Source organism: Sturnira hondurensis, unplaced genomic scaffold (assembly GCF_014824575.4).
Source record: "Sturnira hondurensis isolate 20B ecotype Veracruz unplaced genomic scaffold, ASM1482457v3 Scaffold0008729, whole genome shotgun sequence".
NCBI lineage: Eukaryota > Metazoa > Chordata > Mammalia > Chiroptera > Phyllostomidae > Sturnira > Sturnira hondurensis.
The window spans coordinates 620,821-692,909 of NW_028081360.1; the positions used below are offsets into that span (position 1 = coordinate 620,821).

At 39.6% G+C, this 72,089-nt stretch overlaps 1 protein-coding gene across 1 annotated transcript; it reads right to left on the reverse strand.

The window, feature by feature from the left end:
• Positions 1-13,747: 13,747 nt before the first annotated feature.
• On the reverse strand, positions 13,748-53,723 carry LOC118993403 (acyl-coenzyme A synthetase ACSM2B, mitochondrial-like). Its single transcript, XM_037055783.1, is given in 17 exon segments — positions 13,748-13,852; positions 17,851-17,961; positions 19,029-19,137; positions 19,257-19,384; positions 20,062-20,160; positions 30,115-30,161; positions 31,365-31,522; positions 31,729-31,808; positions 36,536-36,692; positions 44,206-44,349; positions 45,511-45,718; positions 47,053-47,097; positions 47,100-47,151; positions 47,153-47,207; positions 47,209-47,264; positions 51,612-51,796; positions 53,690-53,723. Coding segments are annotated over 17 exon segments (1,773 nt in total).
• Positions 53,724-72,089: the final 18,366 nt, after the last annotated feature.

Below are 72,089 nucleotides of genomic sequence, written 5' to 3' on the forward strand. Positions count from 1 at the left end.
GAAAGAGAGAACTACCAATGTGAATATTAATCTGTGAATGTAATGTAGATTCTGTATCATTAGTGTTGAGTTTGATGACATTGGGAAAGTAGCTTAGATTTTCTAAGAATCTAAAGATGAAGTGTACAGATAACAAGCCTAAAAATAATACCTTTCCATAAGTTTTTATGGGCAGGGCAAGAAGTAGGCTCTTTTCTGTGCCTCTTAATGACTCAGCATGACATCCCAATGGCTTATTGAATAGTTCCCAAGGAGGTAAGCATGGTGGTGAAATTTTATTGTAAATATTTCAGAAACAATCAAGAATATATGGTTCTATTTATCCCACTACATATATTCTCTATCCTTAAAAGTAGAAAAATTGCAATCACTTTGATTCTTACCTACTCAATTTTCTCTATACCATTTACCACAACCTATCATTTTCTATATTTTACCTTGAATATTGTCTGCTTCTCTCTTACCTCTCCAACAACCAAACAAGAATGTGAGCTCTGTGAGGGAGGAAACTTTCTTTGTTAAGGTTATATTCTCCCTGAGTGAGACAATATTAATCTTAGGAATCACTTAACAGCTGGATATTTGATAAATGAATGTAAGACTTCAGTGCCATCTGGTAGAAAGACTGGCCATTACTTACATGCAATTAAGCTTTTCTGTTTTCTCTTTGCATCACTTTTGGTTCCATGTGCCTGGGAAGCTTGTGGGAGGACTTGGGATTATATCCAGGTTACACAATCACCCTGGAAACTGAGCCTTATTAAATCATTTAACAGGTCTTGCTGGGCCCAAGAAGCTCAATCTTTGACTGCTGCCATCTCAAGAAAGAAATGGAAAATTTGAAAATCAGATATAGTCAAACATCAATTCTTGTTTGTCTTCCACCTCAAATAATTAAGTTCTCAACCAAATTGTTCACAGAAAAAAATGGCTTGGTTGTCGGACAAAACTTTGGTTCTCAACCAAACAATTGTTTCATGATGATACCTGTATGATCAGTGACTCATCTTTCAGATGACAAACAGAGGAGAGAATATGCAAGTATGAGTCAGTTTACCATTAAGCCTTGCACTGTTAACATCTCACTACATTATGCTTTGAATGTTTTCATGTTTTTGCTTATTATTATCATTATTAAATATGTATAGTAAGTCACCATAGGTCCCAAGAAGGTTAGTGGTATAAACAAAGGGAAAAAGGAAAGTTGTAAGAACAATGGTAGAGCTTCAAAAAGAAATAATTACAAAGTATGATAGAGATGTTTGCATGTCTAATCTGGCTACTTAGTGTGGCATGGTGAAATCAATGATTAGCACAATTTTAACACGTAAAGAGGCCATCAAGTGTGCTGATGTTGTTAAGGGTATGAAAGTGCTCACAAAACAACAATCACAGGCAATTGAAGATGTAGAAAAATTGTTGTTGATTTAGATAAACAAAAAGGAGTGATAGCACTCTGAAGGCAATAATATGTGAAAAATGAAGATGCTGTATGCTGATTCCCAGAAATAGATCCCTGAAATGAGTTCTGAAAGTGAGTTCTGAAAGTTTGTTTAAGGCTAGTAGAGAGTGGCTTAATACATTTAAGAAAAGAAGTGTCATTCACAGTGTAGTGAGACACGGGGACGCTGCCAGTTCTAACAATGTAGCTGCTGATAATTTTGTGACAGAATTTCAAGAATACATGGAGGCTGAGGGATTTGTTCCCCAACAAGTATTTAATTGTGATGAGAAAGGCCTCTTCTGGAAGAAGATGCCAAAGAGGACCTACATCACACTGGAAGAGAAGTCACTGCCAGGACACAAACCAGCGAAGGACAGGCTGACATTAGTGTTGTTTGAGAATGCAAGTAGGGACTTTAAACTGAAGCCTCTACTCTTCTACCATTATAAAAACTCATGAGTTTTCAAGAAAAATAATGTCATGGAAAACAAGTTGAATGTGATATGGAGGGTTGGTATCAAAGCTTGGGTACCAAAGCCAGGCAATTTTTTATTGAGTGGATTCATGAAGTGTTTGTTCCAAGTATGAAGAAATACCTCTGGAAAAACAGTTGCCACTCAGGGCACTTCTTGTAATGCATAACCCCCTTGTTTACCCTCCAGACCCATAGGCCAAGTTAGTGGAGGTGGACAACTTCATCACTATTAAGTTTATGCCACTTAATGCAACTCCTCTCATCTAGCCCATGGTCTAGCAGGTCATTTCTAATTCTAAAAAGTGTACACAAAGGCACTGTTCCGGAGGTGCTTTGAGGGGACCTCTGGAATTAATTTAATCCTCAAGGAGTTCTGGAAGAAACACTTTAATATCCTTGCTTGATGTTCACAGACAAAGCATGGGTGGAAGTGTCTTCCAGGACCATGCAGTCAGCCTAGAGGAATTTGTTGCATGAGTCTGTTGTTGAAAGACACTTTGAGGGTTTTGAGGATGAGCCTGTTTCTGTTGGGGAGGATATTGTGTCTTTGGGCAAATCCATGGATTTGGAGGTGGATGATGATAATGTGGAGGAGTTTGTGGAGGACCAAAACACTGATCTGACCATGAGGAATTTTCAGAACTCCAGAGGGAGCAGCAACAAATGGCAGCTGAGGCGCTTTCTTCAAAGGAGTTAAGGGAAGGTATGATATTGTTACTTTCCTAATCAAGAAAATGAAGAGAAATACAAAGTTTTACTGAGAAATATCACCCTGACAAAGAAGTAGTAAACTATGCGATAAACTTGTTCAATGACAATGCAGTGTTTCAATTTAGGCTAGTGTTAAAATACAGGCAAAACCACACATCATTGGATAGGTTTTTAGTGGAACAGGGGCTCAGAAAATCTGAAACAAGTTCTAGTGCAGAAAAGAGAGAAAGAATCCCAGAAAAATGGCTACTTGAGTTTTTATGGAAGGGGAAACCCTTTCCAAACAATAACATTCCTCCATTCCTCTATACCACTTCTCCATATTCAGTCATCAACAGCTCTCAATATTAAAGGTAAATTCTAGTGAGTAAGTAAATTTTTATATTTTACTAAACATTTTATTTTTGTTAAATCTTCATTTACATTTTGTATCTTTTTTGTTTTTAAAGGGTTCATTTATAGATCAAACAGTACATTAGACATTACTATATATAAGAAACATTAAAACGAAGAGTCATTTGAGGATCTGGAACAGATTAATTCTTATTTATTTTTTATTTTAAAATTAATTTATTTAATTGCTGTTCAAGTACAGTTTTCTGTCTTTTACTCCCATCCCAGTCCCCCCACCCAGTGCTTCTCATCTCCTTCCAACTTACACCCTTCTTAGTTTTTGTCCATGTGCCCTTTATACTTGTTCCTGTAAACCCTTCCCCTTTTCCTCTGAAATTCCCTCCCCTCTTTCCTCTGGTCCCTGCCAGCCTATTCTCTATTTCAGTGTCTTTGGTTATATTTTGCTTGCTTGTTTGTTTTGTTGTTTAGGTTCCTGTTAAAGGTGAGATCATATGGTATTTGTCTTTCACCGCCTGGCTTATTTCACTCAGCATAATGCTTTCCATGGAACAGATTAATTCAATTTACAATATGTCTAATGGGAAAAAATGATTCCGTTTTGAAACAAATTGCTTCATTTTTAAGGCTTAATCCAAATTTATTTTATTATTTTTCTTTTTAATTATATTTTATTGATCATGCTATTTATCACAGTTGTCCTAATTACCCTCTTTTGACACATTCCAGCCAGCACTGACATTTCTTCATAATTCCCAGCCATTGTTCATGACTATGTGTCATGAATAGGTTCTTTGGCTACTCCATTTCCTATATCATACTTTACATCCCCATGGCTATTCTCTAACTACATATCTGTACTCCTTAATTCACTCACCTCTTCACCCATTCCCCCACACTCCCCTCCATACTGGCAACCATGAAAACATTCTTTGTATTCATGATTCTGTCTCTTTTCTTCTTGTTTGCTATGTTTGTTTCTGAGATTTGATCATTGATAGATATGTATTTATTGCCATTTTATTGTTCATGCTTTTGATCTTATTTTTCTTAACTAAGTCCCTTTAATATTTTATGTAATGGTTTGGTGATGAACTTCTTTAGTTTTTTCTCATCTGGGAAGCTATATGCACTTCAATTCTAAATGATAGATAGCTTTGCTGGGTAGAGCAATCTTGGCTGTAGGTCCTTGCTTTTCATGACTTTGAATATTCCAATCCAAGCTCTTCTAATCTGCAAAGTTTCTTTTGTGAATCATCTAACAATCTTATAATAATTCCCCAGTAGGTAACCAAATTCTCATCTCTTGCTACTTTTAAGATTCTCTCTTTATCTTAAATCTTTAGCATTTTAATTATGATGTGTCTTCGAGTAGGCCTCATTGAATCCATCTTTTTGGGGACTCTGTGCTTTCTAGACTTGCATGTCTATTTCATGCAACAAGTTAAGAAAGTTTTCTTTCACTGCTTTTTCAAATAGACTTCCAATTATTTGCTCTTTCTCTTCCCTTTCTGGTACTCCTGTGATGAAAATGTTGGATCACTTGAAGTTGTTCCAGGGGCTGCTTACACCACCTTCATTTTTAAATTCTGTTTTTCCTCTTGTTGTTTGTTTTTTGCTTCCTTACATTCCCAATCATTTATTTGATTTTCAGCTTCATCCACTCTACTGTTGTTTCCTTGTAAATTATTGTGTTTTTTTTAGTAACACATCCTTCATTTTTGACTGGATCTTTTTTATGTGTTGATGTCCTCACTAAGTTCCTTGAGTATCCTTATAACCAGTGTTTTCAGGTCTGCATCTGATAGATTGATTATCTCCATTTTGTTTAGTTCTTTTTCTAGAGTTTTGATCTGTTCTTTCATTTGGGTTTTGTTTCTTTGTCTCCTCATGTTGGCAGCCTCCATGTGTTACTTTCTATGTATTAGGTAGAGCTCCTATGACTCCCTGTCTTGGTAGCATGGCCCAATGTAGTACGTATGCTGTAGGGTCCAGTTGCACAGCCTCCCCTATTACCCAAGCTGGGTACTCAAGGTGCATCATTTGTGTGGGCTGAGTATACCCTTTCTTGTACTTGAGATGTGATTGCTGTTGGTAGGTCAATGGGGGGATTTTATCCAGGCCAATCAGCTGTAAGGACTGGCTGTGACCACTGACTGCCAATCACTGTCCTCTGTGGAAGATCAGCAGTGTGAAGGCAGGGTGGCAGTGCTCTGATGTGATTTGTAGCTGTCCACTGGATATGTAGGCTCTGGGGTTTCTTGGGTGGTGCAGGCCAAGATCAGCCCCCTTCTGCCTGGGGCCATCCTTCCTGAGATATAAGGCAGTCTGAGATGGCTTATTTTTACTGGGTTTTGAGGTTTCCAGGTGAATACAAGCTGTGATTCTAGGTTGCCTGCTGCTAGCACCATGACTGGGGCCACTTAGCAAGTGGTGGAGGGCTCCCCTGAGGCTGGATGTTGCTTGTTTGAGAAGATTTAGGAAGTTGTGACACATGAGCTAATAATAATCATTTATATGGAAAAGCAGCTTGGGTGGGTCCATAAGATGGGTGGGACAGAGGTTCTAGGGATCTCCAGGGTGTGGCAAACAGTGCCATCAAGATTTATGGAGTCTCCTATGTGGCACCAGCCTGCTGGCTTTGTGGTGGGAGGGCTCAGAAAAGTGACAATGGGCTCTGTCTCCCTTTCTTTCTGGGAGAAGGCTATCTCCCAGCTCTTGTCTTGATGCCAGACATTTCACTTTCTTCCTGTATGCCACTGGTACCTTTTAAGCTGCTTCCCAGGTACTGGAGCTCAGAGGGAGTGAGTCTGTATAAATCTGTGTGTGAGTTCTTTAAGAGAAGTGGCTTGGGGCTCCAGAAGTTTTTTCCATTGTCCCAACCCCTGATGGTTTTTGCAGCTGGAAGTTACAGGGACTTATATTCCTGACCCTGAAACCCTCAGCTGGGACACCCACCTTGGTGCTGGGACTTCTTGCTTCCAAGACATCCCTCCCAAGTTTTTATTTAACACACATGAATGTGGGACCATCCTGGTCCACATATCTAACTCTTCTATAAGTCTGAATGGATGTGGTTTCTTTAATTCTGTAGTTGTAAGACTTCTATTCAACTTGATTTCTGATGGTTCTGAGTGATAGTTGTTCTACATTTTAGTTGTAATTTAATATGGTTGTGTGAGAAGGCAGACCAGGTTTACCAATGCCACCATCTTGACTGGAAGTCCACTGCAAATTGCTTCTTGAATGGCCTTCCTGAATGAATTAAATTTGAGAACTGAGGGGCAATTGAAGACTCCTCACCTATCCCTTGTCCTTGGGCTATGCCTCTGGCCCACCATCTCTACACCAACAGCTGCTTCGGGGAGGCAGCCTTGGGAGATAAGGTGCTTTTGAGACTTCTTGCACAGAAGACTGAAACTGTTCCCAGCTTCCATATATAAACTATAAGAGTTTGTTGGACCAGTGTGAAGGTCTACTGTTTTTGCAGCTCCCAAAGACAAGCTTATGTAGGCACTTCCATGATGATTGCTCATGGGTGATCAACAAAGTCTCTTAAATCCTTGGTGAATCAGGAGAATTAAAGAACTGTTCACTGTTTAAAGAAAAAGAGCCAAACTACTGTTGGAATTTTCTTTATTTTTTATTTTTTTAGCAGCTTTTTAAAAAGATTTTATTTATTTATCTTTAGAGGGGAAGGGAAGGAGAGAGGGAGAGAAACATCAATGTATGGTTGCCTCTGGTGTGTCCCCTGCCGGGAACTGGCCTGCAACCTAGGCACGTGCCCTGACTGGGAATCAAACCACGATCGTGTGGTTCGCAGGCCCACACTCAATCCACTGAGCTACACCAGCCAGGGAAGGAATTTTCTTCATAGACTCTACAATGATAGGAACTTTTTATATGTGATGAAGATACAGACATAGATACAGAATGTTAAGAGTTTAGGAGGTTGTGGCCAAAATGGAGGCATAGGTAGAAATGCTTTCCTTCCTCAAAGGAAAAGAAAGATAAAAACCCATTTAAAAACAAACAAACAAACAAAAAAACACAACCAGAACTGCCCCAAAATCAAATTGTACAGAAGCCAGACAACCTGGGAGTTAAAGAAATATGAATCCAGACTATAGGAGGGGTGGAGATAGGCAGGAGGGCAGAGACGATGTGTGTCAAGGATATGTGGCAAGGAGGACCAGGTGAGAGAGGTTGTGGCTGGTGGACCAGGCTTCCCACATTCATGAGTGGATAAGCTGGAAGGAACAAATGGGGAGTGAGACAGACCATGAAACCCAGGGTTTCAGTGCAGGAAAAAAAAGACTCAATACCTCTGGCTGTAAACATCTGTGGGGGTTGCAGTGGTGGGAGATGATGCATGCACTGGATCACAGTGCTCACAGCATCCTGGATGAAATATGAGACAAATTCACATGGACTACTGAGTGCTGTGGAGGAAAAGGGACAGCATGGTTACTCCCTCAAGTGGGGAGTACCTCGGAGTGGCCTGGCAACTCTCTCAAGGGGAGAGCGTGCTGACCATTGCCTAGACAGGCTTTTATTGATTTTTTTTTTTTGCACAGGAGTTCAGGTACAACTTATTAATCATTGTCAGAAAGTAAACAGTAGGTAGTATAAAAGAATCATTAGGGCTTCTTCTAAGTCAGAGTCTATCAGCTAAAGGGCTACAAGACTTCATGAAAATAAACTCATTTTCTGCTCTGGCCTTTACCATTTAACTAAAAGCATTCCTAGCAAAGAAGACTTCACATGACTCCTAGGAATTCTTTCTTATGCCAGATCACCTAGGATCGGACTCTAGCCAGAAAAGGGCCTTACTTCCTTCCCTGTCACAGGTTTTCAGGCTTAAGTGGATTAAAGCCAGGAAAGTGCTTCTCCCAGAGGACATGAGGACTGAGCTATGTCAGAATAGCTGGGGGGTGAGGGTCCATCACTACTTTTTTGTTGCAGCCCCCTGAGTCCTTCCATGATGGCCTCCCAGGTGATCATGTCTGGCTTAGGTTGCCCCCCTCTGAGGGGTCTTACCCATCAGGGACCATGCTTTGGGGGCAGGGGGAGGAAGCAGAGGTAGTGTTTGCTACCAGAGACAGGCTTTGTCTCCTTGTACCTTGCTTTCCAGATGTTGCTCACTCATCCTTAGCCATGGGAGGCAGTTACAATTCCTGAAACCAGACAGAGCAGTTCCCAACAGGGAGAAACTCACAGCCTCACAGAAGTTTGTTGGAGAGGCTCACAGGGTCCTAGAAGGTACACAAACCCACCAACCTGCACATCAGCACCTGAAATGGCACAATCCACTTGTAGTAAGTAAGGGAAGTGACAGAGAGTGGAGCAAGAGTCCAGTAAGCTGCATTTTTTCTCTTTGATGCCTCCCCCCCAAGACAGTATAACAGTGCAGCAAACAGGGTTGCCCCACCCGGGTGAATACCTAGGGCTTTGCCTCTTATGATGTAACAGGTGCACCTAGACAAAGAAATATGGCCCAAATGAAAGAATAAATCAGAACTCCAGAAAAAGAACTAAGTGATGAAAAGATAGACAACCTATCTGATGCAGAGTTCAAAACACTGGTAATCAGGATGCTCACAGAAATTGAGCTAAGTAGCAAAATGAAGGAAGAAATGGAGGTTATACAAAATGAAATAAAGGAAAACATACAGGGAACTAATAGTGAAAGGAAAGAAACCAACATCCAAATCAGTGATTTGGAGCAAAAGGAAGAAATAAACATCTAACCAAAAAGAATGAACTAATAAGAATTTTTAAAAAATGAGGAGAGGGTAGTCCAGTTCCCTGCAGGCCAACTCCCAGCAGGGGATGCACAAAAGGCAACCATACATTGATGTTTCTCTCCCTCTCTCCTTCCCCTCTAAAGATAAATAAATAAATAAAATCTTTAAAAAAAAATGAGGAGAGGCTTAGGAACCCCCAGGGCAACTTTAAATGCTCCAACATTGAAGCATAGGGATGCCAGAAGGAGAACAAAAACAGGAAGTTGAAAACTTATTTGAATAAGTAATGAAGGAAAACTCCCCCACTTTGGAGAAGGAAATAGACTTTCAGGAAGTCCAGGATGCTCAAAGATTCCCAAAGAAATTGGGTCTAAGAAGGAACACACAAGGACATATCATAATTAAGTTACCCAAGATGAAAGACACAGAGAGAATCTTAGAAGCAGCAAGAGAAAGGGAGACAGTTACCTACAAAGGAGTGCCTAGAAGGCTATCAGCTGATTTCTCAAAAAACACCTTGCAGGCAAGAAGGGGCTGGAAAGAAGTATTCCAAGTCATGAAAGACAAGGACCTACACCCAAGATTACTCTATCCAGCAAAGCTATCAATTAGAATGGAAGGACAGACAAAGTGCTTCCCAGATAAGGTCAAGTTAAAGGAGTTCATCATCACCAAGCCATTATTATATAAAATGTTAGAAGGACTTACCTAAGAAATAGAAGAAGATAAAAATATGAACAGTAAAATGATAATAAACTCACAACTATCAACAAGTGAACCTAAAAAACAGTAAAAAAAACTAAGCAAACCACCAGAACAGGAACAAAGTCAGAGAAATGGACACCACATGGAGGGTTATCAGTGGAAAGGGGGAGGGAGAGAATGGAAGAAAAGGTACAGGGAAGAAGAAGCATAATAGGTAAACACAAATAGATGGGAGAAGTTAAGAACAATATAAGAAATGGAGAAGCCAAAGAATGTATATGTACAACCCATGGGCATAAACTAAGGGGAGTGGAAAATACTAGAGATTGGGGGTGTGTAGGGACAAGAGTGATAACGGGGAGGAAAAAGTGGTACAAATTTAATAATATTATCAATAAAATATACTTAGAAATAAAATAAATAAATTTGAGAACTGAGGTTCCACTGTAATCTTATGCAAATGAGAGGCCTTATACTAATAGGAAACTCACTACTTCCTAAGCAGCCCAGAACATTGGGGGAAAGATGTCATTTTCAGAAATGACATCTGAGGATGTTCACGGTGTGATCTGCTTTCATGCCATGTATACTCACGGTTCCTATATCATTCCTGGAGCCACGCAGAAACAATCTGCTATCTAGGTACTTAAGTGTCGCAACCTGAGTTCCTTGGAAAGTAAATGTCCCTCATCCTGAGTTCCTTGGGAAGTAAATGCACCTGGACTTTTGCCCTCCCAAGTGACCATGACCAGGAAAGAGGACCAGCTGCTGAACACCAGGATAATATCTGGCTTTTGGGGTAATGTTGACTGAAATAGTGACCCACAAGCGAGTCAGGACCACAGTGAGGTAGCTTCCTGAGGCTTCTCTTGTTCCACCCACACTGCTGGGGAGATAGGAAAAGGACCCAAGGGACAGTGAATTCTATTATAGGGGTTGGCCAGATTGAGCTCCAATAGAGTGCAAATTTTCACACAACCTGAGTGAGGAGAGAGAGAACCAACTAAGTTTTCTATCATCTGTCTGTCTTCAAATACCCCCAGACATCTTTGAAAAGATTCACACACACAAAAATTGGCATTATTTTCTTCTAGGGACAAGAACTGTGATGGCAGTGTGGGTGATCTGTAGTGGATACCTTTTATTTCAGAACATCCTTGGCATTACTCAATGGCAAAAATAAATGACATTTTTTAAAATTTTTAATTTTTTAAAGCTTTGTAAAATTCTCCTGTGAAACCATCTGGTCCAGGGCTTTTGTGTGCTGGGAGTTTTTTTTTTTTATTACTGCTTTGATTTCATCAGCTGTTATTGGTCTGTTTAGGCTTTCCACTTCTTCATTCAGTTTTGGAAGATTATATTTTTCTAAAAATTTGTTCATTTCATCTAGGTTTCCAAATTTCTTGGCATATGGTTCTTCATAGTAATTTATTACAATCCATTGTATTTCTGTGTTACCAGTTATAATCTCTCCTCTTTTATTTCTGACTGTTTATTTGGGTCCCCTCTCTTTTTCTTGATGAGTCTACTTAAAGGTTTGTCAATTTTGTTTATCCTTTCAAAGAACCAGCTCCTGAACTTATTGATCCTTAGAATTGTTCCTTTGGTCTCTATGTCATATAATTCTGCTGTGATTATTTCTGTCTACTTGTTCTAGGCTGTTTTTGTTGTTGTTCCTCCAGTTCTTGTAATTGAGGGATTAGGTGTTTATTTGAAATGTTTCTCTCTTTTTTAGGTAGCCCTGTATCACTATGAACTTTCCTCTCAGGACTACCTTCACTATGTCCCATAAATTTTGGACTGCTGTGAGTTCATTTTCATTTGTTTCCAGAAATTTTTTGATGTCTTGCTTGATTGCATTCTTGGCCTATTCATTGTTTAATAGCATGCTATTCAATCTCCATGAGTTTGAATGTTTTCGAGTTTTTTCTTTTAGGTTGGTTTCTAGTTTCAATCCTTTGTGGTGAGAGAAAACGCTTGATATGATTTCAGTTTTATTGCATTTCTTGAAACTTTTTGTGTCCTATAGTGTGGTTTATCTTTGAAAATGTTTCATGTGCATTTCAAAAGAATGTGTATTTTGCTTCTTTGGCATGAAAGGTTCTCTCTCTCCCCCCCCTCCCCCTCTGTCTTTTGTCCACAGTTAGGTCCATTGGATCTAGGACATTGTTCAATGCTGCAGTATCTTTGTTGATATTTTGTTTGGAAGATTTATCCATTTTTGGCAGTGGGATGTTGAAATACCCTACTCTAATTGTGTTGCTGTCAATATATTTCTTGAAGTCCTCCAATTTTTTTCTTACTTATTTGGGTGCTCCTATGTTGGGTGCATATATATTTGTAATATTTATGTCTTCTTGATGGATTCTTCCCCTGAAGAATTTTGAAGTGTCCTTCTGGGTGTCTTTTTATGACCCCCTCTTTTTAAAAATTTATTTATTTTTAGATAGAGGGGCAGGGAGAGAAGCTTCAATGTGTGGTTGCCTCTGGTGTGCCCTCTACTGGAGATCTGGCCCACAACCCAGGCATGTGTCTGACTGGGAATTGAACCAGCGACCCTTTGGTTTGCAGGCAGGCACTCAATCCACTGAGCCACACTAGCCAGGACTATGGCTCCTTATTTGAAGTCTATTTTGTTTGATGTGAGTACTGCTACCCCAGCTTCTTTTCCTGTCTTTTTAAAAATATTTTTAAAGGTTTTATTTATTTATTTTTGGTGAGAGGGGAAGGGAAAGAGAGAGAGGGAAAGAAATACCAATGTGTGATTGCCTCTTGCACGCTCCATACTGGGGACCTGGCCTGCAACCCAGGCATGTGCCTTGACTGAGAATTGAACTGGTGGGCCTTTGGTTTACATACCAGCACTCAATCCACTGTGCTACACCTGTCATTGTGATAAATAACATTTAAATGATACAAGGAACTAACAGAGGTTCTTTCAGGAAGGGACCCTCTTGCAGGGCTCTTTTGTGCATTACATGTTTCAGATATCACATTCTTTCACATCATCTGTGAAGCTTGCTGGGGAATCTGAACCTCCCAAAAATAATTTCAGGGAGGGCTTTTTATTCAGCTCCCAGCCCCAAGGGTCCCTCTTTCTCTTATCCCAGGACCTTCTTCTTCCCAGAATATATAGATACTAGAGTGTTGTGGGCAATGGAATGGTACCCATCAGTGTATAGAATAGAATGACCAAAAAAAACCCCCCTCATGACTCTATAACCACAGAACCAACTCAGACTGGCCCTATCCTGATTCATACAAGATACTGAGTTGTTTTTCAGAGACAACAAATCAAAACTGCGAGTCATGCAGCATAGGAAAAATGTTGCAAGTTACACCTGGAACCAAAATCCACTTCCCCCCACCACAGGCCCAAAGGACAGGGACATTTGGGAGATTATAGCAGGTACCTGTGCTATAATCCAAAAAATAAAAATAATTGCTACAATAGAAGAAACAAAAAATGAATACAATGAAAGCACAAATTGTTAGTTTTTAAAAAAGATTTTATGTATTTATTTTTAGAGAGGGGGAAGAGAAGTAGAGGAGAGGAAGAGAAACGTCAATGTGAGAGAGGAACATTGATTGGTTGCCTCTTGTATGTGCCCTGACTGGGGACTGAACCGGCAACCCACACATATGCCCTGACCAGTAATTGAACTGGTAACCTTTCGCTTTGTGGAACAATGCCTAACCAAGTGAGCCTATGTGGAGGTCCTGTTCAAGGAGATGGGGAGACATAGCCTTTTAATTCTTTCCTAAAATCCAATTTTCTGCTTGATTTGATTACTGTTGGTTCATCTATTCACCTGTGAGAGTAATGATAAGTTTTTCCCCTCCTCCTTCTCATCCTTCTTGTCTTCCATTATTTTTATCAGTTTCTATTTTACCAATTTCTTTATTTCACCCTTCCTTCCTTCCTTCCTTCCTTCCTTCCTTCCTTCCTTCCTTCCTTCCTTCCTTCCTCTCTCCCTCCTTCTTTCTCCTTTTTCTTTCCCTACAATTCATTTTCTTTCCTCCCTGCCTTCATCCCAGCTTCCTTCCTTTTTTCTTAACTGCTATTTTAATCCTTCTCTCTCTCATTTCATTTCTTTTTTCCCCATTTCCCTCTCCTTTCCTCACTCCCAGTCCTGTCCTCCCTTTCTCCCTTCAACCTCTAACATGGCAAGATTTTGAGCTAATAACCAGGAAGAGACATAAATCAGATGTCTTGTTATAAAGAATCTCATATCTCCATAGGAAGGCAGATCACCCAAAGGGAAATGGAAGGGGAATAAGAGTAGGGCCCCAAAGAAAAACCCCTTGATGTTTTCACTGGGCCCTGACTGGCCCAGACTTCTTCTACTCCTTATCTTGAAGCTTCTTCTGCTGGATTTTCCCTGAGACAGTTTTGGGCAGGTCCAAGACAAACTCTATCTGTTGGGACAAATCAATCCAGGGTTGGCCATCCATGACCTCAGTAGGGCTGAGAAATTTCTCTAGGATAAGGAGAACCTCTTGAGGTTGGAGGCCCCAAATGACTGACCACTGAGATTGGAAAACTCCCGGGGAGTCCCCTGTGCAAACAAGAAGGTTCAGAAAGTGCTCTTGGGCAAGAAAAGAAGAAACTGATCAGAATAGGACATAAAAGTCAGTCAACTGGTCTCTGACATATTCTAGGACAGAGAGAAGCAGTGCAGTGTACTGACATGACAGTAGTCAGACACCTGAGCTTTGACATCAGACTCTGAGCTCTATTCTCTTCTGTACCATTTGCCCGATTTTTAACAGTTACTAGGCTTTTTTGAGATTCAATTTTCCCACTGAGTAAACTGAAAAATAATAGCAACTTTGTTGAGTTGTTGTGAGAATAGAATGAGGTTATGCAGGCTGAGTTCTTGGCACGGGTAAATGCTCCAAAATATTAGCTGTGGTTATGAATCTAGACTAGAGACAGTAGACAGCTAAGAGTTGGAAAGCCTGGTTTTGAATTTCATCTCCATTATTTCATGTTGGTATGTCCTTAGCAGAGCTAAAAAACCTCTCTAATTTTACATTTCTCACCTGTGGGAAGGAATGTTTGATGTTGAGGACCCTTCCACATCTAATATTCTTGAATCCTAAGATATGGGTAACAAAGAGAATTCACTGAGGCTCCTGGTTATATGGCCTAGCTTGCCAGAGCACTGCTGTAGAAGTCAGATGATTTTGGTTCAAAATGAAGAAAAATGATAACATTGGGGTACATAGGTTCTTTTGAACCCCAATGTTCATAGCAGCACAACTTATAATAGGCAAGTGCTGGAAGCAACCTAAGTGCCCATCAGTAAATGAATGGATCAAAAAACTATGGTACATTTACACAATGGAATTCTATGCAGCAGAAAGAAAGAAGGAGCTCCTACCCTTTGCAGCATCATGGATGGAACTGGAAAGCATTATGCTGAGTGAAATAAGCCCAGTGGTGAAAGACAAATGACATATGATTTCACCTTTAAGTGAACCTAATCAACAAAACAAGCAAGCAAGCAAAATATAACCAGAGACATTGAAATAAAGAACAAGCTGACAGTAACCAAAGGGAGGTGGGAAGGGATAATGGGGGTAAAAGAGGGAAGGGTTTTCAGGAACAACTATAAAGAACACATGGGCAAAACCAAGGGGTGTGGGATCAGGGGAGGGAAGCTGGAGTAGTGGGGAGTGGATGGAGGGAAAGGCAGAAAACTGTACTTGAATAACAATAAAATTAAAACAAAATAAAAAACTTTTTTTAAAAATTAAAAAAAGAAACGCAATAACAATAGGGGTGCTGACATGGAAAAAGAATCTTCTTAGCAGCTGCCTTGCCATGAGGCAAAATGAAAGAGTTTATTAAAATTATAATGGGATAGAGTAGGGGAGTTGGCAAACTAGCTTGCGGGGAAAATCCAGTCCTTCTCCTGTTTTTGTAAATAAAATGTTATTGAAAAAACAACTATACCTATTCATTTACAATTGTTGCTGGCTACTTTCTCATTGCAAGGCAGATTTGAGTAGTTTCCATGAAGACAGTGTAACCTAAAGTATATACTCTTTGGTCCCTGGGTATAGATAGAGAGTAGAAGTAAACCACAGATTTAATGCTTAGAGGAAAACAACTATGCATATTATGAAGAAGGGAGCAAAAATATGTGGTTTCTGGGTGGAGGGAGGGGTGGGAATAATCTGCTACCCAGGTCATTCTAGAGAAGAAACTTGTAAAGAGATTTCTACTGAGTAATAATACACTATTATACTATACAATAGGCCCTCTCCACTGAATCTTAAAAAATATTCAGTTATAATTCAAAATTCATAATATGCTTGGTGTGATTGGTTTTCTAGTCTCTTTAAAATACTTATTAAATTCTTAATGTACCTTATGCCTCATAGATGTTAACTGTTTTTTTAAACAACCTGTGAAGGAGTAACACCATAATCTCCATCATACAGATAAGAAAACGGAGGCCCGATCTCTGAACTAATTGATTTTGATGTCTTTCAGTGTTTTTGCCTTTTTTTTTTTTGCTTCACCTCTTCCCAGAGTGATTGCTAAGTGATGGAGGTGAATTAATCTGTTTCAAAAGACTGCTAGACTGACTATCAGTTTGAGGTTGAAGTCTGTGTGATGGACTCTTTGATGTCCTACCAAAACTGCCCCCCCCCCCGGCTCCCGCGCAGGAGTGAAAGACTCACTCTCCCAATGCCAGACCTCTTTAGGGAGTGCAGCCACTATGGTGAGCTGTCTCTCACACAGCCACATCCCATTCCTGGGCAGGCGGATCCACGCCTGACCTACATAGGATGTAAAGACTCTCCTCCTTGTTGCTGCTTAAGAAACTCTGAAGGGTTGTCCTATTTTCAAAACTCCCTGTGACGTTGACTAAAGCCCCCACTGAACTACATCACAGTGAAACTTCACCTTCTGCCCAATGCTGCTCCTTTCCTCCCCTTCTCCCTCCTTCCATCCCCTTTAATTCCAAAGAATTCCTCAATAAACCTCTAGCATGTGAATCTACTTCCTAGAGTCTGCTTCTCAGAAACCCACCAATGTCAAATAGCCTGTGCCGACAAACTGTCAGTGAGTATCTGGGTTACATGAGAATCTGAGGTGTTTTAGGCTTAATGTGGTTGTTCTCACCTTCTACTGTAAGAAAGAAAGGAAAGAAAGAAAGAAGAGTGAGAGAGAGAGAAGAGAAGAGAAGAGAAGAGAAGAGAAGAGAAGAGAAGAGGAAGAGGAAGAGAAGGAAGGAAGGAAAAGAAAAGAAAGAACTCTTTCTTTGGGGTAAATTCCTATCCTGTACCCAACTCCAAAAACTGGGCCCCTCTTCCATATCCACCTCTATGCCTTACTTCCCCACCCCACAGTGAAAATAGCTGAAAACATATGTAACAGATTTTATGATTTTTGTCTTTTCTGATAACAGCACTTGCATTTTCCTACAGGGAGCCACCCTTCCCTCACTCAGTCCATGTCCTGGATGTAGGGCAGCTTTTTCTCCCATCTTCCTGCATTCTCTCCAGGGGTGATCATATAACCCAGAACTGGACAATCAGAGTGTTTCATCCCTTGGTTACAGGGATTGGTTTAACAATGGACACATGGCCTAAAGTCATCCAGTGAGAATCAACTTGAAGATTTTCTGGTACCTTTGAAGGAAAGGCTATTCTTTTTCTACTGGAATTTGCCTAGCTGTTAAAAAATATATGTTTGGAGCTATTGGGAGCCACCACAAGGAGAGAGCACTTCAAGAAAAAATGAAGCCCTGGCTGGTGTAGCTCAGTGGATTGAACGTAGGCCTGTGAAGCAAAGGGTCACCGGTTCAATTTCCAGTCAGGGCACATACCTGGGATGCAGGCTGGGTCCCCACTGGGGGGTATGTGAGAGGCAATCGCACATTGATGTTTCCCTCCCACTTTCTCCTTCTCTTCCCCTAACTCTAAAAATAAATAAATAAAATATTTAAAAAAATGAAGTCAATACAGAAAGGAGAGGTAAAGTGTGAAAGACCCATCCTTGACCACATAATTTGAATACCTGTTACCATCCACAAATAAGGCTTCATCCACCATGGACTTTACAATTGTGTGAGCAAGGGACTATAAGTTGGATTACTGTCCCGTGCAACTAAGAGAATCCTAAGTAATATTGGAAGACCTTGGCACAGAGAGTGGGAATATAAGCCTGATACTGGCTAGAAGTTGTTCTTATGGGAGATCTGATTTTCAAGGAGAGTGAGCTGAATGTTGAGGCAAAATTTCAAGCATCTATAATAGTTGCTGGATTGTATTTTGGGTCTTTCTTGGTAATAGGCAGGCAGAACTTTGAAATTAGAGTCCTTATCTAAAACCAGAAGAAGGAAATATGAGAAGAGGTCATCTCTGCTTCTTCAAGTTTGGGGAGCCCAGAGTCTCACCTTCCTTGGGTACTTGTATGGGGCTGTAACTGACTTCACATGCTGCTGCAGCTTCTTGGTGAGCTGGTCTGTGTCATAGGACATAAACTGTGGTGCTGGAACCACAAATGCCTTTACCTCCTGTGACAAGGATCAGGGTCAAGAGAGAATGGATCAGAATGATCATTGTCTCCTGGGATATGCTAAGTGTTAAGACTTCTGCTACAACCACCACCTTTATATCCTCCCAATTGTACCTCCAGATATTTGGGGCCAGGGAAAAGGAGAAACTGGGGATAGTAATAGTCAACAGTTCAATTCTCTCTCAAATAGTTTATTGGATGAGCATGCATGACTGTAGATTGAGACCTGGCCCACCTTGTATGCCAGGGACAAGAGGGAGTTATAGGGAGACACTAGATATAAGTGAAGAGAAGAAAAGGAAGACTGAATACCATAAATCCAAATGATCTGTTTAACCCCTTCAAACCACAGTTTGCACATTTGTATTCTGTAAAATGGAGATCCAATTGTCATACTCAATTCATGGGATGTGCAATGAAATGATATACAACCAGGCTTAGCTCTATGCTTGGCACAAAGAGTTTTCCTAGTAGAGGGTCCTCTTTGAGTCCAATTGCCTAGTGGATCCTATGATTTCTATGGTAATATGTCCCATCCTTGACAGAGACGTGCTATTGTCAACTTGCACCCTGAAGAAATGTACTTGGACATGGACTCACACCTCTGCACCTTAACTGTTCTCCACACATACACCAAGCTCCAATAGATTTTATCTGGATCTTTTTCTATAGCCCGGGCATTATAAATGGTCCCTTATCTTCCTCATATTCTAAGTGTAAACCCCATGGCTTATCTATTTGCTTAAATCCTTCCTTTGTTCTTCTTGTCAGGGATCAGACTCTGATTGATGTTCCAGTAATACTAGACTTTGTGAGGTGCTTGCTATGTGCCAGATCTTATTCTAAACAATTTACAAATATTCATTGACTTAATCATCACAATAACTGCTCATCTTACAGATGGGAAACTGAGGCTCAGAGGCTAAGTAACTTGCCCAAGTTCACACAGCTAGTAAGGAGTAGGGCAAATATTTTGACTCAGGCTGTCTAGTCCTCTGAGTAACCATCATACTAAATGCCCTCGTTTCCCAAATATGCCCTCTCCCAGGCTGCTGCTCCCATCATCTCTCCTTGGATGGGGTCTGGACTCCTGATAACAGCTGTCTCCACCACAGCAGGGTGCCCTATCAGTGCATTCTCCATCTCTGTGGGTCCTATCTGGTATCTGTAGAAAAATCTGCCCTTCAGAGAAGACTGGACAAAACTTCTAGGCAAGACCCAAGGTCTGGAATCAGTCAGGATAAAGATCCAGATTACCCTTCCCAGCCAAGAAACCAAGCTCACCCACTGGAGTTAATAATCTCATCTGCCCGCCCCATGAACTGGAAATATCCATCTTGATCCTTGATGGCCTGGTCTCCTGTGAGCCAAAAATCCCCTCGTATGTTGGCTGCTGTCTTCTCCAGATTGTCCTGGTGACCAGAGATAGTCATTGTAACTAGAAAGCCTAAGTCCTCTGTCTTAGGGCTTCTATGAACAGATGTGCAGGTCATGCATTTTATAAGTTGAACCTGTCAACCCCAGCCCTAAATGGAACTAAATTTCCCTCACCCTTTATTTCAGTTATTCCTTCTCGGGCTTCTTCCCTGCTCCCCTTGTTTCAGTCTAAGGAATAATATTAATGCATTAATTCACCCATGTTCTAGGGCATTTTTTCCTGACTGATTCCACCTTCCTTTCAATAGTCAGCCTAACTTCTGTTCCATTCCATTACACCATTTAAGGGGACCAAAGAGGATCAAAGGCATGAAGTAGGGAGATGATACTTGGTAGACGCACAGGGCTGTCCTTTGGAGAATGCTGCCATATGTAGTTTAGGGTCAATAAGCTTTCTGTCATGAAACATTTCTTGTGGGTGGAAGGATGTATCTAAATGAAGATAATTCTTCAAATGAGATCTTAGTGATAGACTAAGGATAGCATGGGTGAATTGCCCATCTTTTCTCTTGGAAAAGCACTTATTCTTAGACACTGGATACTCCTCGCCAATGTTTCTTGGAAAGTTCATGACTTTGGAGCCCTTTCTCACCCATGTTGGAGGCAAATATTCCCACCAGGGAACAAAGGTAGAGGAGCACACATTTCTTACCACATAGCCAGAGAAAATGCCTATGGACTTTATGGGTTTGATCCTGATGCCCAAGTCTTCTGCATCTAGGGGCAGGACATAGCCCTTGTCATTTATGACCTGGGGGAGAAAGCAGATTGAAAGAATGATCAGAAGAATGATCTGGATAACAGGGGATGCCTCGAATAGCAACATGGAAGAACTGGCGTGGTCAAATGGAGACCCTCTTGCTGCAGTGGTGATTAAAAACAAGAACCAGACAGCACAGAAAGCCAAGAGTTTGAAGCCCAGATCTCCAATTCATCTGCCTTGAATGGTTTAGGTGAAGCCTTTATTGAGACTGAACCAGATGAATTTGGGAAACTTCTGGTTTTAGGAGCTCAGAAAATATAGCACTTTCCCATTGTCTTTGAGGCCCATGGACTCAGACATCAGACAGATCAAAACACAAATTATGACTCTGCTACCTTACTTGTTCTTTGTGAGCTACTTAAACTTTATGGGTGAGGGGGGGAACCCAAAAGAACCCAGAATTTATTTATTTACAAAACAAATGTGCATTTATTCTTTTGTGTTTAAACTTTAGCCACCTTCAAAGTACTCTCCATTGGATGCAATACACCTATCAAGATGTTTTTGCCAAAGATAAAAAGTTTTTTTAATTTATATCTTATTCAAGTACAGTTTTCTGTTTTATATTCCCTGCCCTGCCCCACCCCCAGTGCTCCCCATCTCCCTCCCATTTCCACCCCCCCACCTTAATTATTGTCCATGTGTCCTTTACACTTATTCATGTGAGTCCTTCCACTTTTCCCCTATGATTCTCTCCCCACTCCACTCTGGACCCTGTCAGCCTGTTCCGTATTTGAGTGTCATTGGTCATATTTTGCTTGCTTGTTTGTTTTGTTGTTTAGATTCCTGTTAAAGGTGAGATCATATGGTATTTGTCTTTCATTGCCTGGCTTATTTCGCTCAACATAATACTCTCCAGTTCCATCTATGATGTTGCAAAAGGTAGGAGCTCCTTCTTCCTTTCTGCAGCATAGAATTCCATTGTGTAAATGTACCATAGCTTTTTGATCCAGTCATTTACTGATGGGCATCTAGGTTGTTTCCAAAGCTCAACAATCATGAATTGTGCTGCTATGAACATCGGGGGGCATAGGTTCTTTTGGATTAGTGTTTCAGGATTCTCAGGATATACCCCTAATAGTGGAATTGCTGGGTCAAAAGGCACGTTCATTTTTATTTTTCTTAGAAAATTCCATACTGATTTCCATAGTGGTTGTATCAGTCTACAATCCCACCAACAGTGAACTAGGGTCCCCTTCCCCCCACAAACTATCGAGCACTTGTTTGTTTGTTTCTTTGTTTATGGTAGCCATTCTGACTGGTGTTAAGTGGTATCTCATTGTGGTTTCTTAATTTGAATGTCTCTGATAGCTAGCGATATCGAGAATCTTTCCATGTGTCTCTGGATCCTCTGTATGTCCTCCTTAGAGAAGTGTCTGTTCAAGTCCTTTGCCCATTTTTTAATTCGGTTGCTCATCTTATTTGAGTGGAGTCATGTGAGTTCTTTGTACATTTTGGAGATTAAACCTTTGTCTGAGGTATCATTGGCAAATATGTTTTCACAAATTGTTGCTCCTCTTTTTATCTTGATACTGTTTTCCTTAGCCATGCAGAACCTTTTAATTTTGATGAGATCCCATTTGTTTATTCTTTCCGTTATGTCCCTTGCTCTAGGGGACGTATCAGTAAAAATCTTGCTGCGTGGAATATCTGAGATTTTCCTGCCAATGTTCTCCTCTAGGGCTTCAATGGTGTCATGGCTTATATTTAAGTCTTTTATCCACCTTGAATTAACTTTCGTGTTTGGCATAAGTTGGTGCTCGAGTTTCATTTTTTTTGCATGTGGCTGTCCAGTTCTCCCAACACCATTTGTTGAAAAGGCTGTCTACTCCATTTTATGTTATTGCCCCCTTTGTTGAATATTAATTGACTGTAGAGATTTGGGTTTATTTCTGGGCTCTCTGTTCTGTTCCATTGGTCTATGTGCCTGTGTTTATGCCAGTACCAGGCTGTTTTGAATACAGTGGCCTTGTAATACATTTTGATAACAGGTATTGTGATCCCTCCTATTTTGTTTGTCTTTCTCAAAATTGTGGCTGCTATTCAGGATTTTTATGGGTCCATATAAATTTTTGAAGTGTTTGTTCTATGTCTATGAAATACGCCATTGGAACTTTAATAGGTATTGCATTGAATCTGCAAGTTGCTTTGGATAGTATGGACATTTTAATGATGTTAGTTCTTCCAATCCATGAACATGGTATGTGTTTCCATTTGTTTCTGTCTTCCTTGATTTTTTTTTCAGGGTTGTGTAATTTCCTATATACAGGTCTTTTACCTCCTTGGTTAGGTTTATTCTCAGATATTTTATTTTTGTTTTTGCTATATCGAATGGGATTTTTCTCCTGATTTTTGCTTCTTCTGTTTCATTGTTGGTATACAAAAATGCCTTTGATTTCTGGATATTGACTTTGTGTCCCGCTCTTTGGCCAAATTCATTTATTAGTTCGAGCAGTTTTTTGGTAGAATCTATAGGATTTTCCATGTGCACTATCATGTCATCTGCAAACAATGACAGTTTTGTTTCCTCCTTTCCGATTTGGATGCCTTTTATTTCCTTTTCTTGTCTGATCACTGTGGCTAGAACTTCTAATACAATATTAAGTAGAAGTAGTGAAAGTGGGCAACCTTGTCTTGTTCCTGATCTTAGTGTAAAAGATTTTAGTTTTTGCCCATTAAGTATGATGTTGGCTGTAGGTCTTTCATATATGGCCTTTAGTATATTGAAGAATATTCCCTCTATTCCCATTTTTCTGAGTACCTTTATCATAAATGGGTGTTGTACCTTATCAAAAGCTTTTTCCGCATCTATTGATATAATCATGTGGTTTTTGTCCTTGCTTTTGTTTATGTGACGTATTACATTTACTGATTTACTGATAATGAACCATCCTTGCATCTCTGGGATGAATCCCACTTGGTCATAGTGTATGATCTTTTTGATGTATTGTTGGATGCGATTTGCCAATATTTCATTTAGGGTTTTAGTGTCTATGTTCATCAGCGATATTGGCCTGAAGTTTTCTTTCTTTGTTGTGTCTCTATCTGGCTTTGGAATTAGGATGATGCTGGCTTCATAAAAAGAATTGGGGAGTTTTCCTTCCTTTTGGATTTTTTGAAATCGTCTGTGAAGAATCGGGGTTAGTGCTTCCTTAAAAGCTTTGTAGAACTCTCCTGCGAAACCATGTGGTCCAGGGCTTTTGTGTGACTGGGGTTTTTTTTTATTACTTCTTCAATTTCATCTGCTCTTATTGGCCTGTACAGGTTTTCTGCTTCTTTTTCATTGACTTTTGGAAGATTATGTTTTTCTAGAAATTTGTCCATTTCATCTAGGTTTTCAAATTTCTTGGCATACAGCTCTGCATAGTAATTCCTTACAATCCCTTCTATTTCTGTGGTGTCAGTTGTAATCTCTCCTCTTTCATTTCTGATTGTGTTTATTTGGGTCCTCTCTCTCCTCTTCTTAATGAGCCTACTTAAAGGTTTGTCTATTTTGTTTATCTTTTCAAAAAACCAACTCCTAGATTCATTGATCCTTAGAATTGTGCTTTTAGTTTCTATGTCATTTAATTCTCCTCTGATCTTGGTTATCTCCTTCCTTCTACTTGCTCTGGGCTGTCTTTGTTGTTGTTCTTCGAGTTCTTGCGGGTATCGAGTTAGGTTGTTTGTTTGAAATGTTTCTATCTTCTTTAGGTAAGCCTGTATTGTTATGAACTTCCCTCTCTGGACTGCCTTCTCTGTGTCCCATAAGTTTTGTGTTGTTGTGAGTTCATTTTCATTAGTTTCCAGAAGCTTATTGCGTTCTTCCCTAATTTCAATCTTGACCAATTCGTTGTTTAATAGCATACAATTCAGTCTCCATGATTTTGGGTGTTTTGGGTTTTTTCCTGTGGGGTTGTTTTCCCACTTCAGTCCCTTGTGATCAAAGAAAATGCTTGGTATGATTTCTATTTTCCTGAATTTTTTGAGACTCGTTTTGTGTCCTATCATGTGGTCTATCTTTGAAAATATTCCATGTGCACTTGAAAAGAATGTGTATTTAGCTTCTTTGGGATGAAGGGCTCTATATATATCAATTAAGTCCATTTCATCTAGAGTGTCATTTAATGCTGCAATATCTTTGTTGATATTTTGTTTTGAAGATCTGTCCATTTTTGACAGTGGGGTGTTAAAATCCTCTATCTAATTGTGTTGCTGTCCATACCTTTTTTGAGGTCCTCTAGGATTTTCTTTATATATTTGGGTGCTCCTATGTTGGGTGCATATATATTTACGATGTTAATGTCTTCTTGGTGGATTCTTCCCTTGAGTATTATGAAGTGAACTTCCGGGTCTCTCTTTATGGCCCTTGTTTTGAAGTCTATTTTGTCTGATATGAGAATTGCTACCCTGACTTTTTTTCTTGTCCATTTGCTTGGAAAATTTGTTTCCATCCTTTCACTTTTAGTCTGTGGTGGTCTTTTGACCTGAGGTGGGTCTCTTGTAGGCAGCATATGTGTGGGTCATGCCTTCTTAACCATTCAGCTCTTCTATGTCTTTTAATTGGTGGATTTAATCCATTTACGTTTAAGGCTATTATTGAAAGGTACTTATTCATTGCTATTTGTGTACCTGTGTTCCTCTCCGTCTCTCTCTTTTCCTTCCTTTCCTTAAAGCAGTCCTTTTAGTAATTCTTGTAGAGTTGGTTTGGTGGAGGCATATTTTTTTAGACTTCTTTTGTCTTGGAAGGTCTTTATTTGTCCTTCTATCTTGATTGAGAGCCTTGCTGGGTAAAGTAGCATTGGTTGTAGTCCTCTGTTTCTCATTACTTGGAATATATCCTGCCATTCTCTTCTTTTGGAATGTTTCCATTGAGAAGTCAGTAGCCAACCTTATTGGGACCCCCTTGTATGTTACTTCCTTTTTCTGCCTTGCTGCCTTTAGGATTCTTTCTTTGTCTTGGAGGTTTGCCATTTTAATAATGATGTGTCTTGCAGTAGGCCTCTTTGGGTCCCACCTGCCTGGGACTCTCTGTGATTCCTGGATTCCTGTGACTTTATCTCTCCTCAACTTAGGAAAATTATCGTTATTACTCTTTGAAGTGGGTTTTCTATCCCTTGTTCTTCTTCTCCTGGTATTCCTATTATTTGTATATTATTACGTTTCATATTGTCTTGCATTTCTCTTAGACTCTCCTCATTTTTTCTGATTCTGTTTTCCATTACTTGGTCTGTCTGCAAGGTTCTCTCTACCCTGTCTTCGAGCTCGCTTAAGCAGTCTTCCACCTCATCAATCCTACTGTTCATTCCTTCTACTGTGTTCTTCAGTTCAGAAATTGTATTCTTCATTTCCTCTTGGCCTTTGCTCATGGTTTCTATTCCTTTTTCATGTTGGCATAGTTTGTGGAGATTTCATTGTAGCTCCCCTGTAGTTTCTGGTAGCTTGTTGTCAGCTCTTTGAATTTCCTGATAACCAGTGCTTTGAATTCATTATCTGATAGTTGACTTGCCTTTATTTCATCTAACATTCTTTCTGAGACTTCCTCCTTTTCTTTCATTTGGGGATTGTTTCTTTGTATTCCCATTATTTGTGATGCTCTTCTTGTTGGCCTCAGCTTCTTAAATTGATCTTTTCTGGTTCCCTGGGTTTATGGTGTGAACTTCTGTGGTAGAATACCTGTGAATTTCAGTGGTGCAGTCTCCTGCATGTATCTTGGTGTTCTCCACTTCCTCCTACTCCTCCTGTTGGTTTTCCAGGTGGTCAAACCTTTTCTTCTGGTCTCACTAGCTGCAGAAGCCTGAGGGGCTGTTAGTGTGGCCTTTCTCGTGCTTTGGTGAGCTCATCTGGTCTTGCCAGTGCCCTCCCAAGACCCAGACTGGCGCCGCTCTCCCATGCCCCACTGAGAGCGGATTTTTCCCCAGGCTTTCCATCCCTGGTCTGGTGTGAGGGCACGAGCTCCCAGCCAGGCTTTCCTGGTCTTGCAGGCTTGGGCGTGGACCTTTCCCTGTGCCGTGGCTGAACACACAGGGCAACTCACAATTCTCCCAAGCCAACAGCCACAGCCTGACTCCCGGTGCTTTGCAGTGTGTGCCGGCTGAGTAGCGATGGAGCTGGCGACTGGCTCTCTTCTAGGGGTCCTGCCAGCAGCCTGAGACTCCCCAAGACTGTTCGAGAGTTGGCACAGGCCCCGTGCTACCAGGAAAGCACGGGTGACTCTGCTTAATTCATTTTCATTTCTGCTTTTTTTAGGTTTGGTTGCTGATAGTGGTGAGTTTGTTGTCATTTTCTTGTTCAAAATATCTATCTTCTTTTTCAACTCCCTTTAACATTTCATATAATAAAGTCTTGGTGATGATGAACTCCTTTAACTTGGCCTTATCTGGGAAGCACTTTATCTGCCCTTCCATTCTAAATGAAAGCTTTGCTGGAGAGAGTAATCTTGGATATAGGTCCTTGCCTTTTATGACTTTGAATACTTCTTTCCAGCCCCTTCTTGCCTGTAAGGTCTCTTTTGAGAAATATTCTGACAGTCTTATGGGAACTCCTTTGCAGGTAAACTGTCTCCCTTCCTCTTGCTACTTTAAAGTTTCTCTTCTTATCTTTAATCTTGGCTAATGTAATTATGATGTGCCTTGGTGTGTGCTTCTTTGGGTCCAACTTCTCTGAGCCTCTTTGAGCTCCCTGGATTTCCTAGAAATCTATTTTTTGGCTAGATTTGGAAAGTTCTCCCTCATTAATTTTTCAAATAACTTTTCAATTCCTTGCTCTTCCTCTACTTCTTCGGGTACCCCTATGATTGGAATGCTGGAACATTTAAAGTTGTCCTGGGTATTCTTTAGCCTCTCCTCATTTTTCTGAATTCTTGTTTCTTTATTCTGTTCTGGTTGAATATTTATTTCTTCCTTCTGCTTCAAATTGTTGATTTGAGTCCTGGTTTCCTTCCTTTCACTGTTTAGTCCTTTTATTTCACTTTGCATATCCTTCACTTTTTCCTCTATTTTGTGACTGTACTGAACCAACACTGTGAGCATCCTGATTACCAGTGTTTTGAACTGTGCATATGATAGGTTGACTCTCTTCATCACTTAGTTGTATTTTTTCTGGGGGTTTGATCTGTTATTTCATTAGGATTTTTTTTTTGTCTTCACAGCATGTTACATAGTAAAGGGCAGAGCCTTTGGTATTCACCAGGGAAGAGCAATCTATGTTGCTGTGTGTGATGCTGTATGTGGGGGAACAATGAGGTCTGCTCAGCTCTCTGCCAACTTCCAATCTCCTTCACCACTATCTACAACAAATTGGGCCATTCTGGTGCTGATTTCCAGGTGGGTGGTTTTGTGTGCCTTCTAGGACCCTGGGGGTCTCTACAACAAACTCTCATGTGAGGCTGGGAGTTTCTCTTGCCACCTCAACCCCCGTAGGTTTTTTTCAGTCAAAGGCTTTGCGGCTGTATTTCCCTGCACTGGAATCCTAGGTTGCTCAGACTGACTCCCTCCACAGTTGTCCCTTCCAGTTTATTCACACACGAGTGTGGTACTACCCACTCCACCAGATTCTGTCTCACCTGCCCCACTCTATGAGCAGCCACCTTGTTGCAAATCCTCCCCACTGGGATGCCTGTCTCCACCCCTTTTAATGGTCTAGGTGAATGTTCCTTCTTTAATTTTTGGTTGTCAGACTTCCATGCAGTTTGATTTTCTGTCGGTTCTATTTGTTTCTTGTTTTTAAATCTGCTGTCCTTCTTTTGGTTGTGCAAAGAGGCACGTGTATTCACCTATGCCTCCATCTTGGCCAGAAGTTGGAATCTTTTTCTGAACTCATTGATTCTGATGCCTTTCAGTGTTTTTGCCTTTTTCTGTTTCACCTCTTCGACTTTCGCAAAACATGTCCCTTTGAGGTCTTTTTTTTTTTAAATCCAGGGAAACAAAAAGGAAAAAAAAGTCTCATGGGGTGAGATCAGGTGAATAGGAAGGATGGGGAATGGGAGTTATGCCATTTTTTGGCATAAAAATGCTAACTACTCAGTGTGGTGTTGGAAAATGTGCTTGTAAATCATGAAATGGGCAAACGTGTTGAAAGAGTCTTCAAAAAAATTCACTGAAGCTGAATGTAGTCTCTCACAACAATGCCAGCTGATACACTGATACAGATGGGTTCCTAGAACACTCATCTAGCAGGGGAAGCCTGTACTACAAGGGACTCCCCACTCTCCAGAAGGCAATCCTGTTTTGGGTGTTCCTCCTCATACATCTCAATGCCTTTATCTGTGAAACTGAAATAATATCAGCCCATTTCACAAAACTGTTATCAGAATGAAATAGTGTACTACGAAAAGAGTTCCACAAAGTTACCACAATTGGTTACCATAGTTAGAGCAGGCAATCATAGGTAGCAATGAATAGAATATAAATTTTTATACTCTAGGTCTGCATATCTATACACAGAACCATAAATACACATAAACAAATTCTATTTCTTGGAATTTATCTTAAAGAAATAATAAAGGAAGGGAGCAAAAGTTTAGCTACATGTTTTTAAAATAATTTCATGTTTTTAATATAAACATTTCAAAGCAATTCAATGGAAGGATTAAAACCTATTAAACAAATGTTACTGGATATCTATAGAGAAAAAAATGAACATCAAACCCTACCTCAGAAAATACATAAAATGTGCATAAATAAGAACCAGTTAAGATGATTCCCAAACATAAACATGCAAGCTAAAATCAGAAACCTTTAAAATAACAAATGAGGCTTTATCAAAACTATTATCATTTGCTCAAAAAAGATACTGTTAGGGACAGAATTAAGCAAGGCATGTAGAAAATTGTTTCAAATCATATTTGTGTCAAGGACTGGTATCCATATTTATAAGAACCTCCACAACACAACAAACTGAGTTTAAAAAATCAATAAAGTAGGTAAAAGTTTTCCACAGAATATTTTACAAAAATCTTATGAAATACCATCTATGAATGGAAAATAAACACATGAGAAAATGTGCAAAATCTTTAGTTATCAAGTAATTTAAAATTAAAACCAAGATTTGATACCCTCCATATTAGTTAAATTAAAAAAAAACAGTACCAAATGCTATCCAAATTGTGGTGCAACTGGAAATTTCACACATTGTGGGTGAGAATGAAAAATAATACAATCACTTTGGAAAATATTGGAAGCTTTTTTCTTTTTTAACAACATTTTTTATTGTTGTTTAAATATAGTTTTCTGCCTTTTCCCCCACCCCTCCCCATCACTTCAGCCCTCCCTACCTCCCTCCCTTTTTCACTCTCCCCTTGTTATTGTCCATGTGTCCTTTATAATTGCTCATGCACAAACCCTTTACCTCTTTCCCCTATAATATCCCCTGCCCTCTCCCCTCTGGTCACTGTCAGCCTGCTCTCAATTTCAATGTCTTTGGCTATACTTTGCTTGCTTGTTCGTTTTGTTGGTTAGGTTCCTGTTAAAGGTGAGATCATATGGTATTGCTACAACATCTTCATCGCAGTGTTGTTTTTAACCAGTTAAATTTAAAAAAATCATCTATTGATTAACAAAATGCATAGAGTGGTGGAAGCACACTATCAGTTATTATATAGTCATTAAAAATCATGGCATATGTCAGTATTAATTGACTCAGAAAGATGGTCACCCAAGATTATTCAACAATAAAAGTAAGAAAATGATGTGTCAAAATTTACCCCTATTTTTGTTTTAAAAATGTATATATTTATCATGCTAACAAGCCAGCTTATTTGCTGGCTATTCAGAGTGTTTTTCTCTGCATGGTAAGAATAGAAAAATTTCCCTTTTCTTCCTTTTCTTCTTTCCTTCCTCCCTTTCATATTGTTTTAATATCTTTCTCTTCATTATTTTTTCTAAATGAAAAATATAACAAATAAGTTACTGAAAACTTTGTGTTTCCCCCCTTTTCCCTCCCTCCTGAGTGCACCAAATAAACCTGCACATCGTAATGGAGAATCGCAGTCCCCAGGCAGCCAGGTTTGACTCATTGTCTTGGAAACTCAACACATCCCCGTGGGAAGCAGTAGACAGATGGGCAAACTTCAGGAGGGTTATGAGGTCACAGGAAAAAAATTCAGTAGAGCAGGTCCTGACACAGTCTGAAGATGGCTCATGTTTGGTAGCTCCCTTCCTCCCCTTTCCTGGGCTCTCTCCCCTGTGCTGTAACCTCCATTGGAGGGGTTGCACTAAAGTGTTTGGAAAGCAATCTGGAAGCAATCTTTCCTTACTCCCCAGGAAAAAGGAACTAACAACCATATTATCATCTTTTTAAGGGGAACCATACTTTTTTAAGCGACCACAGACACCAAAAGTTGTTTAAAACCATGTGGGATTAAATTACCTTCCTTAAGAGGGCCAGTTCTGTTTGAATCCTAAAATAAATTCTCCTACAGAGATTCTGGTGTCCAAGGGAACATTTTCTAGACAAGACTCCCTCTGAAGGGCTGGATTCCTGCCGTAACTGCATTGTCCTAACCCACATTTGCAAAATTCCTCTATATCACAGCGCTGCCATGAGCTGTCTTGGGGGTTCTTCAGGGGTACTGGGGACCATTATGTGCCATAGAAGGATGTAAAGTAACAGAGTGCGAGGAGGAGGAAAAAGAACCAAGAGTCACAAATAAGAGGCACTGGGGAAATACTCCCTAGGTTGTTTTGATAAGTGGCACAATGAATCCACATTGTGCTCAAGTAGCCCCCAAGAGTTCCAAGAAGATATCCCAGCAGGTGAGATGGGGGCCTAGTGGGTTCTTCTCCTACCCCTCATTTCAATGTGAGCAGCTTAGTGTAGTGCCTTATACATTTGATATATTCAGGTCTCTGCTAAAATGTTATCTGACTACAAGGGACTTTTCTGACCACCATTTTTGAAAGTCTAGGCTTTCATCTCACCTCACCTCATCTCACTTATCTTTACTTTTCTCCATAGAAGTTCTCACTGTCTTCCATTTCATATATTTACTAGTTTATGTCTCTTTCCCCCACTTGCATGAGAATGCAATCTCCATGAGAGCAGAAGTTTGGCCTGTTTTATTCCCTGCTGAATTTTCAGTACCTATCCCACAGATAAATAAATATAACAGAATAAATAGCTCAATAAATATTTACAGAATAAGCACATGATAAAAGGTAGCTCATATATATACTATTTTTTTTAATCAAAGAGACTTTTGAAGTCCACCAGGCTGAACAGTTTATGGTTCCCCCTAGGAGCTAGTACCATTTCTGTCTGGCCATAAAACTCTCGAATGTCCAGTCCTGTCTGAGACTTCCAGCTCTTCAGAGTGTCTGGGAAGAGGGTCTCTCCTCCACTGAAGCAGTTCTGTAGATGTGAGAACTTGTAACTGAAGGAGAGAAGAGAAGTAATTTTTCTCCCCTTATCCTCCTGGAACCAAACTCTGCCCATGCCTAGATCTGGATTCTGGGTGCTTTGGCAATTATGTTAACTTCATGGGGCAACTCAAATAGATGAGAATGTGCGTAAGTAATGGAAGCAGGAGGAAGTACCAATAGATCCATAGGTTCTTACGAACCCCCAAAGCTCCACCACCTGAAAAGTTCCTGTTGTAGCAACATTTGGTAAACAATGGGTGCTCCTACCAGGTTGTTGATTGGGTAGCTGGACAGCACCTGGAGAGAACCAACTGAGACACTGATCACCAAGTCAAATGCTGAACTTATCAGTATGCATAGTGGTTATGAGCATGGGCTATGACACAGCAGTGTCTAGATTTAAATCCCAGTTTCTTTGCTATGTCTATTTCAGGCCAAATGAGCCTCAATTCTCATGTACCCTTGAGCCAAAAGTAACAGAGAAATGACTACCTATCATTATAGAAAAAAGGTCCAGAATTAATTTGGATCAGTTTTGCCAAATCAAGCTGCCTATTCCTGGAAATTTAATGACTAGTTTTCATAAACATACCTTTAGGACACAGAGGACAAATACAAGGTTAGTGGGCTAAATATGGCCCTCCATCTTGTTTTATCCAGTCCGGCATTGTGTTCCTACCCTGCATCAGTGATGAGTTCCTTGCCTGTAGTTAAGGTGTAGTTACACTTACACAGTCCTAAAATTATATTCAGCCTTATGAGGGGAATCTTGAAGTTGATGTGGCCCCCGGTGAAAATGAGTTTGACACTCCTGCTTTAGTATTATGTAAACACCAAGTGACCAAGGGAAGGAGATCAACTGCTGTTGCTAATTGGCTGTGTGTTTTGGTTAAGTCCTTTAATCTCCTATGGCCAGCTTTATATAGATTAATTTTGTTAGAAAAGTGCTTTCAAAAGTTAAAAGTGCCTTATAGACATCCCAGAAGTGCTATTAAAATTTAGCTAGTACTGTCCTGGCCCAATGGCTTAGTTTGTTGGAGTGTCATCCCCTACACCAAAAGATTACTGATATGATCCCAGGTGAGGGCACATATGGGAGGCAACTGATCATTGTTTCTTTCTCTCTCTCTCTCTCCCCCTCCCCTTTATTCCCCTCTCTCAAAAATCAATAAGCATATTCAGATGAGAATAAAAATATTTAGCTGGTACCAACACCTTCCAGACCCTGTGCTATCTCATTTAATGCTTGCAATGACCTCATGGAGTTTGTATTATCATCCCCACTTTACAGAAGGGAAAATGGTGACTCAGAGAATTAAATAACTTGCCCGAAGTAACACAACTAGCCAGTAGTGGACCCAGCATCTGCAGCTAGTGCTCTTAACAGTTATGTAACACCACTTTTGTCTCATGCTTTGCTTTGTATAAAATTTATTAAAGTATAAAATTTATTAGAAAAATGATTTGACAGAAAGTCTAGAAAAATTATTAACATTAGTAAATCATGCAATTACTTCCTCCAAGTGTTCTTGATGAACTGGTATAACATGTGAAAATCAGTCCATTTCCCTTATTTCCTTGCCTTACAAGAAGCTCAGTATGCAATTAACTATTTACTGCCTTTCTTACTCTCATTAGTCTCCCCACTCCACAACTCCAATCTATAGTTTCCTAATAGATATTATAATTTTTTATCTGTTTTCCTCTTGTTTTTTTTTCTCATGAGAGTTAAGAGAAGCCACATCAAATCATGTTTGGAAAGAGTAAGAGTAAGAATTTGTTTAATTCAGAGAATGACAGAATCATTCAAAGAGAATCACCTGAGAGTGTGCTGACCATACCTGACTTCTTTTTTACATTTTTAAAAAGACTTTATTTTTATTTATTTATCTTTAGAGGGGAGGGGAAGGAGAGGAGATAAATATCAATGTATGGTTGCCTCTCATGAGTCCCCTGCTGGGAACTGGCCTGCAAACCAGGCATGTGCCCTGACTGGGAATCGAACAGCAATCATGTGGTTTGCAGGCCCTTGCTCAATCCACTGAGTCACATCAGCCAGGGCCATACCTGACTTTTTAAAAAAATTTGAATTTAATTAATGTTCAAATACATTTTTTTGTCTTTTATTCCCATCCCAGCCCCTCCCCGCAGTGCTCCCCACCTCCCTCTCATTTCCACCCCCCTTTGTTGTTGTTCATGTGTCCTTTATACAAGTTTCTGTAAATCCTTCCCCTTTTTCCTTTGAAATTTCCTCCCCTCTCCCCTCTGGTCACTGTCCCCCTATTCTCTATTTCAGTGTCTTTGGCTTTATTTTGCTTGCTTGTTTGCTTTGTTGTTTAGCTTCCTGTTAAAGGTGAGACCACATGGTATTTGTCTTTCAACACCTGGCTTATTTCACTCAGCATAATGCTTTTCTGTTCCATCCATGCTGTTGCAAAGGGTAGGGGCTCCTTCCTTCTTTCTGCTGCATAGAATTCCATTGTATATATGTACCATAATTTTTGATCCATTCATTTATTGACGGGAACCTAGGTTGCTTCCAACTCTTGCCTATTGTAATTTGTGCTGCTATGAACATTGAGGTGCCTAGGTTCTTTTGGACTGGTGTTTCAGGGTTCTTAGGATATAATCCCAGCAGTGGAATTGCTGGGTCAAAAGGCAGGTGAATTTTTAGTTTTCTTAGAAAATTCCATACTGTTTTCCACAGTGCTTGTACCAGTCTGAAATCCCACCAATAATGAATTAGAGTCCCCTCTTCTCCACAACCTCTCCAACACTTGTTTGTTGCTTTGTTTATGATGGCTATTCTGACCAGTGTAAAGTGGTATGTCATTGTGGTTTTAATTTGCATCTCTCTGATAGCTAGCATCTAACTAGCATTGAGCATCTTTTCATGTGTCTCTGGATCTTCTGTATGTCCTCCTTGGAGAAATGCCTGTTCAAGTCCTTTGCCCACTTTTTAATTGGGTTGCTTGTCTTCTTAGAGTGGAGTTGTGTAAGTTCTTTGTGTATTTTGGAGACTAAACCTTTGTCTGAGGTATCATTGACAAATATGTTTTCCCATACAGTTAGTTCTCTTTTCATTTTAATACTGTTTTCTTCAGCCATGCAGAAGCTTTTAATTTTTATCAGATCCCATTTGTTTATTCTTTCCTTTATGTCCCTTGCTCCAGAGGACATATCAGTAAAAAAGTTGCTGCGTGAAATATCCAAGATTTTCTTGCCAATGTTCTCCTCTAGGGCTTTAATGGTGTCACGGCTTATATTTAAGTCTTTTATCCACTTTGAATTAATTTTTGTGTATGGTGTAAGTTGGTGCTTGAGTTTCATTTTTTTGCACGTGGCTGTCCAGTTCTCCCAACACCATTTGTTGAAGAGGCTATTATTTGTCCATTTTATGTTGCTGCCCCCTTTGTCAAATATTAATTGGCTGTAGAGATTTGGGTTTATTTCTGGGCTCTCTGTTCTGTTCCATTGGTCTGTGTGTCTGTTTTATGCCAGTACCAGGCTGTTTTGATTACAGTGGCCGTGTAATATAGTTTTTTATCAGGTATTGTCCATACCTGACTTTTTGACATTGAGGATGTGATTCATGCCTCACTTTGCTCTTGAGGTGTCTGTTGCCAGCCAAACAGAAGTCTGGGTAGGCCCTGAACTTTTACAGAGATCTTGAGGCTCCAGGATGTCAGTGGTCCAACTGTACATTACAAATATAGTTCAATATCGAGTGTGCTTTTGCAAACAAAATAAGCCCATTTCTACTGCTTTGATTTTCCCAGGTCAAGACCAATTTTTAGATTTTATTTAATGGCTTCCCTATCAAGTTCTACAGTAAAAATTTTTATTTATTCTTTAAAACTCCTCATAGATTGTAGTCCCAATCTGGCAATAACCCTAATGTCCATCAACAACAGGATAGGAAAAAATTACAATTGATACAGAGAATGAAACACTGTAGGATTTGAAAAGAGCAAACTTGTCATATGTGCAACAATAAGGAGAGTATTTAACAGAGAATATGTTGAGTGAAAAAAGTCTGACACAAAAGTTTACATATTGGATGATTCCACTTATATGAAGATCGAAAGGGGTAAAATTAATCTATGGTGCTGGAGGTCAAAAGAATGATTAATTTATGGAGTATAGACAATGGCATGAGGTGGTATGAGCACTTTCTGTAGTAATGGGAATGTCTTTTATCTCTATAAGGCTTCAACATGGGTGTCTGTTATAGATTGAATGCTATGTCCCCTGCCAATTCATATGTTGAAGCCACAACCTTCTTATGATGGCATCTGGAAGCAGGGCCTTTGTCAGATAATTTGGTTTAGATGAGGTCATGAGGGTGGGGCCCCTCTGGTGGGATTATTGCTCTTATAAGAAGAGACCAGAGCTCACTCTTTTTATTATATGAGGACACAGAAGGATGTTGGCTGTTTGTAAATCAGAAAGTGAAATGTTCCCCTGATCTTAGACTCCTAGCCTCCAGACCTGTGAGAAAAAAAAAGTCTGCTGTTTAAGCCTCCCAATCTAAGGTATTTTTTAAATAGCATCTCAAACTGGCTAATACGGTGTATACCATAGATAAATTATTTGTAAGATGTATACTTAAAATAATTGTGTTCAATGCACTTTACCCTAAGTCTGTGCTATACTTCAAATAAAAAAAGAAATGATACACACACACATCACCTCCAATAGTCCATCTTTTCCTATAGATGGACCATCTAAATGATTCACCACTATCTACCTGATAGTTGACACAAGAGCAATAGTCCATTAAATATGTGTTGAGTGAACTAATTACCCATGATCCCTGTCTTCTGATATATTCTTTTTATCTGTATATGTGTTTGTCTCATTCCCTGGACTATGAGCTCTATAATGCCAGGGACAATTTCCATCTTGCTTATTGAACACTATCTATCTATAGGGCAAGGGTTAGTCAAAATTAGATGAGTTGAAAGAAACCACAACCGTTGGACTGACTCTGACCATCTGGTGTAAACTGGATCCTCTCTTACCTTTAGAATGACCACTGGGTCAAACTTTGGCAAAAGATGGATAAATATGCATGATCTTGATGTCCAGGGATCCAGAAATGAGCTCAAGATGTTCAGCATCCAACCTGTGTCTGATATGGTCCATATTAAGTCTGAGGTTTGCAGGCCTGTCCATAGGCTGAGTAAAGAGAGGAAACACACACACATAATATGTCACTGCACGCTGGGGTGAGTGGAGCTTGAGCATGAGTGTGTATACATGTGTGAGTAAGGAAAGATATGTGTGCTCAGGTGTGTGTGAACCTGAATGTTTGAATATCTTTGTAAAAGTGTATACAAATATAAACTTGAGTTGTTCTCTATCCATATTTTTGTTTCAAAAAGGGGAGAGCACTTTGAAGGTGTGACCTTAGTGGACATGACTGAGCAGATAATTGGATCTCATTTTGACTTTATCCCCAGAAAATAGTATAGTTTTTGATATAGTGGTAACTAGTCAGGAAATGTCTACTATGTTTATGCATAAAAGACACTCTAAGTGATTATTCTAACAAATAGCCTTGCTAAATTCCAATTCATTTGAATACACCACTGGTTTCTATTCTTTTTAAATTTTTATTCAATTTTTTCTTTTTTTATTGTTGTTCAAGTACAGTTTTCTGCCTTTTCCTTCCAACTCTCGCCAGCGCCCCACCCCTCCCCATTTTCCTCCCCTTTTTCCATCTTCCCCTTATTATTGCCACTGTATCCTTTATAATTGTTCTGGCAAACCCTGAACCTTTCCCCCCTGAAATTCACTCCCTTCTACTCTCTGCTTACTGTCAGCCTGTTCTCAATTTCAGTGTCTTTGGTTATATTTTGCTTACTGGTTCATTTTCTTGATTAGATTCCTGTTAAAGGAGTGATCATATGGTATTTGTCTTTCACCACCTGACTTATTTTACTTAGCATAATACTTTCCAGTTTCATCCATGCTGTCACAAAGGGTAGGAACTCTTTCTTTCTTTCTGCTGCATAGAATTCCATTGTGTAAATATACCATAGTCTTTTTATTCATTCATTTACTGATGGGCACTTAGGTTGTTTCCAGCACTAGGCTACTGTAAATTGTGCTGCTATGAACATTGGGTTGCACAGGGTGTTTTTTTTTTTTTTTTTTGGTTGATGTTTCCCTGTTCTTAGAATATAATCCTAGCAGTGGAATTGCAGGGTCTATAGGTGGTTTCATTTTTAGTTTTCCTGAGGAAATTCCATACTGTTTTCCATAGTGGATTCAAGAGTCTGCAATCCCACCAGCAGTGCACTATGGTTCCCTTTTCTCCACATCCTCTCCAACACTTGTTGTTTGTTGTTTTTTGCTTTGTTTGTGATGGCCATTCTCAATGGTGTGGAGTGGTATATCATTGTGGTATTAATTTGCATCTCTCTGATAGCTAGCGATATTGAGCATCTTTTCATATGTCTCTGGACCCTCTGTATGTCCTCCATGGAGAAGTGTCTGTTCCAATCCTTTGCCCATTTTTTAAATTGGGTTGCTTGTCTCCTTTCAGTAGAGTCCTGTGAATTCTTTATATATTTTAGAGATTAAATCTTTGTCTGAGGTATCATTGGCAAATATGTTTTTCCATACAGTTGGTTCTCTTTTCATTTTAATGCTGTTTTCTTTAGCCATGCAAAAGCTTTTTATTTTGATGATATCCCATTTATATATTTTTTCCTTTGTGTCCCTTGCTCTGGGGGACATATCAGTGAAAATATCGCTGTGTGAAATAAGTGAGATTTTCCTGCCAATGTTCTCCTCTAGGACTTTAATGGTGTTATGGCTTATATTTAAGTCTTTTATCCACCTTGAATTTATTTTTGTGTATGGTGTAAGTCAGTGCTCCAGTTTCATTTTTTTTTTTGCTTGTAGCTGTCCAGTTCTCCCAACATCATTTGTTGAAGAGGCTATTATTAGTCCATTTTATGTTGCTGCCCCCTTTGTCGAATATTAATTGACTATAGAGAGCTGGGTTTCTTTTTGGGCTCTCCGTTTTGTTCCATTGTCCATGTTTCTGTTTTTATGCCAGTACCAGGCTGTATTGAATATAGTTGCCTTGTAATACAGTTTGATATCAGGTATTGTGATCCCTCCTACTTTGTTCTTTTTTCTCAAAACTGCTGCAGCTATTTGGGGTCATTTATGGTTCCGTATAAATGTTTGAAGTGTTTGATCTGTATCTGTGAAATATGCCACTGGTAGTTTAATAGGTATTGCATTAAATCTAGAATTTGCTTTGGGTAGTATGGACATTTTGATGATGTTAATTGTTCCAATCCATGAATACAGTATATGTTTCCATTTGTTTGTGTCTTCCTTAATTCATATCCTCAGTGTTGTGTAGTTTTCTGAGTACAGGTCTTTTACCTCCTTGGTTAGGTTTATTCTTAGGTAATTTACTTTTCTTGCCGCTGTATTAAATGGAATTTTTTCCTGATTTCTGCTTCTAATGTTTCATCTTTGATATACAAAAATGCCTTTGATTTCTGAATATTGACTTTGTATCCTGCCAAATTCATTTATTAGTTCGAGCAGTTTTGGGGTGGAGTATATAGGATTTTCTATGTACACTACCATGTCATCTGCAAACAATGACAGCTTTGTTTCCTCTTTCCAAATTTGGATGCCTTTTATTTCCTTTTCTTGTCCAATTGCTGTGGTTTCATTTACAATACTATGTTGAGTAGAAGTGGTGAAAGTGGACAACGTTGTTTCAGTCCTGATCTTAGTTGGAAAGATTTTACTTTTTGCCCATTGAGTACGATGTTGACTGTGGGTCTCTCATATACTGCCTTCATTATATTGAGAAATGCTCCCTCTATTTCCACTTTGCTGATTGTTTTTATCATAAATTGGTGCTGTGCCTTATCAAATGCTTTTCCCGCATGTACTAATATGATCATGTGATTTTTGTCTTTGCTCCTTTTTATGTGATGTATTAAATTTATTGATTTGTGAATATTGTACCATCCTTACATCCCTGGATAGATCCCACTTGATGATGGTGTATGATCATTTTAATGTATCCCTGGATGCAGTTTGCCAATATTTTGTTGAGGATTTTAGCATCTATGTTCATCAGCAATATTGGCCTGAAGTTTTCTTTTCTTGTTGTGTCTTTATCTGGTTTTGGGATTGGAATGATGCTGGCTTCATAAAAAGTGTTTGAAAGTCTTCCACCATTGTGAATTTTTTGAAATAATCTGTGAAGGATAGGAGTTAGCTCTTCCTTAAATGCTTTGTACAATTCTCCCATGAAATTGCCTGGTCCAGGGCTTTTGTGTGTTGGAAGTTTTTGATTTCTGCTTCAATTTCCTCTGCTGTTATTGGTCTGTTCAGACTTTGAGTTACTTCTTCATTGAGTTTTGGAAGATTGTATTTTTCTAGCAATTTGTCCATTTCACCTAGGTTTCCAAATTTCTTGGCATGTAGTTCTTCATAGTAATTTCTTGCAATCCTTTGTATTTCTGTGGTATCAGTTGTAATCTCTCCTCTTTCATTTCTGATTGTGTTTATTCGGATCCTCTCTCTTTTTTTTCTTGATGAGTCTACTTAAAGGTTTTTCTGTTTTGTTTATCTTAAAAAAAAACAGCTCCTGCATTTATTGATCCTTAGAATTATGCTTTTAATCTCTATGTCTTTTAACTTTGCTCTTATCTTGGTTATTATCTTCTTCCTTCTTGCTCTTGGCTTGGTTTGTTGTTTTTTTTCTGGAGTACTTGTATGTGTAAGGTAAGGTTTTTCACTTAAAATGTTTTATTTATTTATTTTTTTAGGTAGGCCTGTATCACTATGAACTTCCCTCTCAGGACTGCCTTCACTGTGTCACATAAGTTTTGAATTATAGTTTTTCATTTATTCAAATCATTTTCATTTATTTTCAGAAACTTGTCAATGTCTTCCTTGATTTTATTCTTGACCCATTCATTCTTTGATAGCATGCTATTCAATCTCCATTAGTTTAAGTGTTTAGTTTTTTTTTTCTTTAGTTTTTTTTCTAGTTTCAGTCCCTTGTGGTAGGAGAAAATGCTTGATATGATTTCAATTTTCTTGATTTTGTTGAGGCTTGTTTTGTGTCCTGACATGTGGTCTATCTTTGAAAATGTTCCACATGCATTTGAAAAGAATGTGTATTTAGCTTCTTTGGGATGAAAAGCTCTCCCTCTATATATAAATCAGGTAAATTAATTTGATTTAGGACATTGTTCAGTGCCTCAATATCTTTGTTGATATATTGTTTGGAAGATCTGTCTATTTTTGACAGTGGGGTGTTGAAATCCCCTAGAATAATTGTGTTGCTGTTAATATCTTTCTTGGAGTCCTCCAGCAATTTCTTTATGTATTTGGGTGCTCCTATGTTGGGTTCATATATATTTACAATGTTTATGTCTTCTTGATAAATTCTTCCTTCGAGTATAAGTGACCTTCTTGGTCTCTTTTTATGTCCTTTTTTGAAGTCTATTTTGTCTGATTCGAATATTGCAATACTAGCTTTTTTTCATGTCCATTTACTTGGAATATTTTTTCAACTTTTCATTTTCCGTCTGTGATGGTCTTTTGTCCTGAGGTGGGTCTCCTGTAGGCAGCATATGTGTGGGTCATGCTTTTATATCCATTCAGCTATTCTATGTCATTTGATTGGAGCATTTAATCCATTTTTGTTTAAGATTATTATTGATAGGTACTTATTGCCATTTTTTGTACCTGTTTCTCTTTCTCACACTCTTTTCTTTTGTTTTCTTGAAGCAGCCCTTTTAGCATCTCTTGCAGAGTTGGTTTGGTGGATTGGTATTCTTTTAGACTTCTTTTGTCAGGGAAGCACCTTATTTTGGACTTTCATTTTAATTGAGAGTCTTGCTGGGTAAAGTATCCTTGGTTGCAGGCCTCTGGTTCTCATTACTTGGAATATTTCTTGTCATTCTCCTCTGGCTTGGAGCATTTCCACTGAGAAGTCAGCCCTCTTATTGGGGCTCCCTTGTCTGTTACTTTCTTTTTCTCCCTTGCTTCTTTTAAGATTATCTCTTTGTCTTTTTAATTATGCCATTTTAATTACAATGTATGTTAAAGTGGGCCTCTTTGGAGTCTCTTTGATTGGGACTCTCTTTATTTCCTGTAGTCCTGTCACTTTTTCTATTATCAAGTAAAGAAGTTTTCCATCATTACTTTTTTAACAGATTTTCTATCCCTTGGTCTTCTTCTCCTTCTGGTATCTGTATTATATAGATATTATTATGTTTCATGTTTTTCTGCATTTCCCTTAATCCCTCTTCATTCTTTCTGAGCCTCTTTTCCTTTTCTTCCTCCTTCTGTGTGCTTTTTCTACCTTGTTCTTCAGCTAGCTGATTCTACCCTCTGCTTCATCTAGTCTACTTTTGGTTTTATTTACTGTGTTTTTCAGTTCAGATAATATACTCTTCATTTCCTCTTGGCCCTTTTTGGTAATTTCTGTTTCCTTTTTCATGTTGATTTAGTTTGCAGTGAGTTCATTGTAGTTTCCTTGTAGTTTTTGGTAATTCTTTGTTAGCTCATTGAGCTTCCTGATAACCATTGCTTTGAACTCAATATCTGATAGTTGACTTGCCTGTGTTTCATTTAGCATTCTTTCTGAGGTTTCTCCTTTTCTTTCATTTGGGGATTGTTTCTTTGTCTTCCCATTGTTTGTGGGACTCTTCTTGTTAGTTTCCACTTCTTAAATTGATCTGTTCTGAATTCCTGAGTTTCTGGTGTGAACTTCTATGGTAGAATACCTGTAAGATTCAGTGGTGCAGTCTCCTTGACCTCCTGAGCTCACTTGTTTTGGGCTGTCATTTATGTTGGCTGTGTATGTCTTTGGGTTTTAATTGTTGTTGCTTCTTTGATGGTCTTTCCCTCCAGCTGGTTAAATGAGGGTAACTCTATCTAGCACATCTTGTATTCTGTTGTGCAGGTGTGGACAGGTTGTGTTGAGGCTGATTTTTTTTCTGTGTACAAGGTTTTGGGTCTTCTCTCTCACTCTTGTTTAGTTGTTTGTTCTGGCTAATTTCTCCATGATTTGTTTGTATTTCCAGATTGGTCCTAAGTTGAGGTTAGTGTAGCTTCCACTCCTTCCTTCACCTTCTTCCATTTTTTGGAGGGTGGCTCCTTTGTTGGTGGGTTTCCTCTTCTAGCAGGTGTAGTGATGTTCACAGCTCCCACCTACTTATCTGATTTTTCAATGTCCTCTACAATTTTTGGTGTCTGATTGTTATGTATACTGGGATACCATTGGCTGTTTGCTCTGTTCCTCAGAAGATTGGCTATGTGTTTCATCCATGTGAAGGGTAAAGTGGACTCTGCTCCCACCTATCTTGCTGCCATCTTCCTCCCCTGTTTTTCTATCCTGAAGCATTACAAATTGCCTTACTTCGTTCCTCTTTTTGGGCAAGAATGAAAGGTTCTAGGCCATTTTTCCTTTTTATTGAATTTAATGGGATGATACTTGTTAACAAAATTATACAGCTTTCAGGTGTACAATTCTACAACACATCAATATACTATCTTGTGTGCTTACCACAAGTCAGGTCTCAGTCCATGGCATTTATCTCCTCCATATCTTCCTCTACCTCCCTCCACCCCCTCCCCTTGGCAATCACCACACTGATGTCTGTGTCCAGGAGATTAGATTTTTCTCTTTCTCGCTTTTTTTGCTTAATCCCTCCACTCCTAGAAGTCCCATCCCCTGCCAATAGCTGTCAGCCTATTAGGCTTATCTTAAATCAAGAATGATTTAGGCTAAACATGAAGAAATTCCTTGTGGCTGGGAATCATCATAATATGTGTCCCTTGCTGGAGATGATTTATACTTTAAGTGCTGTAAGAAAATTAGGTCATAGCCTATTAGAAGCAAATTTAGGGGGTTGGGTGGGAATTTATATCTTAGTTATATTTAAGTGATTTGCCTGATCATATTTTAGAACCTGTATTTTACTATAGCTTTTCTATTCAATTGTTTCTGTTAAATAATTTAATTTTATGTTAACACAGATTCGAACATGGGACATTTAGGTTTTTGAGGTTTGTTTTTGAATTAAGATATTTTTTCCAGTTCTTATAATAACATGAACATGGCACACAGGATCTACTAAAAAATCTCCTGAATATCTCTTGTTATAATTGCAAGACATTGGCACAGTATTTTTTGATCCCACTGATGGGGTTGATGTAGAGTAGAAAGAAATTCTGAATTTCGACATCTGAGATCTCATTTTATCTAATTAATCCAATTATATCTCCCACTTCAATGAATTAGAAAAGTAATTTTCTGCTGACAAAAGTACCCTTGTGAAATGTGGGTAGTGTGAAAGCAAATTACCAGCACCTCAAAGGATAAGAAAGATATGAATCAGTATGGGATGAAATTGCATATAAATCTTGTGTGAATCATTCAAACTAGTAGACATGTAGCTCAAAGCCCTGAAGAGGTTTTGAGACTTCACACTATCAAAAACAGAAATGTCACATTGAAGATCACTGAATACCCAGTATGCTGAGACATGCTCCCTTTTGCTTCACTCCCCAACTGTCTTTTTCAGAAGTTGTAGCCAATCTACAGGAGAACTTGGGTTGAGTTTAAAAAAGAAAGTCTCAAGGCCTAGTCATGTAGTGGTCTGTAGAAAGAAAGGGGTCTTCTTACCCAGCATCCATCTTGGCCTTGATGCCCAGGATTGCATGGGAATGTTCTGCCATTTTGGAAAGGCCAGTGGTCGCACTGGTGACGTAGATAGCAGCTGCTTCTTGGCTTCCTGTCTCCACACAGTGATGAGTGGTAGATGCTCCTCTAATGGAGATAGAATGTCACTTTCTCAGATCTGCACTGGTACCAGATGTCCGGGTGGCCCATCTTTTCCACCTTTCCCTATGCTGGCAAGGGCAAGTCAGCCAATCCACTCTAGAAAGGAGGTTTATAAATGGTTAAGATCATGAGATTCTGAGTCACTCAGACTTGGGCTTAAAAGCTACTCAGATTTGATACTTTATTAGCTATGTAACTTTGGACTACTTATTTCACACCTCTGGGTCTCACTTTATGTATCTATAAAATGGGATAAGGAAGTTAACTATAACCCAAAGAAAACACATGACTTGCTTAGCAAGAATACAATAAAAGCTCATTTAATTATTTAGATCCCTAGCACAACACTAGATAAAGAGGAGGTGATCAATTAATCCCTTGAAGCATTTGCACCTCTCTCAGCATCTCCTTTAGCGTTCTAATTTCAAGTCTCTTGGAGATAGTCTCATGTTTGTTTCTCTGACAGTTATCTTAAACACCATGTCATTAGAAAGAAAAAGTTTATGTGCTCCCTAGGAGTTTCCTAAGGCATGTGCCTCTAGTGGAGGGATTTCAGACATGTGACAGCAAACTAATTCCTCCAGCTCGTGCTGTCATGCACTGCAGGAAAAAAACCTGGCTTAGTGACCCAGAGGGTGGGGGAGGCACTTGGAAACTCAGTATATTAGCCACCTCTTGTTTTACCTCATATGCTCTTAGCCTCACTTTTGATTCCATCCACTGAACAGCTCTGGGTGAGTTTCAACCCACTTTGTGTTTTTTATAGTGTGGACCATGGGTGATTCTCTGTAAGCCTAGGGCTTCTCTATTGCCACCATGGCATGGAACTCTGGGCCTACTCTGCATGCATGTATGTAGACAAAAAATGTGGGGTATATAATACCTCCTGTCTCAGCAATGCTCTATCATTGGGAATTGGGTGCTTCTCAGTTCTTTCAGGAAAAATCCTGAAAGGCATTCTCTGTGCTCTCAGAAGGTCCCACTTATTCCTTGTAGTAACTCTTGTCATGTTAGTCTTTTCTTCTTCCCTCCGCAGTTCCTTTCCACAGTCCCACACTCTACTCCCTGAACCTTCCAAATAAAGTACCTGCACATAAATGTTTGGTTCAGTTTTCACTTTTGATGAAAATCCATATAGATACTCACTGTAATAATGACTTGAATTCCAGCCACCCATCCTGACTTTTTTCAGACACCAGTATCTTTGTTTTTAGAGAAGGGCAGTCAGGTGCCACAGTGTCCACTGCCTGAGACACTGCATCCCCAGCCATAATGGCCCTGGCCTTAGACACCTGCAGCCTGAAGAGTATGTCTTTGGCTTTCAGCTGGATAGTTCCAGGCATAAAGACGAGGCATGAAGAAGTGAAATGGCTTGGAGAGAACTGGAGGATGGGTTGTCTTTTTCCCTAGAGAAGCATGATGTAGTAGCCAGTGAATCCCAGTGTAGGAAGGGAAGTTGGGGTAGAGAGTATCAATAGTGACAGACTGTTGACCAGAGAGTGATTTAAACACAGATTTCTCTGTATTGCCAGAGCTATAAGGGGTCTGATGTCACAGTGATGACAGTCAGTTGACAGTCTAAGGCCAACAACCCCCTCTTATCCTCCTGCACATGTGCGCGCGCGCACACACACACACACACACACACACTGTCCTTCAGGAGTTTTCTGTATCCAAACACTTTCTTATAATAATTAAAATAAGAAGGAAAAACACTTGTAACTGTCAGTTTTACTGCAAAAAAATATACAAAAAAATATACAAAGTCCTGCTATCACTTTCCTCCTAATCTTGTCTCAAATCTACCACTTATCTCCATCTCCTTCACCCAATCCAAGTCAACATTATCTCTCTTCTCTTATCTGGGTTTCACACATTGGCTCTTGCCCTCTTGATCTCATTCCCTATGCACTATTTACATTGACTTTTATAAGAGGCATATGGTCATGTCACTCAGTTCATCCATGGTTTTCCACCCTTCATAGTATAAGGGTCCAGAACCCTTATCATGGCCCCCCAAGTTTCTGCCAGTTTACCACCTGCCCATCTATTCAGGCACCTTTGCCACTATTTTCTCCTTGTTGCTTGGACTCCAGGCACACAGATATCCTTTCAGGTTTCCTCATCGTTTTCAAGCTTCCCTCCCTGCTTTGCTGTTCACTCTTCTTGCAGCACTCCTCTCTGCCTCCTTTCCTAACCAAATTGAACTTATCCTGGTGTTCTCAGTCCAACTATCACTTCTGCTGAGATATCTGTGACCCTGAAGGTCAATCAGTTTATTATACTAGTGCAAAAGCAGGCATAGACAGAATGTAACCAGGGCATGGTTGTGTTCTAATAAAACTTTATTTACAAAAACAGGATGTAGGCAAGACTTTTAATAAGTTTTTATAAAATTCCTATGTTAGTTATCAAAATTGTTATTAAATAATTACCTGTAATAATAGTTTAGTGCTGTCTTTCTCCAAAGATGTGTAAGTCCTATGAGTACACAGGCCTTGTTGTGTTCACCCTGTACTAAGCCACCTCTATCATGATGATTAGTAGACAGTTTGCTTAAATAAATAGAAAGGTGGTTTCTACACATGCAGAAGGAGAAAGATGTTGTGTGAAGGGGGCATCTTTGGAGAGGAATGGTTGTACTTCTGCCATCAGTTTCTATCACAACCTAGGTGGTGAATTGCTAATCTGTTCCCATGCAGCCCATAGTCACCAGCCACCACTCAGGAACTTAGGGATCACCACTACCACATGGTACCCACGCTGCAAGCCAAGTACTCCCAATGTGCAAGCTCACATTGGCCACCTGTTGGCTGAGTTCACTCAGTTGACTGAAGTTCCACTTCATCCCAATCACCACTCAGCCACCAGAGGGCTGGGCCCAGGCTTCTGTTGCCAGCCTTAAGAAAGAGAAGACCAGAGACATTGAAATAAAGGACAAATTGACAGTAACCAAAGGGGATCGGGGAGGGATAATGGGAAAATAGGGAAAGGTGTATCAAGTAACATGCATAAAGGATGCATAGGCAAAGCCCAAGGGAGTAATTTTGAGGGTGGGAGGCAGGGATGGGTGGGGTGGGGAGAGTGGTGAGGTGTAAATGGAGACAATTGTATTTGAACAACAGTACAAGAAAAAGAAAGAGAATACCTACTGTTTGGTGGGGGCTGGTGTGTAAGTATGGGGAAAGTTCAAGTCTAAGAATTGCCACAACTATGCTTAGTAAGCTTTTTGATCTCAAGACCCTTATTCTTATTGTTATTCACTTTTCAAAAGTATTAAAAACCCCTACAGAGTTTTATTCATATGGGTTCTCTCTAACAATATTTAAATTAGATTTTATAAAGTAATAGTATTGCATATCAATTTGGTTGTGAATGTTGGAAAAATTAGATAAATAATCATAAAGCATAAAGCTAAAGTGGCCCTCCTGAACTTTCACAATATTGCTATGAAATGTTTTTCGCTTCTTAAAGAACAATTGTGATACACAGTTGGATTGGTATTTCTTTCTCAGCTCTCATGCATAAAAAAATAAACTGCCAATGGAACTGGAGAGCATTATGCTGAGTGAAATAAACCAGGTGGTGATCTCACCTATAAGTGGAACCTAATCAACAAAACAAACAAATGAGCAAAGTGGAACCAGAGACTTGGAAATAAAGAACAAACTGACAGTGATCAGAAGGGAGGGGGAAGGGACATAATGGGGAAAAGAAGGGGAAGTTGCAAACAAAAGAACATGAATAGAGCACTCTTGAGCATGGACAATGGGGGGGATTGACTGAGAAAGTGGGGAAGTGACAGGATAGTGGTGAGCAATGGGGAAAAAGGTGGGAAAACTGTAACTGAACAACAATAAATAAAAAATAAATTAATTAATTAACCTCCGATACATAATTAATGCAAATGATGAAATTGAAAACAAAATCTGAGGCCTTGTTCAGATTAATGCCAATTACTCGAATCGTTTAGGTTCTTATAATTTATATTAAATTTTGATCATCCTTAATATCTTCCTATTCAAGCATTTTTAATCTAAAAATTATGATAAAAATGTGAATTTAGTCATTCTGTTTGTATTTATAATTTTAAAACCAGAAAACTTGTTTGAGGTTTCTACAATTAGCCTGGAGGCAACTTAAATAAAGTTGTTAGTTAACTAATAAACAGTCTCTGCTAACATTAATATACATATACTCATCAATCTCCAAAGGCTAGTTATTCAATTTTAAATTTCAAAACTAACTGAAAGTCATGGAAGTTGATAAATAAGAGAAATAAGGCTAATATTGTCCTAGCATTTATTTCATTTATTCCTTTTATTTATTTATTTATTCCAATTCTGTAATGAATAAGTGTCTGAATAATTTCTCTCTGTAAGTAGTACATCTTTTATTACTATTCATGACTGAATCTCCATAATTATAGGAAATTGGCCACTATTTAAGTAGTATCTCTATTTCCTTATAATTAAAATTCTGCTCATAATTATAATAGACAGAACCATTCATTATTCGGGAGTTATAATGTAAAAAAATATTAGGACTAAACAAAATAAAGTGTTAAAAATACCATATGATCTCACTTATAAGTGGAACCTAATCAACAAAAGAAATGAGAAAAATAGAACTGGAGACATGGAGATAAAGAAAAAACTGAGCCCTGGCTGGTGTAGCTCAGTGGATTGAGTGTGGGCCTGCAAACCACACAATCGAGGTTCAATTCCCAGTCAGGGCACATGCCTGGGTTGCATGCCAGTTCCCTGCAGGGGCCAGTTCCCAGCAGGGGATGCATGATAAGCAACCATACATTGATGTTTCTCTTCCTCCCTCCTTCCCTTCCCCTCTAAAGACAAATAAATAAAATATTTTTAAAAATGAGAAGAGTGGCATTGTTTCACAATTTTGCAAGTCTCTTTAATTTCTTCTTTAATAGAAGTCAAATTCTCCTTCTATCTCTGCATTCGTTTTTTTGCTGTTGTTGTATCACCTGTCTATAGCCTCTGGAAAATGCCACTGTATACTTGTAAGAGAGTGAGAATGAAAAAATAAAAGATAAATGTTATCATAGATAGAGCCACTTATCATCTATCTATATACACATACCTGTTTATCATCATCTATCATATACCTATATCTATCATCTATCCATCATCTTTTTCCCCTTTCTATTGTGGCAAAATATATATAACATAAAATTTGCCACTTTATGTCTTTAAAGTATAGAGTTCAGCATATTCTTATTGCTGTGCATCACCACCATCCATCTCCAGAAACTTTTCATCTTCCAAAACTAAATCTGTCCCCATTACACAATAACATCCTTGTTGTCCCATCTCCCAACTCCCAGCAACATCTTTAACTTTTTGTGTAGGGACCTCATCTAAGTGGAATTACACAATATTTTTTCTGCGGTGTCTGGCTTATTTCACTTAACATGGTATTTTTAAGGTTCATCTAGGCTGTAGCATAAATAGAATCTCATTCTCTATAAGACTGAATAATATTCCATTGTGTGCATATGCCACATTCTGTTTATTCATTCATCTACTGATGAACATTGGGTTTTCCTACATTCAGTCTATTGTAAATAATTCTGTTATGAATAAGGGTGTACAAATATATCTTCAAGACCTTATTGGTTTTTTTTAAATGGACACCTAAGAGTAGTATTGCTGGGTTATATGGTAATTCTATCTTTAATTTTTTGAGAAATTGCCATTTTGTTTTCCACAGAAGCTATACCATTTTACATGCACACCAGTGATAAACAAGGGTTCCACCTTATTTTAGTTTTGTTTTGAAATAGTTTTGATTTTAAAAATTCTTCTGCAACTTCAGGTATCCTTGGGAGTTCCCATATTATACAGTAGCTTGAGAGCATTAATGAAAAGTTAAAGAGAAAACTTATTGATAATGGTGTGATATTTTTCCCAAGTTCTCAATAGGAGTTGCATCATTTTGCATTTTGACCAGTGATGTGTGAGACTGTCTATTTTTTCATAGCCCTGCTAACAGAAGGGGTTGTCAAACTTTTGTATTTAACTAAATGGGTAGGTAAAAATATGATTTCAGTGAACTTTTAATTTACCTTAGTTTTATTATGAATGAGGTTGAGCATTTTTTACTATATTTAAGGGCCATTTTAATTCATTCTTCTGTGAACTCTTCTTATACTTCACCTTTTTTTCTAATTGATTGTCTTTTTTTTCTTGATTTCTAGTGGTTCTTTTTGTATTAAGAATATCAATTATTTTTCTGTGGTGAGTTGAATAGTTGAATATTTCCCCCTGATTGTAACTAGTTTTTATTACGTTGCTTATGGTGGTTGTCAGTGGAGCAGTTTTTAAATTTTTATGGAGCAAATTTATTAAATCCCTTCTTTTATGGATTCAGGATTCTGAGTAATGGCAATAAAGAAATTCCTCATTATTCCAAGAAGGTGTAACTTTTAGAGAAAAGCCAGATATGTAAAATTTTATCTGAAAAATTTTGAGTTTAAGATGCTGAGTGAATTTTATGTTAAGCATACCCTGAACCATCTTCAGCCTAGAGACCCAACATTAGCAATCTCTGCACTAGGGGACATGATGTGAGGACCACATGATAACATCATGCTATTACTCCCTTTGAGTGCCATTCTTTTAAGTACACGCTGGCAGATACACCTCTTCCCTTATCCAGACCAAGAGGAATCCTTCCATCCTCCAGAAAGGCACAGAGCCTCAGAGGGAAGGCAATGGCAGGGTCAGCAATAGACAGGGTGGAGTTTTAGAAGTGTAGGGTGGGAAGGGAAATAGAGCTTTTCTCATCACTCTTTTTCTGATGCTTTATGTTGGAGTCCTTTTGATAGTTTTTTCCTAGTGATCATCCTGCTTGCTTACTCTTAATGACAGAGAAGACTGTTGATTCTCTCTTTTTAAACCCAAATCTGGCTCCTCTATGATCCACAACCCACTAGTCCTTTTCTCACCCTAGGAGATCAGAACAGAGCATATGACGCATCTGTAGGCAGTGTGTGTCAGCTCCCCAGGGATTTACCATATTGATTCACATACACCAATTTCTCAGGCCCTTCTTTTTGCCCACCTCATGCTTTCTGGTTCCCACCCCATTCTGCCTTCATGAGAGATGAACCTCATAGCACATCGTAGTACCTGGCATGTAATGTGTTAAGCACATTAAATATGGATGAATTAATAAACCCAGCCAAACCATCAAACTTGGTCTGTTCTCCAACCCATTACCTTCTCCATGCCAGCCCAGTAATCCATCATATTACTTGCAAAGTTAAACTTAGCAGGAACTTCCTGGTGGCCCCACTGCAGAGATGCGAGTTGCTTGGTATGAATGTAGATAGTGCAACAGGACATCTGAGTCCTCTGTAGCATGCAAATCCCCTGGAATTTTTGTAGCCAATGAATAGTCAGACCTGTGAAGGAAAGATGACACAGAGGGGAGTCTTTTCAATATAGACTGCTCTACTAGTCACCAGCCGCTTATGGAGATTAACCCCAACCTTACAATGTTCTTCCAGAAATGAATTTGTTATGGTTATGAGTCAATTGCAGCTCAGCATTTATTTCAGTCTGGCATGCCATTTTTCAAAAGTACAACACCCAGTCTACATTCCACCTCTCTAGCACTTCTGACAGTTTTGTGAACACTCAATTCCATATAACAAATGCCTTTATGCTTAAAATACAGTGGTATAGTAGACTGAATTGTTATTCCAAACAATTTACCCCCTCCTTATATTAGGATTGTATGTCCCATTTATTTTCATGTGACTTGCCCAGGACCTTTTACTGACTGTGTCTTGCCCTTGAGATGTGAGTGGATGTGACTATGTGGTTGGTCAGAAACCCTTGCATTTCTGCCCTCGATCATGAGTATAGCATATCCCAGGTGGATGCTTATCTTCAGCCTGGTCCCAGAATCATAATACATATGGAATGGAGTTGAGTCTAGCATAGCCCCAGCCCACCCACAGGCCCATGGGGAAAAATATGTCTGGTTCTAAGCTCCTGAGATGTTTAGATGTTGGTTACTACAGTAAATATTGACTAATACAATTAATATTTATTTCCTCCTACTGAACCTAGCACACAGCACCCAATACACAGAATCACTCCAGAAATTATAACTGTTGTCATTGTTGCTTTCATCTATGTCTTGGCTCCAGGGACAACAGCATCAAGGCTGTGTAGGCTTGCTTCTGAGTACCAATATGTGTACCTTTAGAGAGATGGAGAATTTAAGTTTCCATCTTAAAGAGACTTAAATTAGCTCCTTCTTTCTTTCTGCAGCATAGAATTCCATTGTGTATATGTACCATAGTTTTTTGATCCATTCATTTACTGACGGGCACCTAGGCTGCTTCCAACTCTGGCTATTGTAAATTGTGCTGCTATGAACATTGGGGTACATATGCTCTTTGGGATTGGTGTTTTAGGGTTCTTAGGATACAATTCTAGCAGTGGAATTACTGGGTCAAAAGGCAGGTCCAATTTTAGTTTTCTGAGAAAATTCCACACTGTTTTCCGTAATGGTTGTACCAGTCTGCAATCCCACCTACAGTGGACCAGAGTCCCCTTTTCCCCACACCCTCTCCAACATTTGTGGTTTATTGCTTTGTTTCTCCTACCTTTTGCAACAGCATGGATGGAACTGGAAAGCATTATGCTGAGTGAAATAAGCCAGGTGTTGAAGGACAAATACCATATGATCTCATCTTTAACAGGAAGCTAAACAACAAAACAAACAAGCAAGCAAAATATAGCCAAAGACACTGAAATAGAGAACAGGCTGACAGTGACCAGAGGGGAGAGGGGAGGGAATTTCAGGGAAAATAGGGGAGGGATTTAGAGGAACACATATAAAGGATACATGGACAACAACTGAGAAGGGTGGAAATGGGAGAGAGAGGGGAGCACGGGGGTGAGATGGGACGGAAGTAATAGAGAGAAAACTGTACTTGAAAAATAAATAAATAAATAAATAACTATTTTGTAAACACACACACACAAAAGAGACTTAAATTAAATTAAATTTAAAAAGAGCCTTAAATTAAAGACCATCGTCTTTAATTTAAGGAATCCAGCCAGGAGTCCTGCCAGTTAACTGGATGCCCACTCCCTATTGTCTGGTCAGCAACAGGCAGAATGTTCAAGGTCTCTGAAACTTATGCATCCTCTCTTGTATTCTGAAAGGACAGAAGTGTAAAATTCTGTAGCTGCTTCTAATCAGGAATATTTAGCGCTTTTTTTCCCCTGCTGGTCTCTCTCTCTTTTCATGACTGATTTTCTCATTCTTCAGGTCTCACCTCTCTCCTCACAAGGGCCTTCTTCCTCAACCATAACTCAATTCCCATCCCCCTTTGGCTGGCCTTCTCCCAGCCACTGCATTATCTCCCCTTTGTCATGTTAAAGGCACATTTTCCTTTGCCAATTGCTGCCTCTTCAATAAGACCTGGCAGATACTCCCTTTCCAGAGCCCTATAGACTGTTTTTTCCTGAAGATTTTCACTCTACTGGAGAGCTCTGGCTTCTAAAGACAGGTTGATGCTATTAAGAGGCGTGATCCCATCAGTCCATTCCCTGAAATGGTGCTCACCTTCCAAGTCTTCTTAGGAAGTCCCTCTAAGATCCCTTGGTACACTCTCCTCCTGAGCAGACAGTTCTAGAATCTCTGTAACCTTGGAGGAGAGCACAACTTAGCAGGCAGACAGAGCAAGAGCCCCTGGAAACTTCAGGGAAGGCATAGCTAATCATTACCTGTGGACAGTCCCAGAACCTTACTTAGGATAGCGTAAATCCTCCTAGCCATGAATGGTGCAGAGTAAGCACTCAGTAAATCCTAGTGACTGCAGTTTAGAATGGGAGACTTGCATTTGGACTCAAATTCACACATTTTCATAGAATGAGGGTTTAAAGTTATTGACTGTTTCTGCTGATCATATGGGTGCAGCAGATTTGGAAAATGAGGGTCATGGTCCTGGAAACAGTAAGTAGTGTCCCACAAATGGAAAAAACTCAAGAAAGACATTGTCTTCCAAAAAATAGGGGCAAAATAACACATGGGCACATTAGTTTGAAAACAATAAGGGATTCAAGAGTTGGAAAACTTTAGTTCAAGGTCAATAGTTATAAGCCTAGTAAGTAATGCATGTGTTAAAGCTATTGTTTCATGAACTTCAGATAAGGCCCACCACTCCTGGGAGACACAGCTGACCTCCTGGGGAACCGCTAAAGATTACTGCCTGGGGAACAAGTGGAGGCATTTGGGTCATTGTATTCTATGGAGAGACAGATGACCATCCACCCTTGGAAACATCTAACTGCCTAGAGTAAGAATGCTGCAGTATTCTTTGATCTAATTTTTTCCTGAATTTCAAAACCCCGCACTTTACCTTGTATATTTCCTGCTATAAAAAGGCTGGCTTGAAAGAAAATGTAAGATGGTTCTTTAGGATATGAACCCACTATCTTCTCAGAACGCCAGCCATCTGAATAAAATGCCCATAAAGATTCAATTCCTGTTTCTGCTTATTGGGTTCAGTATGTGACAGGCAGAATGAATGCTGGTCTTTTCTGGTTTCAAAAACTCTGGAGCCAAGTTTCCCAGGATAAGCCATGGAAAACTGTCCTCCCCCTGTCAGTTAGTCAATAGTCAACATGTACTTACTGCTGCTCTCAGAGGGACACAGAGGTGACCAAGACAGTTTCCTCCCAGTCTGGGGGTGAGACAGCTAATAACATGTCAACTTACTAAGTTCATTTTAGATACTCTTAAGGGTAGTCTGAGGTCAGATCATATCACACCTCTGCTTAAAACTCAGCAGTGAGTCCCAATTTTATACAAAAAAAAGAAGAAAAGTCAAAATATTTATCAAATCATCCAAGGTCTTATGTTGGTCTTAACAGAGCCTCTTGTTCTCCATGACTTATTGTCCTCTTCCTTTACAGCTAACTCTCTGCACATCAGCCCACTGGCCTTATTTTCTTTCTAGAAGGCACAGCTTGTGTCAGTGCATTTACACTTGCTGATTTCTCAAACCACTTTCCCCCAGATATCTATGGATAGCTCTCTCTCCTCCTTTAAATCTTTTCTAGAGATTTTTACCACATTCTCAATGAAGCTTACCTTGATCACCTGCCAAATCATGACCCACCTCCTAACTGGTTCCCCATCCTGCATTACCCAGCACTATTTTCTCCCTAATACTCACCATTCTTTAACATTATCTTTTGTCTGTGTCCTTCCTTTATAATCTTAAAGTGAGATGAGACACACTTTACTTGTTTTGCTTATCAATTTAGCTCAAGAACCTACAGGGATGTCCACCTGGTGGCCTGTGGGCAACATGCAGCCCAGTATGGCAGTGAATGTGGCCCAACACAAAAGTGTAACTTTACTTAAAACACTATGAGATTATTTTGTGATTATGAGTTGCAATGTACTTAATGTGTGGCCCAAGACAGCTCTTCTTCTTCCAGTGTGGCATGGAGATGCCAAAAGGTTGAACACCTGTGATTTTAGCAGGTGCTCAGTTCATACCTGAGTGAATAAATAAGGGCTCTGAAGAAAAACACAGGCTGAAGAAATGGAAAAAAAACAAAACACACACCCTTAGTAAGGCTGAAATGGGGAAGAGGAGTGGCTGTAACCTAGATTTAAATTTAGATTTAGAATGGACTAAGCAATTTAATACCTGAAAATGAAGTGGCTTGAGAAAGAATAAAATTATATAGAATCTACCTAAGCATACACAGTCTCTTGAGTGAGAAGAGAGAGTAGATATATTAGGTCTGAATATCCAATGGTATAAGGAAAAATTATAAAGCTATTTTCTGACTATACTCAATATTTTCATGATTTTTGCCACAATGTGGTTAGGTAGGGCATCCTGGGATCCAAAAAATATTCCTGACATGGGGATCAGGGGAAGATTTGTGGAAGAAATTATTTAAAAGCTGAGTCACAGACATAGTTGAGCTCTCAGGCCAGGAAGAGGCGAATGAAAGAATGAAGGTGAGTCCAGTAAGGAAAAGAGACTGGAAAGGAAGGTAGAGATCTTGGCAGGGTCCCAACTTGACAACAGAGGGAGGGAAGACTCAGAGCAGGTTTCTAGACCAAATTCCCCTGAGCTTCAGGATTTCATATGTTAAATGGAGATTCTAATACTTTTTTCCCCTTAAGGTTAAGATGAGAACTGGCTTAGATCAGATTCCCTAATGTGGGTTTGGCAAGGTGGTAGTTTTCATGTTTATGATTATTTTGATGTGCATTAGGAAAAAGTGAACAGAACTCTAGACTCATCCCTAAATGACTATCATATTGCTTATGGGGAAGATACTTCATTTTAAAAATAAGCTGATTTGGATTTCAATCTAGATGGTGAAATAGGTAAATGTGATACTAATAATCTTTCCACAACCACATAAAAATTACAATGAAACCACAGAAAAACCATCATTTAGAAACATCTGAAGCCTAGCTAAACAGAATTCCTAAAACTAAGGATACAAAGAGGAAACCACATTGAGACTGGTAGAAGGGGCAGAAACACAGAATGGTCTGGTCCCACACCCATGTGTGGCAGTTAAAAATTTGGAGACATATCTTGGCCTTGGAAGTCTCCCCCAAGGAGTTAGGGTCCCAGTGCCACACCAGGCCCCCAATCCTGGATCCCAGTGCCAGTAAGTCCCCATAACTTCTGGCTCTGAAAACCAGCAGGAATTGTGGCTGAGTGAGATGGTGTGTTTCTGGAGTCCCTGGCAGTTCCTCTTAAAGGGCCCCTCTGTGTATTGTCTTATTTAGACTCATTTATTCTGAGTTCCAGAGCTGTGACAGTAGCTCAAAATGCACCAGGAATATAAGAGGAGGGAAATATATATATATGTATGTACACATACATATATATATATATATATATTTCCCTCCCTATATACATATATACATACATACATACATACATACATACATACATATATATGGTGGGACTGGGCCTCAGGGAATCATGAGGGTGGAACAAACAATGTGAGCAAGGTTGATCAAGTTAGTATGGTGCCAACTCTGTTGCTCTGTAGGGGAAGGGCTCAGAAAAGGAATTGTGGCCTCTGCCAGTACTTCTGTCTAGTAGAAAGCTGCTCCCCAGCTTTCACCCTGATGCAGGATAATTCACTTCCTCCCCATGTCTCTGGTGCCTTTCGTCTGCTGCCTACCACTGGAACTCAGAAAGAGTGAGGCCAAGTAAGTCTGTGCATGGGCTCTTTAAGAGGAATTGTCAGCAAGTCTAGCAGATTCTGTTTTCTGAAGCCTCAATTCCTGCTGGTTTTTATAAGCAGAAGTTCTGGCAACTTCTCTTTCTGACACTGGAACCCTGGACTGGGGTGTTAGTGTACAATTGTGACCCTTTGCTCCTGAGATATCCCTCCCAATTTTTATCTACTACATATGGGTGGAACCAGCCTGTTTCATATCTCTGCCCTGCTACCAGTCTTGATGCAGTTTCTTCTTTAACTCTGTAGTGTTAAGACTTTCATTTGGCTTGATTTCTGATGGTTCTGAATGATGGTTGTTCCATAGTTTAGTTGTAATTTTGATGTGGCTGTGCAAGGAGGCAAGTTATGTATCTATGCCCCAAAGATAGAATTTCTAAGCTAAAAGGTCATGGCCAAGTTTTTATGGCCCTAAATATGATTACCAAATGTTTCTTTCAAAAGGCCCAAGTGGTTACACTCCCACTGTCATTGAATGAGCTCACAAGTGCCTTGAGGCTATGGTGACCTCTCTTTCGGAGGGCCAGCTGACGGCTCTCAGGAAGTAAGCTCCATGCACAGTTGCTAAAGATGCCTCCAGAGTGGAAGTCAAGCTCTCAAACTTTTTTGGCTGGACAGTGGTTGAACACTCTGGGCCAATGTTGCTTCTCTGCTCTCTTCCAGGATCATTCAGTAATACAAGAGAGGCCCATTTGGAAACTGCAAATCTTTGATGTCAATAGGGTAGAAGGGATAATGCTCCAAGTGGGGACTAACCAGCGATCCCACCAATCCCTCTTAACACCATCAGAGGCTTGTGGGACCTTTGGGGGATTGCATCTCATCTCTCCACTCTTGGCTCCTCTATTTACTCCTTTGGATATTTCAAGCAACCATCTGTGGCAGTTCTGAAACAAAGGCCACATAGTGACCATAAAACAAAAATCAAAATTCTTTGAAATTATTATTTCCCAGGGAGGCTTTTGGCCAGAAAAGACCAGTACACCTGCCATTTCATTGGAAGGCCTCCAAGATTTGTAATTTTCTCCAAAGCAACAATTGAAGCAACTAGATCCTGGAGCACATGATCCCTCCAACAGCATTCTAGCAACTCCTCTAATCAGATTTATGGTCACCCCTTTGAGTGGGAACAAAATCCACTTTGGGGAGTGCCCAGTGTAGAAACAGGGAGAAATGGCTGAAGGAGCAAGTTAGGGTTATTTATGCACTCATCTCCTGAGGGCAGAGACCTGAGGGAGTGTGCCTACTTGATTTCCCAGTTTATTATTTCCTAGACCTTTACCTTGCTGGAGTACTTGTATGGAGGGAGGCATCATTCTTTTTTTTCATATGCTCCTGCAGTTCCTGAGTTAATTCTTCTGGATCATGAGAGGAGTAGGCTGGATAAAAGACTCTACATTCCTCTACAATCTGCCAGAATAAAAACAATAACAACACCAAAAAAACAGTAGGGCCGTGGATGAAAATTCTTAACCTGGCCCTGTGAGTAAAGTGCTCACATTTACAGGCCCAGCAATGAGGTTCTACCAGTTCCTTGGGCTCAGCCAGTGAGGTAGAGAAACAGCATTTTTTTCTGTTGCCTGCCTTTCCAGATAAACTATTGGGGAGCATTGGCTTTTGTGAAATGATTTCAGGGTCCCATCTATTTCCAAACTACTCACCAGACACCATGAGCAGTGAACACATTTCTCTTAAATTGCAAAATGCTTTGGCGAGAGGAGTTCCATAAACATTAGAGCTCATTAATTGCAGATAGTCCTGAGAGATAGGATTGGGAAAAAATTCAGGTGGATTTTCTATCCTTCACAGAGTATTCCAAAAAATCCAAAAAGGTGGAAGACTCCCAAACTCTTTTTATGAAGTAAACATCATCCTAATCCCAAAATAAGATAAAAACACAACACGGACAGAAAACTTCATTCATTTATTGATGGGCACTTGGATTTCTTCCAGTACTTGGTTATTGTAAATTGTGCTGCTATGAATATTGGGGTGCATAGGTTCTTCTGGATTGGTGTTTCAGGGTTCTTAGGATATACTCCCAGGAGTGGAATTGCTGTGTCAAAAGGCAGTTCTAGTTTTAGTTTTCTGAGGAAATTCCATACTGTTTCCCATAGTGGTCGCACTAGTCTGTACTTCTACCAACAGTGCACCAGGGTTCCCTTTTCTCTACAACCTCATCAACATCTGATGTTTGTTGCTTTGTTTATGATGGCCGTTCTGACCAGACTGAAGTGGCATGTCATTGTGGTATTAATTTGCATCTCTCTGATGGCTAATGATACTGAATATCTTTTCATATATTTCTGGAGCCTCTTTATGTCCTCCTTGGAGAAGTGTCTCTTCAAGTTTTTTGCCCATTTTGTAATTGCGTTCCTTGTCTTCTTAGAGTGGAGTGATGTGAGTTTTTTATATATTTTGGAGATCAAATCCTTGTCTGAGGTATCATTGGCAAATATATGTTCCCAAATGGTTGGTTCTATTTTTATTTTAATGCTGTTTTCTTTAGCTGTGCAGAAGCTTTTAATTTTGATGAGATCCCATTTCTTTATTCTTTCCTTTATGTCTTTCGAGAACAAGCTGACAGTGATCAGAGAGAAGAGGGGAGGGAATAATGGGGGAAAGGGGAGAAGGGTGAAGGGTTTATAGGAACAATTGTAAGGGAAATATGGATAACCACAATTGGGGGGTGGAAATGGAAGATAGAGGTGAAAATGGCTGGGGTACTGGGGAGGAGTGGGAGGAAAATAAAAAAAACTACTCTTAAACAATAATAAAAATAAAAATTAAAAAGAGAGAAAAAATTAAAAAGAAAACTTTAGTACCATAGTTTTTTGATCCATTCATTTACTAATGGATACCTAGGTTGCTTCCAACTCTTGGCTATCATAAATTGTGCTGCTATGATGCACATTGGGGTGCATATGTTCTTTTGGATTGGTGTTTTAGGGTTCTTAGGATATAATACCAGCAGTGGAATTGCTGGGCCAAAAGGAAGATCCATTTTTAATTTTCTGAGAAAATTCCATACTGTTTTCCATAGTGGTTGTACCAGTCTGCAATTCCACCAACAGTACACTAGGGTTCCCTTTTCTCCACAACCTTTCCAACACTTGTTGTCTGTTGCTTTGTTTATGATGGCCATTCTGACCGGTGTAAAGTGGTATCTCATTGTGGTTTTAATTTGCATCTCTCTGATAGCTAGCAATACTGAGCATCTTTTCATGTGTCTTTGAATCCTCTGTATGTTCTCCTTGGAGAAGTGTCTGTTGAAATCCTTTGCAGATTTTTTAATTGGGTTGCTTGTCTTCTTTGAGTGGAGTCATATGAGTTCTTTGTATATTTTGGAGATTAAGCCCTCATCTGAGGTATCATTGGCAAATATGTTTTCCCACATGGTTGGTTCTCTTTTTATTTTAATACTGTTTTCTTTAGCCATTTACACAATGGAATTCTATGCAGCAGAAAGAAAGAAAGAGCTCCTATCCTTTGCAACAGCATGGATAGAACTGGAAAGCATTATGTTAAGCAAAATAAGCCAGGCAGTGAAAGATAAATTACCTTATGATCTCACCTTTAATAGGAACCTAAACAATAAAATAAACAAACAAGCAAAATATAACCAAAGACACTGAGATAGAGAACAGGCTTACAGTGACCAGAGGGGAGAGGGAAGGGAATTTCAGGGGAAAAGGGGAAGGGTTTACAGGAACAAGTATAAATGACACATGGACAAAAACTAGGGGGAAGGGGTATTAGGAGGAAGGAGGGGAGGGCCGGGCTGGTGGGCTGGGATGGGAGTAAAAGACAGAAAAAAGAGAAAACTTTAGGCCAATATTACTGATGAATATAGATGCTAAAATCCTCACCAAAATATTGCCAAACCACATCCACCAATATATTAAAAACATTATACACTATAACCAAGTGGGATTCATCCCAGGGATGCAAGAATGGTACAATATTTGCAAATGAATAGACATAATACATCCCATAAACAAAAGCAAAGACCCAAATCACATGATGATATCAATAGATGCAGAAAAGCATTTGATAAAGAACAGTATTCATTTATGATAAAAACACTGAGCAATACGGGAATAGAGGGAGCATTCATCAACATAATAAAGGCCATATATGAGAGACCTACAGCCAACATCATACTCAGTGGGCAAAAACTAAAAACTTTCTCACTAAGTTCAGAAACAAGACAACAATGTCCACTTTCACCACTTCTATTCAGCATAGTATTGGAAGTCCTAGCCACAGCAATCAGACAAGAAAAGAAAAGAAAAGGCGTCCAAACTGGGAAAGAGGAAACAAAACTGTCATTGTTTTCAGATGATGTGATAGTGTACATAGAGAATCCTATAGACTCCACCAAAAAACTGCTCAACCTTATAAATGAATATGGCCAAACAGCAAGATGCAAGTCAATATCCAGAAATGAAAGGCATTCTTGTATACCAAAAATGAAACACCACCTGGCTGGTGTAGCTCTGTGGATTGAGCACAAGCCTGCAAACCACACAATCACAGTTCAATTACCAGTCAGGGCACATGCAGGCCAGTTCCCAGCAGGGGACTCACAAGAAGCAACCATACGCTGATATTTCTCTCCTTCTCTCCTTCCCTTCCCCTCTAAAGATAAATAAATAAAATCTTTAAAAAAACAAAACATCAGAAACAAAAATCAGAATAAAAATCCCATTTTTATAGCAACAAGAAAAAATAAGATACCTAGAAATAAGCCTAACCAGAAAGGTAAAAGGCTTCTACTCAGAAAACTATACACCACTGAAGAAAGAAATTAACGATGACACAAACAAATGGAAGTATATATGTGTTCATGGATCAGAAGAATTAGCACCATCAAAATGTTCATGCTAACCAAAGCGATTTGTAGATTCTATGCAATACCTATCGAAGTGCCAATGGCATATTTCACGGGTATAGAAAAAACATTTCAGAAATTTATATGGAACCATAAATGACCCCAAATAGCTGCTGCAATTTGGAGAAAGAACAAAATAGGAGGGATCACAGTACCTGATACCAAACTGTATTACAAGTCCACTGTAATCAAAACAGCCTGGTACTGGCATAAAACTAGGCACACAGACCAATGGAACAGAACAGAGAGCCCAGAAATAAACCCAAGTCTCTGCAGTCAATTAACATTTGAGAAAGGGGGCAGCAGCATAAAATGAAGCAAAATAGCCTCTTCAACAAATGGTGTTGGGACAACTGGACAGGTAAATGCAAGAAAATGAAACTCAATCCCAAACTTATACACAAAACTAAATTCAAGTTGTATAAAAGACTTATATATAAATTATAACACCATAAAAGTCCTAGAAGATAACATTGGAAGGAAAATCTCAGATATTTCATACTTGAACATCTTCACTGATATGTTCTCTAAAGCAAAAAACATAAAAGAAAGAATAAACAAATGGGACCTCGTCAAATTAAAAATCTTTTGCATGGCTAAAGAAAACACAATTAATATGGAAAGAGAGTGAACCATATGGGAAAACATAATTGTCAATGACATCTCGGACAAGGGCTTGATCTCCAAAATATATAAAGAGCTCATATGACTCCACTTCAGGAAGACAAAAAAAAAAACAAACCAAAAAAAATGGGCAAAAGACTTGAACAGACACCTCTCTGAAGAGGACATACAGAGGGCCCAGAGACATATGAAAAGATGCTAAGAATCTTTAGCCATCAGAGAGATGCAAACTAAAACTACAATAAGATACCACCTCACACCAGTCAGAATCGCCAAGATAAACAAATGAACAAACAAGTGTTGGAGAGGATGTGGAGAAAAGGGAATACTAGTACACTGCTGGTGGGAATGCAGACTGGTGCAGACATTGTGGAGAACAGTATGGAATTTCCTCATAAAACTAAAAACGGAAGTGCTTTTTGACCCTGCAATTCTGCTGCTGGGATTATATCCTAAGAGCCCTGAAACACCAACCCAAAAGAATCTATGCACCCCAATATTCACAGCAGTACAATGTACAATAGCCAACTCCTGGAAGCAACCTATGAGCCCATTGGCAAATGAGTGGATAAAAAAATATGGTACATTTACACAATAGAATTCTACACAGCAGAGAGAAAGAAGGAGCTTATACCCTTTGTGACAGCATGGATGAAACTGGAGAGCATTATGCTAAGTGAAATAAGCCAGGTGGTGAGGAATAAATACCATATGAGTTCACCTTTAACTGGAACATAATCAACAAAGAAAAAAGCAAACAAAATACAACCAGAGTCATTGAAAATAAGAACAATCTAACAATAGCTACAGGTGGGGAGGGGACAAAGGGGAGAAGGGTCTTCAGGAACTACTATAAAGGACAAATGGGCAAAACCAAGGCAGGGGTAGAAGAAAGGGAGGGAGGTGGGTTTGGAGGGGGTGGGGGAAGAGGTGGAAAGAGAATACAGACAACTGCAATTGAACAACAATAAAATATTTTTTAAAAAAAATTGAATTTTGACACTCCTATTATGGAGATTCCAAATTTATAAAAGTGGCAAGTACTTCATGATTTCAGAAAGAGATATATCATATTCCAACAAAGAACCTGTATGATGTGGGATGGAAGAAATCTGTTTTGCCAGTAAACCAGTTTACAGGTGCCTCAAAGTATCCTGAAACAAATGCTCATCAATGACCAATGGAAAAACACATTTGAGGAGTAGGACACAAGGGTGCTTTCCATTGAAAAGAATGATAAATTCGCAGTCAGGCTGTTTGCAGTGAAGTAGCTAAAATCAGAGAGAGAGAGAGATAGAGAGATAATGACAATGTGACATCTATAGACCATTCATTTTGGAATCAAGCTACAGCTATTATATATATTTCACCTGCCTATCTTTCTATCCACAGCCCCGTATTTCAGTGAATCTATCAAGAAAAAGTGCTGTGTGATATCAATCTTCCTATGTACAACCATTGTTTACATGACTCCCTACCTGCTCAGTTGTCTGGCATAACACCAAACAGCATATTCAGGACCTTCTTTTCAAGAAATTGGGCACTAGGTCATCCCCTTGGCTCAAGGTGACTCCACCAAAATCTATTTTGTGTCATGGGAGTAACTCCTCATCTGTAAGACACTCAGTTTGTACCCCTGAAAAATGGGTGGCATAAAGTAAAGCTTGTGTAATTTTAGATACAAAAAATGGATCACTCATTAAAAAAAAGAAGAGAAGAGAAGAGAAGAGAGTCCAGAAACAAACCCAAGTCTCTATGGTCAATTAACATTCGAGAAAGGGGGCAACAGCATAAAATGCAGTAAAAATAGCCACTTCAACAAATGGTGTTGGGAGAGCTGGACAGCTACATGCAAAGCAAACAAACAAACAACAACAACAAAACATGAGCACCAACCTACACCATATACAAAAATCAATTCAAGGTGGATAAAATATTTAAATACAAGTTGTGACATCATTAATGTCCTGGAGGAGAATGTAGGCAAGAAAATCTCAGATGTTCAATGGAGCAACATTTTCACTGATGTGTCCCCTAGAGCAAGGGACACAAAGGAAATACTAAACAAGTGGGATCTCATCAAAATAAAAATCTTCTGCACAGCTAAAGGAAACAGCATTAACATAAAGAGAGCCAACCATATGGGAAAACATATTTGCCAATGATACCTTAGACAAGGATTTGATCTCAAAAAAATATAAAGAACTCACACGACTCCACTCTCAGACAAACAACACAATTACAAAATGGGCAAAGAATTTGAACAGACACTTCTCCAAGGATGGCATAAAGAGAGTCCAGAGACACATGAAAAGATGCTCAGTATAGTTAGCCATCAGAGAGTTGCAATTTAAAACCGCAATGAGATACCACTTTATACCGGTCAGAATGGCCATCATAAAGCAACAAACAACAGATGTTGGAGAGGTTGTGGAGAAAGGGAACCCAGTTCACTGTTGGTGGGATTGCAGAGTGGTGCAACCACTATGGAAAACAGTATGGAATTTCCTCAGAAAACTAAAACTGGAACTGCCTTTTCACCCAGCAATTTCACTGCTAGGATTATATCCTAGAAACCCCAAAACACCAATCTAAAAGAACCTTTGCACCCAATGTTCATAGCAGCACAATTTACATAGCCAAGTGTTGGAAACAGCCTAGGTGCCCATGACTAAATAAATAGATTTAAAAAAAAACAACCACCTGTGGTACATTTACACAATGGAATTCTATGCAGCAGAAAGAAAGAAGGTGCTCCTACCCTTTGCAACAGCATGGATGGAACTGGAGAGCATTGAGCTAAGTGAAATAAGCCAAGTGGTGAAAGACAAATACCATATAATCTCACCTTTAACAGAAACCTAGTCAAACAAATGAACAAGCAAACAGAATGTAATCAAAGACATTGAAATTGAGGACAGAGTGGCATGACCAGAGTTGGAGAGGGGTGGGGATTATAGGGGAAAAGGGTGAAGGGTTTACAGGAGCAATTATAAAGGACATATGGACAATAATGGTGGGGGGGTGGAAATAGGGGAGGTAGGTGGGGAGGACTGTAGTGGTGGGGAAGGGTGGGGGGAAAAGGCAGAAAACTGTAGTTGAACAACAATAAAAATGTTTTAAAAGTACAGGTGGGTTTTTATGAGTGTTTGCAATTAGTAAACATTTTACTGCTCAGCTTCTGTCCAACATCCTGAGGGACACCATCATCTATGGCCTTTTCTGACCCTGTTTCCTGCAGGCTGCTCCTGTGTAGCAGGAGAAGGAGGGGTCCCAAACTGAAACACAATAGAATAATGGTTTCTGATAGGAATGGTAGAGTTCTAAGGCCAGTAGGTTGCTTATCCATACCAGCATAAAATTCTGTCAGTAACATCTTAAGTGTTGGCTCACTGTCCTCATATACTTTGAAAGGAGGGCATCTCACTACTATTTCATGCTCAAACAGATCAGAGATCTGGTTTTTAGAAAAGGCTAAAACTATCAAAAATTTATTGAGTCCTTTTTCTGTGCCATGCTCTGTTCAGAGCACTAGATATGGAGTAACTCTGAGCACACAGCCCCATCTCACAGTTAACTCTCAGAATGTAGAACCAGAAATACTTTCCAGGTGTAACTTTTTCAGTACATACATGGGACTCTCACCATCTTCATTGTATATCAGCGATCTCAAATTTTAGGGGACATCAGAATTGTTTAGGTAGGGGCCTTGGTCAAAATGAAGATTCCATGGGCTGCATCCCCAGTCACTGTGATTCAGTGTCTGACTTGAGGTCTAGAAATCTGTATTTTAAACAAGAATGCCAGATGAGATCTGAGCAGTCCAGGACCCAGACATAAGAATCACTCCTCTGGCCCTGATGCTTCTAAGAATGCAGTTTAATGTTACACTAACATTTGTCAGATAACTGCATTAAAGATAAGGATTATGTTGGTTTTATAGCCAGTAAAATGTACATAGGTCTGCCTCCCATTCTATCTACTCCTGTGAAACCCATGGAAGGAATTTGCATTTCTCCTGAGAAAGGCCAGTTTATTAAATTTAGTCCATCTTTCTGACATATTGATGTTACTTATTCTTTCATCCTTAAATTTGCTCTTCCTCTCAGGTTAGAGCCACCAGCAACCATGTCTGCTCATGTTATATCCTCATCTGAAAATGGAAAGAACTTTTTATTGGACAGGAGAGATGACAAAGTCTGCACCTGCTACCAAGGTCTCCCATCTAGCAGTCAGCCAGTTGTGTGTCTACTTGAAGGTGAAGTATTGGTTTCTTTATGCTGCATTCCTCTAGAGAGTATTTATGTCTCTAAAACATGAGGGCAGTACTTAACCAAAAGGAATGTGTCTGGTAGCAGCTTTCAGACTTTATGGTACCTGGATAGAGGTAAAATATGCAGGGATCTGGGTCTTCTAGTTCATTCTGTTGGGCTAATAGGCGCAGAGCCAGAAGGCAGAATTCTTTTTTTTAAAGATTTTATTTATTTATCTTAGAGGGGAAGGGAAGGAGAGAGAGAGAGAAACATCGATGTATGGTTGCCTCTTGTGTGTCCCCTGCCAAGAACCGGGAACTGGCCTGCAACCCAGGCATGTGCCTTGACTGGGAATCGAACCGCGATCGTGTGGTTCACAGGCCCGCACTCAATCCACTGAGCTACACCAGCCGGGGAAGGCAGAGTTCTTGAATGAACTCAATACTTCTTCTCTGATGTGGTCTGGGCTGCTGACCATGGCAGACTCCAGAAGAGCTGAGTGCTCAGCAAGGGCACTTTTCACTTCAGTGGGCCCAATCTGGTAGCTGGAAGTGAAAAACAAACTTTTTAAAGTTCTCCCCACTCCTATGAAGCTTCAAAAGGAGAATGAAAGAGAAGACAGCTGGACCTGGAGAAATTTATTACATTGTTATTTTTGCCCATGAACCAAAATTAGCCATCCCTATCCATGAGGGCTTTGTCCCCTCTGATGTAAAAGTTCCCTCATTCTGATGTTGCTGTCCCCTCAGGAAAACAAAGAAAGCCCATACGGGGGGCATCTGAACACAGCCTCAAGCCAGTGACAGCCTGAGCAGCCCCATGCTGGAGGCTGGGGACCCTCCACAGGAAGTCTAGAAATTTTTAAAGACCAAGCTGGCCACAATTCCCCACTGAAGAAAAAGCTATGAATTTGTGGGCTTTCCCTAATTGGAAGAAATTTGTCAGGAAATGATTAAGTCCATTTACTGCTATCCTTGGAAGAGTCCTAGGAAGCCTAATTGAATGTAGGTGGGTGGGCACAGGGCCATTGCCTCTGGTTTTTTTTGTTGTTGTTGTTGTTGTTGTTGTTGTTTTCAGACAGAAGAACACACTGGTACTCTTCATGCTCAGGAATCACTGAAGATAAGTGGGAGGGGCTGGTCAAAATGCAGAATAGATGAAAGAGATAAAAAACATTCTCTGATTCCCAACATTTTAAAGAAAAATCTACCACTCAGAAAGAGAAGGAAACAAATTATTGATACATGGAATGTCACTAAGATGATGGGGATGCCTCTCAGACACACATGTGTTAATCCCGTGTTCTGCACATACTAGTTGATAGACATCAGATAGGTCACTTCATTTTTCCAGTTACTTTATGAATAATAGAACCCTATTAATAATGGTTTTAACCTACCTCCCAGAGCTATTGAAGGGTTAAATAAATAGGTGTTTATTAAGCGTGGGGCACAATGGTTGGTACAGAGCAATTAATGTGAAATGTTCCTTCCCTGCTACTTATCAAATAGCAATTGAAGAAACAGAAAGGCATATAGGTCTAGTGTGAGCTATCATATTCCTCTCTTCTCCTGGCGTCAAGATATTGCCCTCATCATCCACAATCTGGCATAGCCAGGCTATTAACTAGTTGAACCTGGCGTTGGTAACCTGGACATGGGTTTTTCTCTCCTCTTCCAACCAAGCCTCACCGACAGCTGGGGGAGGCTGTTTACATTCACATCATGAGGCGAGGACGTTTTCTCCATGGAGACAGAGTTAATTTTAGTGCCTTTTGGATCAGCACAGATTATCATCTAGAGAGAATCCAATACCAATAAAAAAGGAGCCTTATATCCTTAGCTTCCATCCTGATCCATGCGTTTCCTCTCACTGCCTTCTACTCTTTCTCACTTCCTCTTTCTTCTCCTATCCTCTCCTTCTTCCTCTCTCCTTCCCCTTCCTCCCTCCCTTGCCTTACTTTTCTTTCTTCTCTGCTTTCCATAGTGATCAAATATTTATTGAACACCCTTATGGTTACTCACACATGAAGAACTTAATGTGTCACTAAACTAAAGGACTCAGCTATCCCAAATCTCTGCTCAGATCGCTATAGAAAATACTGTTTAAGATCATAGGCTCTGACCAGAAACAGAAGTACAGTCTCCTGGTAGAGCCAACACTACCCTTGGCCACAAGAGTTTGCTTGCTGGCTATGATGTCACAGTGAAGCTACCTTAAATTATCTTTAAGTCAAAGAGAAGAACAGCTAATGGAGTTTTATCAGTGTTTCCTTCTTGTCTTACAGAAAGACAAGAGGCTTTGAGGGTGACATATGCACTAACGGGCTGAAGACTCAGTCAGAGATGACTTGGGGCAAGAACCTGGCTGGCAGCACTCATGTATTAGGCTGGCCATAGATTCATGCAGCTCCAGGCCTGTCTGGCTCTCCCATCTCTCCCTTACACTAGGCTTGAGGGCCTTTGCTCTGGTCAAGCAGTGCCTCAGGCTTTGAAGTGGGTCCCTTTCTCAACTGGTGAAACAAAGCCACCAGATCAGGATCCCTACCTCCACCTCACCCTCCAGGACTGTTGCATAGGCCCAGACACTGAAAAGCACTAGAAAGCACTCTCCAAGCTATTTAATCTGCTCCCAATGTCCCATCCTCTTGGCAGACATGTTCCTAATGGAGAGATCATTTAAAAAAATATCAATCCTATTTGAATTTGGAATAAAATCAGAACTTCATATAATAGGTTTTGGCATAACATGGTGAATTCCAAAGTGATTTGGCCAAAATAATTTAATTGGAAACAAAGTGATTGATGATAAATTAGTTGGGACAACCACCTGGAATAAATTGATTCAAAAGATAGAAAGTAGCTCTCCAGGGACCTTAAAATTCTGAGAAATGGGCCAAACCCACAGATATTAAATATATTGCAAAAACAACCCCACCATTCAACAAATTATTCAAAGTGTGAGAAATCAGTGATTGCAGGTACATTTTCAGCCATTTTCCCTTTGAATCAAATTGGTGTGACTGTTACCTGGTATTATTAAGTATCTTTCAACTAAGTTGTTTCTGAATAGATCCTTCAAAGACTTCTTTGGGTTAAAAATAATGATGTGGAGATGTACACAACATACCAGTGAATGGGATGCGAGAATATAGGAGTTATAGAAGCCTGACCTTGAGACAATCGTGTAAGAATTCCTGTCTTAAGTGCTTCATGGAAGATATGTGGGATTAGGGAAGATGAAGGCAGGGCAGTGACAACTCCCATGACTCAGGATTGGATAGAAGAGGGGAACATAGATCAGGGTCGGTAGGGAACTAAAGAGTGAGAGGTCTTTCTCCATATACCACAGCAACTAGACTAGTCCTGCTAACAGTTGTTGCTTTGGATTCACCCAGGATGGGAGCCATTCACAGTATCTTGCTACTTTATCTTGGGTGCCCAATGGAACTGCACACAGATAGTGGCTTGATGGAACAAGTTTGAGGCTGAGGGATGGAGCATCTATTGTGGTGGGTTTGTTAGTCCCACTAGACCTAAGACCATGATCACAAATTCCATTCTACACCTGGCTAACTATTATCCAAATATTTCTCTATTTTCACGAAACAGAAAAAACATTGCTGAGTGAATGGTCTATGGGTGTATGGTCGGAAGACAGTCCAGCTCAAGTGCTGATATCTCAGACTCTTAAGTCTATTCACTTCCACCTGGATACAAACTCCTGGAGCCAGAAGTTTATTCTTGAGTTGTGTCAGGAAAGGATGTGGATGTGTATGCTTGAATGTGTGTGAGAGACAGAGGCAGACCATATACACACACACACATATACAGGGACCAGCAGAAGTAAGGCCTTCTTGAGTGTGGTTGGTGGGGCAATAATATGAGTAAAATAATTTATAGCTTTAATTTGAACATTTCATTTCACCTAAAATGTCATATGGTGGGCTTGAGTACGATATTGTTATGTTACAGAATTACATGTTTATAATTTTGTAATGAAAAAGGAGCATTATTTGTGTCAGACCCTGTGTGTGTATGTGTGTGTGTGTGTGTGTGTCCAGAAAAACTTCAGCCATTGTTAATATAAAGAGATGTTTTGTGCGACATCGATATAACCTGGCAGTCAAGGAGAGTGGGATGGAATATGCATGTGTGGGCAATGATAACTTCATTGTACCAGTCAGTGGGGGAGGTAGATGCCATTGACTGAGCATGTGGACTGTGTAGCCTCACATTCAGAATGACTGAGTGAGTGAGTATAGCAGTGAATCTGCATCACATTTTGAATTAAGCTTGAACGTTCTCTTTGGAGACTATTCAGATGATTTGGAAGGCCACAGCTATGGACAACTGGTGATTGGCAGGTTCATCACAACAACATGCCCGCTCATGCATCATGTCTCCTGCAGTTTTTTGGTAAAACAGTAAACCACCCAGGTGACTCAGCTCCTCTTCAGCCCAGATTTGGTGCCCCATAACTTCTGGATCCAAAATGAAAATCACCTTTTAAAGGGAAGAGATTTTAGACCATTGATGAGATTCAGGAAAATATGATGGGGCAGCTGATGGTGATTGGGACAACTGTGTTAGGTCCCAAGGTGCCTACTTCAAAGGGGATGGAGGCATCATTATCATATGTACAGCGTTTCTTGTATCTTGTATCTTCTTC